Below are 72,089 nucleotides of genomic sequence, written 5' to 3'. Positions count from 1 at the left end.
AATTTAACTTTTTCTATTTTAAATTTTTTTATATGTAAATAAAGAAACTCCCCCATTATTTACATTTCACAAATATTTCATTATATCCAGGTTCCAAATAGGTTCTAACAGTTCCAAATAGGTTCTACAGTTCAAAATAGGTTCTAAACAGGTTTCCAAAACAGGTTCCAATATAGGTTCCAAACAGGTTCCAAACAGGTTCCAAAACGGTTCCAAACAGGTTCCAAACAGGTTTCACAGTCAACAGGTTCCAAACAGGTTCTAAGTCCCACAGGTACCCCCTACAGGTTCCAACAGGGTACCCTTTTTACAGGTTCCGTTCCGGTTCGCGGTTCCTCCGAGGGTAAGAACCGTACCGGAACCGCACAGTACGGTTCCAAAAATTGAACCGAACCTACCCCACAGTGCAGGTTTTGGGTAGTTCCGGTTCCGTTTCCGGTTCTACCCTCTACCCGTGCTCACAGTGAGTATCACCATTCTCTTCTCCTACCATCACTTATAAAATCCCTCAATTCTACTCCTATCAACCCCGTTAATCATCGATAATTGAGTGATCAGGGCTTGTAAAACTGCCTCTCAAGGCAAATTTTGATAATCTTAATCATCAAAATCTAATCTTTCATCATTAAAGACTCATCGACCTTCTTTCTTAGGAGTGTTTGTCTAAGCTTATGAAAATTAGCTTAAAGCAACAATTGCTTATAAGCTAAGCTAATTTTAGCTTATAAGCGTTTAAATTTTAGGCAATTTTGTTTGGTTAAAGTACTTATAAGTATTATAAGTAGTTGACGTGTTTGGTAAATTATGCTTATAAGTACATTTATTATAAAATGACTAAAAATGGTACTATATTAAACAGAATATATTATGAAATTTTAAAATTAAATAAGGATAATGTGGTAATATACTTGGTCAAATTAGCTTATAAGCAAGTGCTTATAAGCCAAAAAAAAAAAAAAGTTCTTCCAACTTATTTTTTATTTTTTTTGGCTTAAAGCTCAAAAAACTTATAAACAAATAAGTCAATTTTTAATTTAGCTAACTTATAAGTTTAGACAATACCCCTTTATAAACTTTATAATTGTATTGAATTTACCTTTTATCTCCTACAAGATTATAAAATTAAATAATAAAATAATATTTTAAAAATTTACGAGTAATTTCGTCGTTAATCCATTATTTGGGTTGGATAAAAATTGTTGACTCACAAATAGCGAGGATTTAAAATGGCTGAGAGTGGAAGGTACAAGTCATTATTGCTAAGCTAGTGGGAGCATGGCCATGTATGTACGGGAAGCGACCGTCCCCATAAAGAAAAGAAAGAAAAAAACACTTATTTAAAATTTTGATAAAAAACTATTTCGCGTTGGTCCATGTCTCATTAGTTTTGTCTTAATCAGTTCTATCTCTCTTCGTATATTAACCTATATCATCTTATTACATAGTTAAGTATAATATATATTAAAAATATGAAGATAATAACTAAAAAAAAAGATACTGTTCGGCTATAAAAGGGAAGGCAACCTTTCCTTTCTGAACACACATTATGTCTTTCTCTCTCTTTAAAATCGTTTCTCCAATTAGTTTAGTGCCTTTTGGTAGCTGTGTGAGATCAGTTCAGACCTAACACACCACTCCGAGAAGGTAAACGAGAAACAACCCCCCCAAACACACACAAAATCTTTAATCTTTCATTCTTCTGTAATTGCTTGCATTTTCATGAGTATAATGGTGGGTCTTTTTTTCTATTTATTTTAACTTTATCTGGCTTTCTTAACCTGGATCTGAACCGGGTCTTTAACAGGGTTTCTACTAGGTTCTCTCATAAATTGGAAGAAATCCACTTCATTTTTACCCCTTTTAGTTCATTTATTATGTAGGTTCTTACTTTATTAACTTAGAAAATGTGAAGTTATGGGTTGATGGATTTTGGAGGGTGAAGAATGGCGAGAGAGAGATCAAGATCCAAGATTGATAACGTAACGGCCAGGCAAGTCACCTTCTCTAAGAGGAGGCGAGGTCTCTTTAAAAAGCTGAAGAGCTTTCTGTTCTCTGTGACGCCGAGGTTGCTCCATCATTTTCTCAGCTACTGGCAAGCTCTTTGAGTACTGCGCGCCTCCAGGTATTTTCCCATTCCATTTTTTTTTTTCTCTATATTAAAATTCCGTACGATAAATCTATAACTTTTCTTCTCACCTCCACCTATTATTTCGGTCCTTTGTCTTCCCGTGTCTGCGTTTATGTGCTTTCTCTCTTTGTCGTTGTGTTTGTGCGCGCGTGAGAGAGACTCCTCCAAGTTTTTACTCTTTCCCATTTCGTTCGATCTTTCAACAGCAAGAATTTTTTTTACAGAGAGGAATAAAGCAACTTCTTTGCTGAAATTCCATGGTCGCTTTCAAAAAACGTCGTACTTCGGTTCACACTCTCAGAGTTGATTATTCTATGGACCTTTGGAGTTATATTAATTAAGAGTGAAAATCAACGTCTTGAAATATTCTTAATTGACCTATGTTTTGTCATAAAATAAAAAAAAACAAACCAATATTATAACTTCATCTCTGTATTGTGGCTCAACTACTTTAAATATTCAACGTTCAACACATATGATGAATGTACGTACGCCTATATTAATTATTTAATTGGTGTCAAGGTGAGAAATATAAATATACATTATAACAATTATGTTGTATGTCTAATAATATATTAGTAATTATTTTAGTTTATTTCTCGGTTGTTTTGGCTTATTTCATTCCTTATTACGTATCTATAATCTAGGATACTGTTATGGTAGTTACAAATAAATATTGAAATAAATATCATTGAGTCATTGTATAAGTATAAATAGTCTTCGAAAGAACACATTTAATTGTTGTTTGATAATAAGGTAGAGTGAGGATGCATGGGGGATGGGTTATGGTTAACTGTAAGTATTGTATATGTATAACATTTAATTGTTTGTTTGATAATAAGTTTGAAGTTAAATATATTGTTAATGAAGTGAACATATTAATACTATCATTTCATCAGTAAAATAAATAATTTCTGGTGCATGTGTGGTAGAGTAGTTATTTATTGTGTTTGTTTGTGTATGAAATGGATAAAAGATTACAAGTAATCTATGTATGTTTGACAGCACTTTCCAGACCTAATATTTACTCTGAAGGGAGAGGGGAGGAGTAGTATCATATATTCAGTGACTTAAAGTTTTACTTTAACTTTGATATAGTTTGTTCTAATATTTGAGCATTATATTGTCTTAAGTATAACAAATTACGCTCTCATAATTCAGCGAGACTAGCTGGAATCAAGATAGGTTGGCAAAGAATTTTACTTGTTGCTATTCAAAGTTATGGTCGATGGTTAGCATCTTATGGCAAGCATTAATATTCGAACTATGATTAATGTTCATGAATGTGTCATAAGACCATAATTTTTTTATCAAATTTAAAGCCTTTGAGTTTTTGAGAATTTCGGTGTTATCCTTGTCATTCAAGGTTCCGCATGAAAAGTCCTCTTTGTATTTTTGGGTTTCCATAGTGGCAGACAGCCATTAACTTTCTTGGTTTCAAAGGCTAGCTGATTTGAATAACGACTCTTATCATTTCAATAAACATGATTAGTTGGTCAGCAAACCGAGCAGGCCAATATTAGTTTTGCTTTTTACTTGAATGTGGCTAATAAAGTAATTAACCAAGCTCAAATCAAGCTATGTTGGTTTAATTAGGTGAAAGACTCTAGTTGACCTTCTAAATTAAGCTCGATGTTAGTTCATTTAAGGTGAAAGTCCAACTGATTGACCTTCTAATGAGACTTGTTTGTGCAAGGGTTTGAAAATGTTTGGTTGAGTTTTGGTCGTTTAGCTGGACCTGTATATAATATTTGTAAGTTTTCTAGCTTGAACTTGAGTTGATCAGTTGATCTCATATATTTATATATATATATATATACTGGTTTCCTATTCAATCGGATACCAAATACTTGGATGCGTTTGAAAGCCTCAAGATGACATGCAGAAAAAGTTCTTTTAGGTTTGTCTTGGGTATATATCTTATATATATATATATTATATATAATATATATATATATATATATAATATATATCTGGTTTCCTATTCAATCATACCAAATACTTGGATGCGTTTGAAAGCCTCAAGATGACATGCAGAAAAAGTTCTTCTAGGTTTGTCTTGTCTTCGTAACAAAAGGTCCGTTTAGTGTGTGTGTGCAAAAGTTCTTTCTAGGTTTGTCTTGTGTCTTCGTAACAAAAGGTCCGTTTATTGTGGCGAACGATGGGATTGAACCCGCGCGTGGTGGTGTGTGTGTGCTTGCACGAATCTATGCTTCCTTCTTTCTCTTTCAATCGGATACCAAATACTTGGTGCGTTTGAAAGCCCTCAATTACATGCAGAAAAAGTTCTTTCTAGGTTTGTCTTGTGTCTTTGTAACAAAAGTGCCGTTTATTGGTGGGCGAACGATGGGGATTGAACCCGCGGCGTGGTGGATTCACAATCCCTGCCTTGATCCACTTGGCTACATCTACCCTATCCCCACAGGTTTCAGTCTCTATCTATGTCAAATATTATATAAGCTTATTAATAAATAAAATTTCTTTTTAAGTGCAAACTGAGTCAGTTCTAATAATTATATATTGAAAATTGAATGTAACCATGTAAAAATTGTTCAAAATTTATAATGACCTACATTAGTCATCGATGAGTCTATAATGCATGAATGTGCTTGATTTTGAACACAGTTGATTAACTTTCTTTCAATTTAAGCCAAAATTTGTTAGTTTGATTATAAGTATAAACAAGCCTTTGAGACTTTCATTGCATGTGGCCTGTGAGGTAAATGTTGTGGACTTATGTTAGATTGAGTTTGGAGTAAATTCTATATTACTTTTGAATAGGGCTCCATGGCCTCAAACCAGATTCAATGGAAATGTCTATTTGTAAGGAACACATGTATTTGACACTTAATTGTAAAAGGTGCTAACATGATTAGAACATCTATGATACCATTGAGGTACTACACGTAATCTGTATCAGTGGTGAAATACATTGTTGTTGAATACTTGGTTGGTTAATAGATCACTTGGTACCCCCGTGGTGTTCTTATTTTTTTTTATATGACTATAGTGAACAAGTAGTTCATTATGTTTGATGACAATATCGCTTGTTTTTCCTATTTCTTATGATTAACCTGTTTATTAGGTGATATTTGTGAACATGATCATTCTTGAGCTGATATAGATAGGTTTTTGGGGAACATTTGTTATATAAGATCATATAATATTATGCATTTCTTATAATTAATTTGATATTAATCTTATTTCTCAGAGCTGCACAGTTAAACTTCGCCTAAATCTCAAACTTATTACTTTGTGTGAGGCATAATTTATTTTTATTGCTATAGCATACATCAGTTCTTATTCTACATGAATTTGGGGATCCAATTATTACATTTGTAAATTCCTTTGAATTTGATTAACCTATGACGGACATTACATAACTATTACCATGTCTTATGTTTCATGGTTAAGTCTGTTGATTGAAATGCATGTCTTAACTTCATATGTTGATTGTGAATAAGAAGTGGTGCCTTGGCCATTTGATCTGAGCTGTAGTATAGATATAAGTTATGAATAATATATATGCTTTAGCCAGTTTCTCCAAAACTGGATCCTCTTCATATGTGACTCCACCTCCCTTTGTAGCCTTCGTCAATACATTTGAATAACAGAAGCTCTTCTCTTCATCATGTCACGTTGTAAGGGTTTGTTGAATTCTTCTTTATCTATTCAGGCCAAAGTGGTTATATCATATTACATCCTTTGTTAATTGTTAGTAACAGAATCTCTAAGGCATGTTGACACTTTTTGACTCTAATTTTACTGTTTGTTCAGATTTTCATTCACTAGAACATAATTGTGTTTAAAGTTGCTAATTTAAGGTGATGAACTTTGTTATTTAAATAATTGGATATTACTTTTCATCTCTTGTAAATTTTCAAATGGCTAGGTTTTCTTGATTTTCACTTAAATTATCAGTCAATATATCAGTTGAATGGTTGTATTAGTTATAACTAATTGCAAATGCTTAAAATATATGGGTGGATGATGGTGATTGGATGTAATGACAGATAACAACATGTCATTTGTGAATGAAGTTCAGTTAGATTAAAATCATTAAAGTTTATATAGACATATATATGATGAATAGGGTTTGATGCCTTCCCAGCTGATGGGATCTTTATTCTAGCATTAATTAAACTCCACTGCGATACATGTTAAGTTACAGTATGGTTTCAAACAGTTCAATGTGCTTTAACTAGTCCTATACATGGCAAATTTGCTATGAGTTCTGACCTGTCTAACTATTTACTTATACATTTTGTTGTGAAGCATGAGGACACAATTTCAAGGTATAATAGGCATTCTATCACATCGGAAGCTTTACCACCATCGCTTGAACTGCAGGTATTTATTTGATCAGTTTTGTTAGATTATCATAACATAAATAGCTGCTATGTACGTTTTAAGAGGTTCACTAATTTAACTTTTTAATTAAGCGAATTCCAACTCCTTGCATTGGCTAACTTGGCATCACATATATAATTTCTTTTCCCGATTATTGCAACGTTACATATCAGAACTGACTGGCAATTCCATTCTTATATAGCTGGAAAATAGCAACAACATCAGATTGAGCAAGGAAGTTGCTGATAAGAGCCATGAACTACGGTATATATTTTAATGTAGTTATATTGTCTCTTTACTTTGGTGAGTTAGCAAAAATTCCTTTATTATTAATATTACCTTTTATAATAGACAAATGCGAGGGGAAGATCTTAAAGGATTGAATATAGAGGAATTACAACAACTCGAAAAATTGCTTGAATCAGGACTTGGGCGTGTTCTTGAAACAAAGGTATGTATTTTTTTTATTTTTTTGCAGACTAAAGTATATATATTTACCATTATTCATGCAGGTGTTCATATGAGTTTTATTTTCCCTATCAGAGTGAATTGATTATGAACGAGATCTCTTCACTTGAAAGAAAGGTTAGAAGACATATTTATTTCTATCAATTATATTTTTTTTCTTTTGGAAAATTTAAACTACTAATCTATGCCTTTTTTTCATGATCTTTCTTACTAATTTAAAGTTAGTAGTCACTGTTTGTGGTAGAAGCAATAGTGTACTAGAAGGATGATAAACAAGTTTCTCCATGAGGATATATTAAATTGAGATCTTCTCAAAGTCAGAGAGGAGATATTCATGGAAATATGAAAATAATGTTTATCTATAATACATGAATCAACTAAAATATGTGGACTTTCACTCTTGAGAGTTTTTATTTTTTATGTATATAATGACTTTAATTTTTTGGCATCGAAATTTTCCACAAAAGATCTTTCTATTTATAATATTAGCAATTTTCAAATGTACATGCAAATTTTCAGTTTGTATTATAATTTTAAGGACACAGTCATGAGCTATAGCTTAAGTTCTTTAATTTCCATCTAATGGTGTGCAATACTTTATATATATATATATACATGTCTCTTTGGTTGAAGACCTCTCCAGTTTGCTTTTGATTATTATGATACCATAAGTCAAGAGTTCTATCTTGAGTTCAACTTGGTACTATTTCCAGGGAGCAAAACTATTGGAGGAGAATAGACAGCTAAAACAAAAGGTATAAGAATTCATTTTGGTGGACTGTTATAATAATTTTATTTATTTCATTTTATTTGAAAATGGCGAGGGATCTTTCAAATTTGGAACAGGTGTCCAACTTGTATAAGGGAAAGAGCCTCGTCCTAGCTGATTCAGAAATCGCAATTCATGAAGAAGGGTTGTCATCAGAATCTGCTACTAATGTTTGCAGCTGCAGCAGCGGCCCGCCTACAGCGGATGACAGTTCTGATACTTCTCTCAAATTAGGGTAAGCTTAATTATCAGTGTAGGGTCATGCATATTTAAATAAATCTTATCTCCCAATTCAATAGTTTAAGCTTATCACAATGTTTTTGCATTTTGATAAAAGAGACGAGACTGAGAAAGCAACCTTAATATTGATACAATAATTAATGCGAAGTCAACATGCAAGGGTACTGGTGGACATTTTTAATTTTCTTTTGATCAATTTTTTGCTTCTTTAACTATTTATTTTGTAGGCTTCCCTTCCCTTGCTGAATTGGAGAAGACGAAGTGGATTTCTTCCGTGTGTCGGATAAAACAGCTTGGGCATCGCCCAAGATCTTGCATCGCCCAACATGCAAGTAGATTTTTCGGTTGGGTAATATAGTCTAGCAGTGGCCAGATACTTGAGAGGTTATGGGCCTCTCGAGTACATGATATTGTTTATCATAGGAGCCTCCCTAGTACATGTATTGGGCCCTCCTTTTCAAAACTTACACACTAACACATTCCATTGTTTCTAAACAATCAAATTGCTGGTATATATTTATTTGTCCTTATTTTTTAAAAGTATTTTGATATATATATATATATATATATATAGAGAGAGAGAGAGAGAGAGAGAGAGAGAGAGAGAGAGAGAGAGAGTATCCTGAATAATAATAGTGGTTTTTCTGACTTTTTGGCCTTATAGGGTGTTTAATGACCTTGAGAATTAGTAAGTGGAGTACTTGAGAATTAGTAGGTGGAGTACGCGTAAGTTGGCCTGGATATTTCGATTACCAAAATAAGAAGTAAATAAAATATATTTTTTAAGTCAAGAAAATGTTAAAATATTTGTAACTGATGCTTAAATGTCAATAATTTTAGAGTAAATGTTACCCTAATATCAAACATTGGAGGGAAATATAATATGACGCATACTGTTGCTTCAGAGTTCAGTATTATTATATTGTGGCTTTCTTTATCTTGAAATACATCCATAATGAAGGTTGAAAAAGAATGAAAGATAAATGTACTTGACATTTTATTACAATGTGTAATGCCATCGAAAAATTAAAATCAGAATAATTTTCTAATGAAGCATAGTACGCGTGCACATCGATGCTGACATCTGGCCTCAGAATAATGGAAATGGTCATCTTGATTACTGCTAGAATCACCATAAAGTTCACAATTAATTAATTTATTATAAAATATCCAGTGGATCGATTTAATTTAATTGGTTCACAACTTGTTATTTTGACTCGGGTTTTCCAAAAAAGGACACTAGCCACATGTAAGCAAAATATTTGAGTCGTAATAGTAATTAACATTTTATCTAGTCCGATGAGCTGTCCAACAGTCCACCTGAAGCTTCTTGGTCTCCTCAACTATGGATTTGGTTTGTATTACTATAATTAATCAACACTTACCACCGTTTTTCTAAATTCTAGGGTGTTGGACTTTCTTTGGCATTTATTTATTTTATGAATGGACATTCTTCCTAAGTAGATGGAATTATGCAAGAATTTCAATAATCAAATTAATTATATTATGCTTTTACATGTTATATATTGACAATAATGTTTGTTATGCCTAAAAATAAAAGCCGACATATGTTGACGTAATCAAGCATTAATCAAAATCCAGCAAACCATTTTATCCTTCAAAACTTGACACATATCCAAAGGTAAAAGGAATATAGCTATCAAGATCCAAACTGTCTCAAGGATTTGTGTTTGGGTGAATTTAGTTTACACACCTGTCCAAGCCCCATTTAATTAAAGGATATATGTCAGAGTTCTCAACGAATGGGAAGGCAAGAAGGATCTTCACAACATCAAACCACTTGCAAAATGTAATCATTACCTTGAACAAAACGGGTATAAATAGGTAGCTCCTCCTCATAAAATAAGTGTTAGACACACACGAATTTCACAAAGAAAATAGCAAAGACACATTAATAGAAAGAAACTAACTTGACATTATCTTGTAACACAGACACTTTTAGTCTCAGATTGCAGATCGTAATCTCATATTGCGGATCACAATCTCTTGTAAACCTGTGCAATGAGCAGAAAGAAAGACTTATATGAACAATCATAGTGGATTTATGATTCGCTTTAAACATCTGAACCACTATGAAAAGTCTCTTGTCCACTTTATTTTACGTATTTGCATGTTACTGTTATCATAGTACCTCACCCACTCACTATAGTATACTCACGTATGACTTCTTAACATTTTGCATGTGCGAAATCGTTGGTAACAAAATCCAACATCAATAATGTTAGATTTACAAATAAATCTTACAAATATTTCTATATAGAGTGATGTGGCAAAAAATGAACGGAAGAGTAAACATGATAAGTTTGATTTTTTGTATTCATTTTTCCAACCACATCACTTTGTACATAAATCATTATGTGATTTCCTTATACCTCTAACATTACTCATATTTAAGATATATATATATAAATACTATTTTGTTTCTTTATTTATTTTTTTTTGGAGATAGGAGAAGTGAAAGGGGTGAGAGACCTTAGTAAAAGAAGTTGATAAGTGAAGAGCCACGTAACAAAAAAANATTTTATCTAGTCCGATGAGCTGTCCAACAGTCCACCTGAAGCTTCTTGGTCTCCTCAACTATGGATTCGGTTTGTATTACTATAATTAATTAACACTTACCACCGTTTTTCTAAATTCTAGGGTGTTGGACTTTCTTTGGCATTTATTTATTTTACGAATGGACATCCTTCCTAAGTAGATGGAATCATGCAAGAATTTCAATAATCAAATTAATTATATTATGCTTTTACATGTTATATATTGACAATAATGTTTGTTATACCTAAAAATAAAAGCCGACGTATGTTGACGTAATCAAGCATTTATCAGAATCCAGCAAACTATTTTATCCTTCAAAACTTGACACATATCCAAAGGCAAAAGGAATATAGCTATCAAGATCCAAACTGTCTCAAGGATTTGTGTTTGGATGAATTTAGTTTATATACCTGTCCAAGCCTTATTTAATTAAAGGATATATGTCAGAGTTCTCAACGAATGGAAAGGCAAGAAGGATCCTCACGACATCAAACCATTTGCAAAATGTAATCATTACCTTGAGCAAAACGGGTATAAATAGGCAGCTCCTCCTCATAAAATAAAGGTTAGACACACACGAATTTCACAAAGAAAAGAGCAAAGACACATTAATAGAAAGAAACTAACTTGACATTCTCTTATAACACAAACACTTTTAATATCATATTGCAGATTACAATCTCTTGTACACCTGTGCAACGAGCATAAAGAAAGACTTATATGAACAATCACAGTGGATATAGGATTTGTTTTAAGCATTTGAACCACTATCAAAAGTCTCTTGTCCACTTTATTTTACGTATTTGCATGCTACTGCTATCATAGTACCTCACCCACACACTATAGTCTGTTTGTAATATCTCACTAGGCAAGTATTCACTAAGTGTCTTATAGAGAGAATCTAGAGAATTGCTAGCTTAAAAAAACAGTGTTCGTCTAAATTTTTTATCCTTAATCTAGTTATAACATACTCTTACACAATGACTATTTCTCACATATAGCAATCCACATTAAAATTCTTCACTGAAACAATGTGTGTAATCCTCTCACCAGCTTGACGTCTCTCGACCACTACAGTCTAATACTTGCAAAATAAAGAAAGCAACGGGGTGAGCTATAAATGCTTAGTAAGTAAACCAAATCTAACTATGCTCTTATTCCGCTGTCCCCATTTTCGCTGTACTGTTTCTAAATTTCTGCTTGCTTTCTTCCTTTATTCTCAGGCGTACTACTTAGAAGTCTTCTATTTTCCTCAAATCTTTCTAAATCCTTCTAGTGTTGTGCTATTCTTTATCATTTTATTTCTCTTCTCTGCTAGATTATAACTTTCTGTTTCTTTCTCAACTCAACAAATAGCTAAGTTTCCTTGCTATTTGTAATGTTTCTAATTTCTGTTCTTTTCTAGCATTTATCCAATTTCTGTTATTTTTTTGTATATCTCTAATTTCTTTTCTATTCTCGTAGACTTCTATTTTCTTTTCTTCCCTATTTTCATGGGCTTCTATTTCTTTTCTTCTCTATTCCCATAGGTTTCTATTTTCTTTTCTTCTCTATTCTCATGGGCTTCTATTTTCTTTTCTTGACTAGTCAGACACGCAATAATAAAATAAACTATTTAATCTATGCATAAATGCATAAGATGCAATGCACATAAAATGTCTTATGCATATGCAAATGATCATGTTTGTATTCTTTCTGAAAATTCTTTTCTAATTCTTTTCCTTTCTTTCTGAAATTTTTTTTCTAATTCTTTTAATTTCTTTCTGAAATTCTTTCTGTTGTCTATTTCTGTAATGACTCTTTCTAGCTAGTATACTTGGAAAATATAATATGATAAAAATACATAAGCATAAAAATGAAAAGTAGTGGGCCTAAAAATTTTCTTCTGGGTATAGCCCTCATCCACACACATTCTTACGGGCCATACAAATTCTTCTTCTTATTCTTAGGCTGCTCACTGAAGGCGGCGTGCATGTGAGAATATTCTTCTTTTTGTCACTCACAGGTTCCCCATCGCAACAACCTTTCTTTTCTTTTCTTTTTGTTCTTTAAGTTCTCATGCATATGCATATGTTTGCATGTAGATGATTCATGCTTATTATTCTTTCTAAATGCAAATATTTAATGCAAGAATGCCATGTAGCATAAAAATAAGTCTTTCTCTATCATCTACAAGCTCATATCAAGATCACAAATAAATACACTCATACATACACTTCTCTTGGATATTTCATCAAACATAATGCATGCACACTCAAATTCTAATTTAGCTATACTTCTACTTCTTTCTCAAGCCACCAATATTTGGAGTAAAACTCCCTTAAATCAATATTAAACCTAGCCAGGAAAAATACACTTCATAATTTTTCTCAAACTCNCAAGAGAAGTGAAAGGGGTGAGAGACCTTAGTAAAAGAAGTTGATAAGTGAAGAGCCACGTAACAAAAAAAAAAAAAACTACTAGAATTGAGATTTAATTAGGATGGAGTCCACTTGCTTGTTCCTATTGTCCTATTATCATGACCACTAAGGATGCCTGAGCTGTCGAATCAGATAAAATGACGTTGCATATAAAAGATTTCATATCCCACACTTGTTACTAGGATTATTATCATTCTTATATCTTTGCTTATACTGCAAAATCCTTTTGCTATAATATTCAGAGGCATTTTGTTAAGATCATCCTGCACTATATTAATTATCGAATTTTGTTGTATTTTCGACAAATCAATAAAATATTGACATATAAATAGTTATATTGATTAAGATTTAAATTGGAATTCCAATTTATAAAAATATGATTATTCTTATCATATTCGGCCGAAGCGCTTAATAATAATACTGTTAAATAACCACAATGATTAGTCTAGCGGTTAACTAAAACTCTGGAGTGTTTTACTCAAAATGTTTTGAGTTCGATCTACCTAGGTTATTAATGAGGTGACCACTAAAGGGATTTACCAGACCATTAATTTTAAGACCACGAAAGATTAGTTAAGGTGTCATCAAACTGGTCTGAGTATCTTGTCAAAAAATAATAATAATAATAATAATAATATCGTTAAATAAAAGTGATAGCTGCCATCAATACCATCCACAACAATTTGAGTTACCTCTTCTATATTTTATCCATTTATTTAGAGCAATTATTATTATTTTTGTTAGTTTTAAAAAAACTGTAATGAATATTGAGGCAAACGATAGCGTGAAAAATAAAAAAAAATAGGCTACTTTCTATTTTGCGGAAGAATAATACATCTATTCATCAGAAAGAAATGGATACGTATCTCTTTATTGGTAAATAATACGTATTTGATTTTCTGACTGATGTGACAATAGCCTTTAACAAAAACTATACTATATTAAAGCATGGACGATTCTATTTCTGGTATGGTGGAATCTCAATCACATCAATTCTTAAATTTATGCCTTTTGCCAATAATAAATTTTATTTTTACCCTTTTTACGCTTTTTTAAATAAACAAATTATCAAGTTTATTTACCAATGTGTTAGAAATCATATGATCGAATATTAAACGACTGGTCAATTATTAATTAAACATCTTACATATCAGTCGTTAAAAGTTATTCTGGAATATAGATACAATATAATTTTTTTTTTATGATGTAGATAATTTCTAATATAAATACATGTACTACTTATATCAACATGTGTGCATCACTTAATGTAATTGATAATATATTTTGTAATCAACCAGACAAATTTCTGATATAATTTCAAATTAATTTTACTTTTAATAGACAAATTATATATTGAACTCGAATACTTCCTCCGATACTAATAGGGGGTAATCACTGAAATTCTTATCCGACCGATAATTTTAAGGTATCAAAATATTTGTTGAGGTACATATAAACTAAATTAGACACCTCTAGTCATAAAGATAAAAAATAAAAAATTGCTCATATGTTATGCAGTTATTTTTGTAGTTTACTATTTAGAGGTATATATTAAATATTTAAATCATAAACTTTAAAAATCAGTATCTTCTCATTTCTATTTATACAAACCCAATTTATCACTTCATATTCAAAATAAAATAAAATCATGATAGAATAATTATATATTAATTAATTGAATTTGCCAGCTTCCATATAGCTTTAATCTGATTTCATAATTATAAACAAAATGTTTGATTGGAAGTTTGGAATTGAAGATGAACAAGAAAATAGTCAAAATACAAGTAAATATGTAATGGTGATCCCATTTATCTCAACAAATAAAGTGTAAACTGACTTTTTTCACCTCAAATAATGACTTAATTGCACTTTCTGGCCATATATGTTTAAAATATTATTTTATTATTTAAATTTATATTCAATTTCTAATTTTAACATCATTGCAATCTCATGCTATCATCATTCTCTTTTTCGATCATCACTTATAAAAACTTTTAAAACTCTACTTCTGTTAATCTCGTCAATCGTCGATAATTGAGTGATTAGAGTTTATATAATTACCTCACCTAAGTTAAATTTTGATAAATCTTAATCATTAAAATCTAATTTTTTATCACTAAAAATTCATCGAACTTCTTTCTTAATAAACTTCAATAGTTGGTAATGAATTTGCTTTTTATTCGTTATGAGAATAAGATAATATTTTAAAATTTTACGCAGTAATTATTCGTCGTTAATCCATTAGTTGGGTTGGATAAAAATTGTTAAAATGGCTGAGATTAGGAGGTACAAGCCATTATTGCTAAGCTAGTGGGAGGATGGTTATGCATGTACGGGAAGCGATCGTCCCCATAAAAGAAAATAAAAGAAAAGAAAAGAAAAAAAAAAACACTTATTAAAAAAAAGTTCGCGTTGATCCATGTCTCATTAGTTGTGTCTTAATCAGTTCAATCTCTCTTCGTATATTAACCAATAGTTATCTTAATTACTTAGTTAAGTATAAATATATATTAAAAAAACGAAGATAACAAGTCATTATTGCTAAGCTAGTGGGAGCATGGTTATGTATGTACGGGAAGCGATCGTCCACATAAAAGAAAAGAAAAGAAAAAAAAAAAAAAAAACACTTATTTAAAATTTTGATTAAAGTTCTCATTAGTTGGGTCTTAATCAGTTCTCTCTCTCTTCGTATATTAACCTATAGTCATCTTAATTACTTAGTTAAGTATAAATATATATTAAAAATAATGAAGATAATAATAAAAAAAAAAGATACAGTTTGGCTATAAAAGGGAAGGCAAACTTTCCTTTCTTGAACACACAAGTATGTCTTTCTCTCTCTTTAAAACAGTTTCTCCAATTAGTTTAGTGCCTTTTGGTAGCTGTGTGAGATCAGTTCAGACCTAACACACCACTCCGGGAAGGTAAATAAGAAACAAACCCCCTCTCCCCTCCACACACTAAAATCTTTAATCTGTCATTCTTCTGTAATTGTTTGCATGTTCATGAGTTATGATTGGTGAGGTTTTTTTTCTATTTTATTTTAAAACTTTTTATGGGTTCTTAACCTGGATCTGAACCGGGTCTTTAACTAGGGTTTCTACTAGGATTCTCTCATAAATTGGAAGAAAATCCACTTCATTTTTACCCGTTTTATTTCCATTTTATATGTATGGTTCTTACTTTCTTATACGTAGAAAATGTGAAAGTTATGGGTTGATGATTTTTGGAGGGTGAAGAATGGCGAGAGAGAAGATCAAGATCAAGAAGATTGATAACGTAACGGCCAGGCAAGTCACCTTCTCTAAGAGGAGGCGAGGTCTCTTTAAGAAAGCGGAAGAGCTTTCTGTTCTCTGTGACGCCGAGGTTGCTCTCATCATTTTCTCAGCTACTGGCAAGCTCTTTGATTACTGCAGCGCCTCCAGGTATTTTCCAATTCCATTTTTTTTCTCTATAGTAAAATTTCGTACGGTAAATCTATAACTTTTCTTCTTCAACTCCACCTATTATTTCGGTCCTTTGTCTTCCCGTGTCTGCGTTTATGTGCTTTCGTCTCTTTGTCGTTGTGTTTGTGCGCGCGTGAGAGAGACTCCTTCAAGTTTTTACTCTTTCCCATTTCGTTCGATCTTTCAAGCAGCAAGAAATTTTTTTTACAGAAGGGATTAAAGCAACTTCTTTGCTGAAATTCCATGGTCCCTTTCAAAAAAACGTCGTACTTCGGTTCACACTCTCAGAGTTGATTAATTCTATGGACTCTTTGGAGTTTATATATAATCGAGTGATTAGGGTTTGTATAACTGCTCTCCAAAGTCAATTTCTGATAAATTTCAATCATCAAAATCTAATATTTACCATCAAAATACTCATCAACCTCCTTCTAATAAACATCATAGTTTGGATCAATTAATTTCCATTCGTCATTAGAATAAAGTTAAGTAATAAATAGCATTTAAAAAATTTATGAGTAAAAATTCGTCGTTAAACCATTATTTGGAGTGGATAAAAATTGTTAACTCAAAATGTGAGGTTTAAAATGGTGAGAGTAGGAGGGTACTATATTTGATTTTCTGACTGATGTGACAATAACCTTTAACAAAAACTATACTATATTAAAGCCATGGACGATTCTATTTCTAGTATAGTGCAATCTCAATCACATCAATTCTTAAATTTATGCCTTATGCCAATAATAAATTTTATTTTTACCCTTTTTACGCTTTTTTAAATAAACAAATTATAAAGTTTATTTACCAATGTGTTAGAAATCATATGATCGAATATTAAAGGACTAGCCAATTATTAATTAAACATCTTACATTTTCAGTCGTTAAAAGTCAGTCTGGAATATAAATAAAGTATCATACAGTATAATATTTTTATTGATGATATACATAATTTCTAATATAAATACGACTTATATCAATATATGTGCATCACTTAATGTAATTGATAATATATTTTGTAATCAACCTGGTAAATTTTTGATATAATTTCAAATTAATTTTACTTTTAATAGACAACTTATATATATATATATTGAGTTCGAATACTATGGTTAATAGGGAGTAACCACTATAACTCTTATCAGATAGTTATAAGGTATTAAAAGATTAGTTGATGTGTATGTAAAATAAACTAAACTAAACTAAACACCTCTAGTGATAAAGATAAAAAATAAAAATTACTCATATGTTATGCAGCTATTTTTGTAGTTTACCATTTAGAGTAACTTTAAAAATTAAAATCAGTATCTTCTCATTTCTATTTATACAAACCCAATTTATCACTTCATATTCACAATAAAATAAAGTCACGATAGAATAATTATATATTAATTAATTGAATTTGCCAGCTTCAATATAGCTTTAATCCGAATTCATAATTATAAACAAAACGTTTGATTGGAAGTTTGGAATTAAAAATGAACAAGAAAATAGTAAAAATACAAGTAAATATGTAACGGTGATCCTATTTATCTCAACAAATAAAGTGTAAACTAACTTTTTCCTACCCAAATAATGATTTAATTACATTTTCTAAATTCTAACCACATACCTTTAAAATATCACTTTATTACCACTACAACAAAAAGGGCGTTTAGCTACGAATTTTTTCGTTACTAAATACCTAGAAATCGTTGCGGTATACTTTTAGCGACGGAAGAAAATCGTCGTCACAATCGTCGCAGTAGGCATGTCGCGCTTTATTTTAAGCGACGATTTGTTAAAATTCGTCGCTAAATCTGGCGACAAACCAAAAAAATTGTCGCCTATACCATTTTCGTCGCTAAAACTATTTGGCGGTGAAATATTAGTTGTCGTCGCCTAAAGTTAATAGCAATGTACTCTCTATTGTGTCTCTTACACTATACTGCAACGAGATGTATGTTTGTGTCACCTAACATATACCGCGACGAAATGTAAATTTTGCTTGCCTATGATATACTGCGACGAAATGTGCATTTTTGTTGCATAAAGTTAGTAGCAACGTAAGAATTGTGTGCATTGCTTAAAGTATATAGCGACAAAATATGACATTTTGTCGTCTAACATGTAGTGCGATAAAATATGAGTTGTCACCTAAAGTAATTAATATTTAATTTATCTGAGACATTTTAAAATTTAATTCTAAAAACGTAAATATTAATTTGTAAATGTAATTAATTGAAATCACACAAATATATTAAACCAAATATATTATAGAACTATATATGTCAGTTTTCAAATCAAAAGTTAAAAATATATAAAGTTGACTAAATTGTAATATTCAACAAAAAGTAACAATTGAAAACTCAAATTGTTGCAGGTGGTGGAGGATCTCGTGGAAATTGGCCCGAGAATGTCTGTGAGCCATCAAAAAACCCATATTAACTGAGATGAACTGCTGCATTTTCTCCATCATTTGCCTCTATTGGCAAAATTCTTCCCTTATGCCTCGTAGTTCTTGCATCTCCTCACACAAGTGTGTGAATTCCTCTAAAACTTATTAATTGGCTCGCCTTGAAGTCTTAGAAGATACAGGTGGTTTTGGACCATAACCCAATCCACGATTTATTCCTACAAAAATAATATATATGTTCATACACACAAATATATAAATTAAAATAATATAATTTTATAAATTAAAAAATTAAAAGGTATTAGGTTATAATATAAAAATATAATAAACTTTTATACAAAAAAAAATGAAATACACTACATAATACTTACATATCGAACCTTGGCTTCATCATTTATCCAAGTATTTTTTGTACTGCTAAAATGAGTGTCATAGAATAGATGCACCTCCCCTTGGCGTTGGCCTTAAGAAAAATCATAATATTAAAAAAAATAAACAAATAAATGAAAATTAATATTAAAAAATAAATATTAAAAAATAAATAAATAACAATTACAATATACACATTAAATAAAAAATTATTCAAAAATAAATATTTATATTCCGTTTCTAATTCTAATATCATTGCAATCTCATGTCATTATCATTCTTTTCTCCGACCATCATTTATAAAAACCCCTCAAATATTACTCCAATCAACCCTGTCAATCGTCAATAATCGAGTGATTAGGGTTTGTATAACTGCCTCTCCAAAGTCAATTTCTGATAAATTTCAATCATCAAAATCTAATATTTTACCATCAAAATACTCATCAACCTCCCTTCTTAATAAACATCAATAGTTTGGATCAATTTAATTTCCATTCGTCATTAGAATAAAAAGTTAAGTAATAAAATAGCATTTAAAAAATTTATGAGTAAAAATTCGTCGTTAAACCATTATTTGGAGTGGATAAAAATTGTTAACTCATAAATAGTGAGGATTTAAAATGGCTGAGAGTAGGAGGTACAAGTCATTATTGCTAAGCTAGTGGGAGCATGGTTATGTATGTACTGGAAGCGATCGCCCACAAAAAAAAAAAAAAAAAAAAAAACACTTAATTAAAAAACTATGTTCGCATTGATCCATGTCTTATTTAAAATTTTGATTAAAGTTCTCATTAGTTGTGTCGTAATCAGTTCTATCTCTCTTCGTATATTAACCTATAGTTATCTTAATTACTTAGTTAAGTATAAATATATATTAAAATAATTTTAAAAAAACAGATACTGTTTGGCTATAAAAGGGAAGGCAACCTTTGCTTTCTTGAACACACAACGATGTCTTTCTCTCTCTTTAAAATCACTTTCTCCAATTAGTTTAGTGCCTTTTGGTAGCTGTGTGAGATCAGTTCAGACCTAACACACCACTCCGAGAAGGTAAATAAGAAACAAACCCCCTCTCCCCCCACACACTAAAATCTTTAATCTGTCATTCTTCTGTAATTGTTTGCATGTTCACGAGTTATGATTGGTGGTTTTTTTTTTCTATTTTATTTTAAAACTTTTTCTGGGTTTCTTAACCTGGATCTGAACCGGGTCTTTAACTAGGGTTTCTACTAGGATTCTCTCATAAATTGGAAGTAAATCCACTTCATTTTTCCCCTTTCATTTACATTTTATATGTATGGTTCTTACTTTCTTATACTTAGAAAATGTGAAAGTTATGGGTTGATGATTTTTGGAGGGTGAAGAATGGCGAGAGAGAAGATCAAGATCAAGAAGATTGATAACGTAACGGCCAGGCAAGTCACCTTCTCTAAGAGGAGGCGAGGTCTCTTTAAGAAAGCTGAAGAGCTTTCTGTTCTCTGTGACGCCGAGATTGCTCTCATCATTTTCTCAGCTACTGGCAAGCTCTTTGAGTACTGCAGCGCCTCCAGGTATTTTCCAATTCCATTTTTTTTCCTCTATATTAAAATTCCGTACGATAAATCTATAACTTTTCTTCTTCAATTCCACCTATCATTTCGGTCCTTTGTTTTCCCGTGTCTGCGTTTATGTGCTTTCGTCTCTTTGTCGTTGTGTTTGTGCGCGCGTGAGAGAGACTCCTTCAAGTTTTTACTCTTTCCCATTTCGTTCGATCTTTCAAGCAGCAAGAAATTTTTTTTTACAGAAGGGAATAAAGCAACTTCTTTGCTGAAATTCCATGGTCGCTTTAAAAGAAAACGTCGTACTTCGGTTCACACTCTCAGAGTTGATTAATTCTATGGACTCTTTGGAGTTTATATTAATTAAGAGTGAAAATCCTCACTGCCACTTCCAAGATCTTTGTTATCTCTTCCATTGAATTGCATTTTTAGATTTTCAGACTCGTATCAGACCTTAAACTTTGATTTCTATGGTTGCTTGTTACAGCGGGTTCACAGACTTTGGCGGAGTCTCGATCCCGTTGTGGCTTGTGGGGTGACTTTTCTTGAAATATATACAGATTGCATAAAATCAACGTCTCAAACATTTTCATCATATTCTTAATTGACCTATTTTTTTGTCATAAAATAAAAAAACAAATACCAATATTATAACTTCATCTCTGTATTTGAGCTCAACTAGTTTAAATATTCAACGAGTTCAACCATATGATGAATGTACGTACGCCTATATTTAATTATTTAATTGGTGTCAAGGTGAGAAATATAAATATGCATTATAACAATTATGTTATATGTCTTAAGTTAAATATATGAAGTAATTATTTTAGTTTATTTTGGCTTAATTACATTCCTTATTACGTATCTATAATCTAGGATACTGTTATGGTAGTTAACAAAATAAATATTGTAATAAATATCATTGAGTCAATTGTATAAGTATAAATAGTTTTCGAAAGAACACAGGTTGAGTGAGGATGCATGGGGGATGGGTTAATGGTTAACTGTAAGTATTGTGTATGTATAATATTTAATTATTTGTTTGATAATAAGGTTTGAAGTTACATAATATTGTTAATGATATGAACATATTAATACTTATCATTTCATTAGTAAAATTATTGTATTTGTTTGTGTATGAAATGGATACAAGATTACAAGTAATCTATGTATGTTTGACAGCAACTTTCCAGACCTATGTATTGATGGTTATGAAAATGCCGTTAATTTTTATTTTTTTTTAAAATAAGAATTGATGGTTATCATTTCATGATTTAAAAATCTGCTAGTCCTTAGTGAAAAAAAAAAAATATCATAATTAGGTTAAATAACGAAATGTAAGATATGAAGCTGATCATTCTCATTAAAAAACTGAACAATAATGAATACTGGTTGAAGTAGATGTTACAAGTTTTATTTTAATTAGCATTTTCTATCTTGAGATGAAAGAAGAGGGGAGGAGTAAGTATCAATATATTCAGTGAATTAAAGTTTTACTTTAACTTTGATATAGTTTGGTTCTAATATTTGAGCATTATATTGTCTTAAGTATAACAAATTACGCTCTCATAATTCAGCGAGACTAGCTGGAAATCAAGATAGATTGGCAAATAATTTTTACTTGTTGATATTCAAACTTATGATTAATGTTCATGAATGTGTCATAAGACCATAAATTTTAATCAAATTTAAAGCCTTTCGAGTTTTTGAGAATTTCGATATATATATAAATCGATGTTAGTTCATTGAAGGTGAAAGAGTCTAGCTAATTGACCTTCTAATGAGATTTGTTTGTGCAAGGGTTTGAAAATGTTTGGCTGAGTTTTGGGTCGTTTAGCTGTGACCTGTATATAGTATTTGTAACTTTTCTAAGCTTGAACTTGATATATATATATATATATATATGCGCGAATCTATGCTTCCTATCTTTCTCTTTCAATCAGATACCAATTGCTTGGATGCGTTTGAAAGCCTCAAGATGACATGTAGAAAAAATTCTTTCTAGGTTTGTCTTGTGTCTTCGTAACAAAAGGTCCGTTTATGGATGGGCGAAAGACGGGGATTGAACCCACGCGTGGTGGACTCACAATCCACTGCCTTGATCCACTTGGCTACATCCGGCCCTATCCTATATATATATAAGCTTATTAATTAATAAAATTCTTTTTAAGTGCAAACGTGTGTCAAGTTCTAATAATTATATATATTTAAGATTGAATGTAACCATGTAAAAATTGTTCAAAATTTATACTGACCTTACATTAGTCATCGATGAGTCTTATATGCATGAATGTGCTTGACTCTGAACAAGTTGAATTAACTTTCTTTCAATTTAAGCCAAAAATTGTTAGTTTGATTACAAGTATAAACAAGCTTTTGAGAACTTTCATTGCATGTGGCCTTGTGAGGGTAAAATGTTGTGGACTTATGTTAGATTGAGTTTGGAGTAAATTCTTATGTTACTTTTGAAGAATAGGGTTCCATGGCCTCAAAACAGATTCAATGGGAAATGTCTATTTGTAAGGAAAAATCATGTATATTGAAAAAGGTGCTAACATGATTAAGAACATCTATGATACCATTGAGGTACTATGTAATCTGTATCAGTAACCGTTAAATAGTTTTTAAAATTTATAATTCAATCACATTTATGATAAAGATTGATGAGAGAGAATATTTTTCATAGGTGGTGTAAATACATTGGGTTGTTGTATAGATAACTTGTTACCCCCGTGGTATTCTTAATTTTTTTTTATATGACTATAGTGAACAAGTAGTTCATTATGTTTCATGACAATATCACTTGTTTTTCCTATTTCTTATTGATTAACCTGTTTATTAAGGTGATAATTGTGAACATGATCATTCTTGAGCTGATATAGATGGGTTTTTGGGGAACATGTGTTATATAAAGATCATATACTATATATGCGTATTCTTATAATTAATTTGATATTAATCTTATTTCTCAGAGCTGCACGGTTAAACTTCACCTAAATCTCAAACTTATTACTTTGTTGGAGGCATAATTATTTTTGATTGCTACAGAAATACATCAATTCTGAATTCTGACATGAATTTGGGGATCAATATATACATTTCTAAATTCCTTTGAAAGTGATTAACCCTATGACAAATTATCATATAAACTATTACCATGTCTTTATGTTTTCATGGTTAAGTCTCTTGATTGAAATGCTTGTCTTAAATTTATAAGTTGATTGATGAATAAGAAGTGGTTGCCTTGGCCATTTGATCTGAGCTGTATTAGTAGATATAAGTATGAATAAACATATTTGCTTTAGCCAAGTTTTCTCCTAAACTGGGATCCTCCTTCATATGTGACTCCACCTCCCTTTGTAGCCTTTCGGTCAATACATTTGAATAACAGAAGCTCTTCTCTTCATCATGTCACGTTGTAAGGGTTTGTTGAAATTCTTCTTTATTCTATGCAGGCCAAAGTGGTTATATCATATTACATCCTTTGGTAATTGTTAGTAACAGAATCTCTAAGGCATGTTGACACTTTTTGACTCTAATTTTACAGTTTGTTCAGATTTTCATTCACTAGAACATAACATTGTGTTATAAAGTTGCTAAATTTAAGGTGAATGAACTTTGTTATTTAAATAAATTGGATATTACTTTTCATCTCTTGTAAATTTTCAAATGGCTAGGTTTTCTTGATTTTCACTTAAATTATCAGTCAATATATCAGTTGAATGTTTGTATTATGTTATAACTAATTGCAAATGCTTAAAAATATGGGGTGGATGATGGATGATTGGATGTAATGACAGATAACAAACATGTCATTTGGTGAATAGATAGTTCAGTTAGATTAAAAATCATTATAAGTTTATATAGATTATATATATGATGAATAGGGTTTGATGCCTTCCCAGCTGATGGGATCTTTATTCTAGCGATTAATTTAAACTCCACTTGCCATACATTTTGTTGTGAAGCATGAAGGACACAATTTCAAGGTATAATATGCATTCTATCAACATCGGAAAGCTTGACCAACCATCGCTTGAACTGCAGGTAATTTTTTTGATCAGTTTTGTTAGATTATCATAACATAACTATGATCGCTATGTACGTTTTAAGAGGTTAAAGGAAAATGACATAGGCATGCCATTAGAATTTCTGAGATGAATTTTGCAAAAGGCTTGGGGTTCACTAATTTAACTTTTTAATTAAGCATATTTTTAACTAGTTGAGTTTTCAAGAACTGCGATGGAAGAGATTTCCAACTCACTTGCATTGGCTAACTTGGCATCACATATATAAATTTCTTTTTCCCAGTAATTGTCAAGCGTTACATATCAGAACTGACTGGCAATTCCATTCTTATATAGCTGGAAAATAGCAACAACATCAGATTGAGCAAGGAAGTTGCTGATAAGAGCCATGAACTACGGTATATATTTTAATGTAGTTATATTGTCTCTTTACTTTGGTAAGTTAGCAAAAATTCTTTATTATTAATATTACCTTTTATAATAGACAAATGCGAGGAGAAGATCTTAAAGGATTGAATATAGAAGAATTACAGCAACTGGAAAAAATGCTTGAATCAGGACTTGGGCATGTTCTTGAAACAAAGGTATGTATTTTTTTTAGATTTTATTGCAAACTAAGTATATATATCTATCATGATTCATGCAGGTGTTCATATGAGTTTTATTTTCCCTACCAGAGTGAACTGATTATGAGCGAGATGTCTTCACTTGAAAGAAAGGTTAGAAGACAAATATTTATTTCTATCAATTATATTTATTTCTTTTGGAAAATTTAAACTACTAATCTATGCCTTTTGTTCATGATCTTTCTTACTAATTTAAAGTTAGCAGTCACTGTTTGCCGTAGAAGCAATAGTGTATTAGAAGGATAACAAACAAGTTTCTCCAGGGGGATATATTAAATTGAGATCTTCTCAAAGTAAGACAGAAGATATTCATGGAAATATGAAAATAATGTTTATCTATAATACATGAATCAGCTAAAACATGTGGACTTTCACTCTTGAGAGTTTTTATTTTTTATATATATAATGACTTTAATTTTTTGGCATCAAAATTTTCCACAAAAGATCTTTCTAATTATAATATTAGCAATTTTCAAATGTACATGCAAATTTTCAGTTTGCATTATAATTTTAAGGACACCGTCATGAGCTATAGCTTAAGTTCTTTAATTTCCATCTACTGGTGTGCAATACTTTATATATATATATATATCAAGTCTCTTTGGTTGAAGACCTCTCCAGTTTGTTTTTGATTATTAAGATACCATAAGTCAAGAGTTCTATCTTGAGTTTTCAGCTTGGTACTATTTGCAGGGAGCACAACTATTGGAGGAGAATAGACAGCTAAAACAGAAGGTATTAGAATTCATTTTGGTGGACTGTTATAATAATTTTATTTATTTCATTTTCTTTGAAATGGCGAGGGATCTTTCAAATTTGGAGCAGGTGTCCAACTTGTATAAGGGAAAAAGCCTCGTCCTAGCTGATTCAGAAATCGCAATTCAGGAAGAAGGGTTGTCATCAGAATCTGCTACTAATGTTTGCAGCTGCAGCAGCGGCCCGCCTATAGAGGATGACAGTTCTGATACTTCTCTCAAATTAGGGTAAGCTTAATTATCAGTATAGGGTCATGCATATGTAAATGAATCTTATCTCCCAATTCAATAGTTTAAGCTTATCACAATGTTTTTGCATTTTGATGAAAGAGACGAGACCGAGAAAGCAACCTTAATATTGATGCAATAATTAATGCGAAGTCAACATGCAAGGGTACTGCTGGACATTTTTAATTTTCTTTTGATCAATTTTTTGTTTCTTTAACTATTTATTTTGCAGGCTTCCCTTCCCTTGCTGAATTGGAGAAGACGAAGTGGATTTCTTCCGTGTGTCGGATAAAATAGCCCAGGGATCGCCCAACATGCAAGTGGATTTTTCGGTTGGGTAATATAGTCTAGCATAGGCCACATACTTGAGAGGTTATGGGCCTCTCGAGTACATGATGTTGTTTAGCATAGGAGCTTCCCTAGTACATGTATTGGCCCTCCTTTTCAAAACTTACACACTACCACGTTCCATTGTTTCTAAACAATCAATATGTTGGTATATATTTATTTGTCCTTATTTTTTTAAAGTATTTTGACACATATATATATATATATATATATATATATATAGAGAGAGAGAGAGAGAGAGAGAGAGAGAGAGAGAGAGAGAGAATATTATCCTGAATAATAATAAAAAATATTTTTTTTTTCTTTTTCTTGTGTTTGAAATAAACAGAATCAATCTGAAGGGATTGGCCTGGTAACTAGAGAAGTTTGTTCTTTTCTTTGAGTTTCTAGATTCAAATCTTGGGATCACTTATCATAATAATAGTAGTTTTTCAGACCTTTTGGGCTTGTAGGGTGTTTAATGAACCCTGAGAATTAGTTGAAATACGTATAAGTTGGCTTGGATATTTCGATTATCAAAAAAAGAAATAAACAAAATCCATTTGTTAAGTCAAGAAAATGTTAAAATATTTGTAAAAGATGCTTAAATGTCAATAATTTTAGAGTAAATGTTACCCTAATATCAAACACCGGAGGGAAGTATAATAAGGTATACTGTTGCTTCAGAGTTCAGTATTATTATATTGTTGCTTTCTTTATCTTGAAATACATCCATAAAAAGGTTGAAAAAGAATGAAAGATAAATGTACTTGACATTTTATTATAATGTGTAATGCCATCGAAAAATTAAAATCAGAATAATTTTCTAATGAAGCATAGTACGCGTGCACCTCGATGCTGACACGTGGCCTCAGAATAATGGAAATGGTCATCTTGATTCCTGCTAGAATCACCATAAAGTTCACAATTAATTAATTTATCATAAATTATCCAATGATCGATTTAATTTAATTGGTTGACAACTTGTTATTTGGACTCGGGTTTTCTAAAAAAGGACACTAGGCACATTTAAGCAAAATATTTGAGTCGTAATAGTAATTAACATTTTATCTAATCTGATGAGGTGTCCAACAGTCCACCTGAAGCCTCTTGGTCTCCTCAACTATGGATTTGGTTTTTTATTTCTTATTCTATTTTTCTTTCTTTCTTTCCGAAATTTTTTTTGTATTCTATTTTGTATTCTATTTTCTTTCTTTCTGAAATTCTTTCTGTATTCTATTCTGGTTTACTGATTGGACTAGGCTAAAGTATGGATTTGGAACCTTGGTCATGTGAGCGTATTCTGAAATTCTTTCTAGGTATAGTCCTCATCCACGTGCACTTCTAGTGGACTGTATAATTCTGTTTTCTATTCTGAGGCTGCTCACTGATGGTGGCATGCAAGTGGGAAACTTATGCATCTCTGTCGCCACTAGCTAACGCAGCGAATGCTCACAGGTTCGTCATCACAACAACCCTTAGGGGTAGGATAAATAATCTGAAAACCGAACCGAATCGATAACCGAACCGAAACTGAATCGAAAATTAGGTTTTTTTACAAACCGGTTCGGTTTTCGGTTTGCGAAATTCTAAAAACCGGAAAACCGGTTTGGTTTTCGATTTGGAAAAAATTACAAACCGGTTTTACCCTACATATAAAAGCAAATTTTTTTTTTTTACTCCTCACGCAGTCACGCTACTCCATCAACATTCGTCTTTCTCTGCCTCCATTCTCCAAATCTGAAAATTTCAAATCTCTACACTTCGTCAATCGTCTGTTCGTCACTTCCAAAGTTCCAGACTCCAGTTCGCCGGCAGTTCTAGTCTTCCACACCGTGACTCCATCCACAATCCACATCATGAGGCGTGAGCTACTCCATCAACATTCCACAGTTCGTCAGTTCCAATCCTTGTTTTCTACAAATGTAAAGCAATGATTTTGATTGTTGGATTTATGTGTGTTTTATACATGGGTTTTGTTGCGATATTGCTACTGATTTGCTTTGCTGATTTCTTGATAATTTTGAGGTCTATATGTAGGCTTTTTGGCTTATTGTTTGGGTTATACACGCACACGGTTTAATTTCCAATAGAAAGCTCATAGGGAAAACCTAATGATTTGTGCATGTGTTTATGTACTTGGTTTTGTAGTTGTTTTGATACTGGTTTGGAGTCGAAGCTCCTATATACGTCTGATTTGTTGCTATCGTATTGATTGTTTTGATTGTTAAGTGTCCAGTCTAAAGTATATTTTTTTGTTGCTATATTGTTGGGGTTTTCTTAGTTAATTTTGTGCTTTCTTATATACAGGTTTGAGTTTTAGCTCATTGTTGATGTGTTGTTCTGTGTAATATTAATAAAGGCCATAGACAAAATATGAAATGGGTAAATGTGTGCCTGTATTGATGGGTATGTATTGTTTTGTTTCTGGTTTGAAGTAGGAAGTCCTTAGTATGTATTATATTGGATGGTTAGCTGCGGTTATATCAATCTTTAATTCTGCTGATGAATAATTAGGTTCTTTTAACTCTGTTGCTGTTGCTTTCTGCTTAATTGATCAAAATGTAAATTATTTTTTGTGCTGTTGATTTTGAGCTTTAAATATATTTATGCTTTTATATGGTTATTAAGCTTTCTGGTTGATTCTTCATGTTATGTCCTGTTTAAATCTAATAAAAATCTCATTGTAAAAAAATGTAAAATGATTCCCTCTTTTATAAAATCTTTAGCATATATGGAAATAATAATTTGGGCACAAACATTGATTAACACATTAAATTTTGTTTACAAACATTTCTTAAGATTATGATTGTTTGGTGATGGAGTGCATTAAAAGTGTTTGTTTAGTATCTTAGTAGATATTGAAGTGCAAATGTTGATAATGTGGATAAATAGATGCGTGTAAGCCCTAGGGGGGCTATGAGTGTTATGATTTTGGACTTTGGGTGGAAGCATTTTGGATGGTTAAATGGAATTACGGGAAGAAGGTTTTATCAAGTTGAAAAGAGAGATGTTGACCAAAGAAAGAAAAAAGGGCAAAAAGGTCAAGACAATAGTTTTGTTTACTAGCTCATGCGGTGTCGTTTTTCATTATCATTGTCATCTCTCTCATTTCATATAAAAGAAAGGTCAACTGCAGTTTGTAAAATACAGAAAAATAAAATCAGATCTACGAATTTCAGTTCTCAGTTTTCTTTCAATTTTTGTTCCAAATCTCATATGGTATCAGAGCCTGTGACTAGCGTCCATGGCTAAGGTTTCTAGTTTTCAGTCTGATAGTAACATGGAGAAAACAGCTCTCGGTTCAGCTCAATCTTCACTGTTCAACTTTTCTCAATCTTCAATCTTCTCATCTAGCTTACAAGTAGTGAATCCGAAGCTTACAAGGGATAATTACAAAGACAATTACCGCTTTTGGAGGTTGCAAGTCTTATCAGCCGTAGGAGCGCATGAATTGGAGGAACATTTGACAGGTTTTGTTCCTTGTCCTGAACCCTTGATTGCTTCAGAAATTGACTGTTCTACTGAATCAATTGAAAATAACCTAACTAAAGGGAAGATTAATCCAGCTTATATAGCTTGGAAAAAGACTGATAAGCTTCTTGTAACTTGGCTTTTGGCTTCTATTTCGGAATGTATGTTTAGTCATATATCCAAATGTCAGTTTGCCTCTGAAATTTGGTATAGTCTTGAAAATGAATTTCTTAGCGATTCCAAAGCAAGAGCACTTCACTTGAAAAATTTACTTCAAAACACTCAAAAAGGAAGCATGAGTGTAAATGAATTCATTAAGAAAATGAAAGGGATTGCAGAGAGTTTGTCCGCCAGTGGTCAGGTGATAACTGATGAAGATCTTCTTCAGTATGTATTAGATGGACTAGGGCCAGAATTTGATACTGCTGTGGTTAATTTGACATCTCGAATTGAATCTAAGTTTGATTCAGTAACATTATAGGAAGCTCAATTCCTGCTTCAAAAGTATGAGATGAGACTTGAGAAGCTTAATACTGGTGATTTTTCTAATAGCTCAGTCAATTTAGCTTCTCTCAATAATTCTGGTGGCAAATCTATACACTCTGCTGCTGCGAAAGGATCTAACAATGCAAGTGGTGATGTAAATGCACTTAACAATATGATGACCTTAAGTCATAATCTGCCTTTTGCACCAATGTATCAGGCTTATGCACCGTCTATTCATGGTGATCCATATTTTCCTATTGGACATCAAAATCAGTTTGGTGGATCTTTTAGTGCTTCTTTTCCATCCTTTAGAGCATCTGGTTACAACACTTTTGGAAGAGGAAGAGGCCGAGGTAATGGTCGAGGTAAACCAATCTGCCAAGTCTGCAGTAAAATTGGTCATACAACAATCCAGTGCTACCATAGATGCAATTCGAACTATAATGGAGCTCCTCCACAGTTCAATGTTGGTTCTCCACAGTTCAATGCTGGTTCTCTGTCTCAGTATGGTGTGAATTCTGCTGCTCAGTTTGGGGTTTCATCACCACAGTTTGGTTCTAGTATTCGGCCAAATTCTAGTTCTGTTGGTGGTCCTTCACAAGCATCTTATCCTGGCATTTCTCATTTAGGAAACAATTTGCAACAAGAAGGCACCAATGCTTCTTTCTCTACTCAACAGCAAGGCTCACAGCAACATAGTTTTCCAGTTCCCAGTCAACAAATGCAGTCACCCAGCCAAGCCTACTTTGTGTCTCATCAAACTCCCTTACATCATCCACACTCCATATCACCTATGACTATTCCTCCATATCAATCACCAAATCAGAACTTTTTTGCAACTCATCAAAATCCATCTCACCCTCCTAATACCATAATACCTATAACTGTCCCTACTGCCAACACACCTGATCCAGCCTGGTACATGGATTCAGGTGCTACTGACCATGTCACTTCTGATCCTAACCAACTAGCAACCAGCAGGAATTATGAGGGGGTCGATCAACTACAAGTAGGCAACGGTGAGTCTCTCAACATTTCACATATTGGCTTTACCTTGTTACCTAGTTCTCTGCAGTCTAAGTGTTTATATTTGAAAAATGTTTTGTGTGTGCCAAAAATAACTAAGAATCTTCTTAGTATTTCAAAATTTACACAAGATAATAATGTAGTTGTGGAATTTAATTCTGATTGCTGCCTTGTTAAGGACAAGGATACCAGAATAGTGCTATTGCAGGGAGGAATTAAAGTTGGCTTGTATCAGTTGCACATTCCCTCTAGTCTGTCATCACCTTCCCTGACTGTTAACACTTCATCTAGTTTTCCTATGAAGACCATTGCCATCAGTTTGAACTCAAAAGCTTTTGTTTCTTCAGTTGGTCATAATTTGTTAGGTAGTAATAAAACATTTCAGAATGAGCTAAATAACTCTGTTGTTAAATATACATCTAGCAATGCTGCTTTGAATTCCAATAAATGTACTTTGCATACTGATCATAATTGTAATATTTGTTTTGGTAATACAAATTCTTTCTCAGTGAATGAAACTTCTTCCAATTCTAGTTATACTTCTGTGTCCTCTTTGATGACTGATCTTTTAAGTACAGATAATAAATATAATCCTGTAATTTTGTTGAATTTTGCTAATTTATTGCACTCTGAAAATACTGATATTGGACAGTTTAAGAAGTCTAAAAATTTAAGTTTTGATTGTACTCCTGCAACTTTTCTGGTTAATGCTAATTTAAGTACAGATATAATTCCTAGTTCTGAAACTGGTTTGAACACTGCAAATGCTGATCATAAACACTCCATGTTGACTACTACATCATCAGCATTTCATGTCATTCACACTAATGCTAATACATTCCTCCGGCACAATAGGTTAGGACATCCCCATTCTGATGTGCTTACTAAAATTTTGTCTCATCTTCATCCTAATCATACACAGTCTGTTTCCTCTTCTTTCTTTTGTGATGCCTGCAAACTAGGAAAGCTTTATAGGAACAGTTTTCCTGTTTCTCATTCTAGAGCTTCTCAACCTCTTGAACTTGTTCATAGTGATGTTTGGGGGCCAGCTCCAATATCATCTTTTGATGGATTTAAGTACTATATTCATTTCATTGATGATTTCAATCGATTTCACCTGATTTTTCCATTAAAACTAAAGCTGAGGTTAATTCGGTGTCATTAAATTTCATCACTTAGTTGAGAGACATTTAATTACAAACTCAAGTGCTTACAATCTGACCAAGGAGGTGAATATAAAGGGTTAGTTTCTTATCTTACTAATGCTGGAATTCAGTTTAGACATTCCTGTGTGTATGTCCATTAACAAAATGGATGAAGTGAGAGAAAACATAACATATGGCTGAAACTGGTTTGACCTTACTTGCACAACATCCATGCCTTTGCATTTTGGTGGTTGGCTTTTGAAACTGCTGTTTTTCTAATAAATGATGCCTGCTCAGTTTTGATTTAATACCACCTCTTTACTCATCCTTAAAGGTTTTTGGTTGTGCTTGTTTTCCTTACTTGAGAGATTTTAGTAAACATAACTCAGCTTCACTCTTCTAAATGTCTTTGTTGGTTATAGTCTCATCCATAAGGGATAAAATGTATCACTCTGCGAAAACTCTTTGTCACACCTATGTTCAATTTAATGAAACACAATTTCCCTTTGCTACGGGTTTTCAGTCCTCAAAATCTCAACCTGTTTCTTCATCATCTATTCCCACTACATTCAGTTTTCCTTTTGTCTCGGTACCCATGCAACTGATTCAACCAGCAATGATTCTCCAGCAGTGCCCTGGTTCTCAACTGTCCCTCGGCAGTAACTGGTAAGCAAATTCCACTCTCTATTATTTCTGGTTGTCTAATCCTTCTTCTTCATGCCAGCCTGTGTTGTTACCTCAATCACAAGTCCTTCATCTCCTCATCCACTTCATCATAACAACAGATTCTAAATTAGTGTCTACTGCACCTTTTACTACCAAGACAAATTCAGCCACTCACCACCAACATCCTCTACCTTCACACCAGTTTTACTAAATAATCTGTCCAGTTATGTCTTCACAGCCTACATCACCCATAGAAACAGCCACCACTTCCTCTTTAGCATCACTGAAGACTACTTCTTGTCCACTTGTAGTTGTTGTCCTCATATAAGTTTTCTGGTACATTTCCTCATCCTCATGCCATTCATCCAACCTGAATCTCTATCAACACACTGCCTAGGCTTACTCGAGCCAAACTTGCTGATCAGTCCAGAACAGTCCTTGTAGTGTCAAAGCCATTAACTGTCCAACCTAAACCTACTTTAGTAAGTGAAGCCCTTGCTATGTTGAGTGGAGAATAGTTATGCAAGATAAGTTTACAGCCTTACTAAAGAATGAGACATGGACCCTTGTACCAAAACACCGATATGAATATTGTTGGAAATAAATGGGTGTTAGAGTCAGTTTCTTGCTGATGTCATTACAAAAGTATAAGTCAGGTTGGTTGCAAAGGGTTTTCAACAAACCCCTGGTTTGGACTATTTTAAAACATTTAGTCCAGTTATCAAACCTGCCACTATCAGAATTATATTACCCTTGCTGTCTCAAAAGGCTGAGACATCCAACAAGTTGATGTTAATAATGCCTTTCTTAATGGCACCCTAAGTGAAACTGTTTACATGCGTCAACCTGAAGGTTTTGAACATCCTCGCTTTCATCCCCAGCTTTCTCCCATGTGTGCAACTCAATAAGCATTATATGGTCTTAAACAAGCTCCGAGGCTTGGTTTGAAAAGCTGAAGCAAGCCCTAGTGAATAAAGGATTCAAAAATTCTGTATCAGATTCAAGTCTGTTTATTTTTCTAATGCAACTCAGGTTCTGTACATTCTCATCTATGTTGATGACATTCTAGTTACTGGTCAGACAAATCTGCTATTTTTAGCTTGTGACAGAATTAAACAGTGAATTTGCTCTGAAAACTCTTGGTTCTGTCACCTACTTTCTGGTTTAGAAGCTCATTGAAATGCTAAAGGCTTCATTTACGACAACTAAGTACATTGTTGATCTATTGGCTAAAACAAAGATGCAAGATGCTCATGCTTGTCCTACTGCTATGGCTGCTGAACAAAACTTTTTAGTTCTGACAGTGAGCTATTCAAGGATCCTTTTATATAGAAGCACCATATGAGCCTTGCAATATCTAACTTTGACCAGGCCTGACAAAGCTTCACTGTCAACAAGCTCAGTCAATTTCTTCAAGCCCCAACTGAACTTCAATGGCAAGCCTTGTAAGAGAGTCTTAAGATATTCAAAGGCACTCAGTTTCATGGGCTGCAATTTAGGCCAGCAACTACTTTTTGTGTTGAGTGTTATACAGATGCAGATTGGGAAGTAATCTTGATGACCGAAGGTCTACAAGTGGTTATTGTATTTACTTGGGGCCTAATCTTATTCAATGGAGCTCTCGTAAGCAAAAGGTTGTTATTATCTTCCACAGAGGCTAGTACAGGGCATTTGCACATACAGCCACTGAATTGGCTTGGTAGACATGTATTTTCTGAATTGGGTAAAGCTTGAGTGCCACTCATGTAATATGGTGTGTGATAACCTTAGTGCAGGAGCTTTGGCATCTAATCTGTTTATCATCAAGAACCAAACCATTGAGATTGACACACATTATATAAGAGATCAAGTTCTAGCTAAGAAGGTGATAGTCCATATGTTCCTTCGAAGTTGCAAATTGCTGATGTTCTGACTAAGTCCTTATCATAGCTCAATTTCAAGCTGAAACGAAAACTCAATGTAGTTGCAGTTAATATTTCCAGTGAATGCATCTGTTTGAGGACTGTGGTCGATTCTTGAGTATAATGCATCTGTAGTTTTGTTGTTTCTTTTCTGATTTGAGGAATGTGGCAGTTCTTGGGTATATGGAGTATGAGTGTGTCATTTCTTGTTTGAGGAGTATGGCAGGATCTTGAGTATATGGAGTGTGTCTTTTCTATTTGAGGAATGTGGCAGATTCTTGGTATATGGAGTGTGTCATTTTTGATTTGAGAAGATTATTGCAAATTGGTACAAATGGAGTAAGAAGTACTGCAATTATTAGTTGTTGAGTCTTTCTTCTGGTTTGAGGATGTGGCAGATTCTTGAGTATATGGAGTGTGTCATTTTTGATTTGAGAAGATTATTGCAAATTGGTACAAATGGAGTAAGAAGTACTGCGATTATTAAGTTATTGAGTCTTTCTGGTTTGAGGAGTGTGGCAGATTCTTGATTATATGGATTGTGTCTTTCTGATTTGAGAAGATTATTGCAAATTGGTACAAATGGAGTAAGAAGTACTGCAGATTATTGAGTATTGATTCTCTCTGCAGTGTATTAATTTTTATTTGTTTCTGTTTCGATGGTACATGGAGTAAGGATACTGCAGATTATTGACATTTTGTTCTGTTTCGATGTACAAATGGAGTAAGAGTCTGCAGATTATTGAATTTTTTGTTCCTGTTTCAATGGTACAAAGGAGTAAGATTCTGCAGATTATTGACAGTTCCTATGTCAAAATGTTTCTGTTTGCTGGAGTTCTCTTGTTTTCTAGCTGTCATATTGCTTGAGAACTTGGCAGCTGCTGAAGTTGGAGCTGTTATATTGCTTGGGGAACTTGGCAGCTGCTGAAGTTGGAGCTGTTATACTGCTTTGGGAACTTGGCAGTGTGTTAAAGTTGGTACAACTTGGAGCTGCTCAAGTTAAAGACCAGGCACAATCCCAGTTTAATTCTGAAGGGAAGTGTTGAAATAGAATACCCTTTTGCGTTTGAGGGGAGATGTTGACCAAAGAAAGAAAAAAGGGCAAAAAGTCAAGACAATAGTTTTGTTTACTAGCTCATGCGGTGTCGTTTTTCATTATCATTGTCTCTCTCCATTTCATATAAAAGAGAAGTCAACTGCAGTTTGATAAATACAGAAAAATAAAATCAGATCTACAATTTCAGTTCTCAGTTTTCTTTCAATTTTTGTTCCAAATCTCATAAGAGAAACGGATAGAGAAAATAATATTTCAAAGTTTTATTATTTTCATTTATTAATATTTATAGTTGTTAATTACAGATGAATGATCTTCTTCGTGTGCCATACTGCCATTTACAAATCCGGGGAGTGCGGAATCAAGAAACTCCACTAACACCAACATTGTGGGATGAAGATGATTTATGTTATATTAAGTTTTTTTACTTTGTAATTTTATGTTATGTATTTGAGTTTATTTATGAATATTGACTATTCAGTACTTCGTAATTGAATACTTTATGTTTTTATTTTATATTTTGGATTCAGTATCTGCAAATAAGTAATTTAATGTATTTTTCATACAAAGAATACAACAATAATACAAAATAAAAAAGAAACATAGTATGAAATTATATATAAAATAATAAATATTTGAATTTAGGGACTTAAATGAAACATTGAAGAATTTTAAGGATTAAAGGAAATTTGAACACCAGTTAACCGAAAACCGAACCGAATTTTCGGTTCGATTTACATTCGATTTTTAACCAAACCGGACTAGTTTTCGGTTTGGATTTTCTCCAAACCGAAAAATCGGTTCGGTTTTCGGTTTGGATAAACCGGTTCAGTTAATCGGTTTATCCCACCCCTAACAGCCCTCTAAAAACATGCTCTATAAATCTGCAAAATAACTAGCTAGACATTTCCAATAATTATAAAATTTCTGAAATATATGCTATGTTATGTCATGCATTTATATGTTGTCTATGCATGATCCCAAAATACGTGTCTGACTCTAGCATGTATTCTATTAATTCTAAAGCTTTTATTTCTATACTTTTCTAGAAAGCCCAAAGTTCTATTCTACTAACACGCTTAAATTAAACATCTTCTATTTTATTCTTTATTTCTGAATTCTATGGATTGTGTGTACGTACATGATTCTATAATTTCTACATAATTTTGTAATTCTTCAATTCTATTATGCTATGTAAAATGTACACATACACAAGTACATTAACTCTTACAAATTCTACTCTCTAATATTTTCTAATGTAACAAACATGCATTGTACAACTTTCCAAATACAAATATTAATGCCATAAATTTTCATTCTCTTAACATGACCATCAACATTGTTATACATGCATGCCCTTCTTCTTCTTTTCTTTTGGCTACATTCTATACATTAATAGATATTGTCATATTAAACATTGTAAATCCAATCTAACATATGGTATAACATATATACTTTGGCTAAATTCTAATTTCTTTCTAACATTCTTAACTAAACTTTTGGCCAATACAACATATTCTCAAGATCTTCTAGCACAATTCTATAGCTTGTAATATATAATAAGACATGAAAACTATATTCATACCAATTAATTTCTAAAATGGTCATGTATTTAATACATAAACTAAACTTCTATTTTTTTTTATGTTTCTTTGATATTTATACTTGGGAAAACTTTTATATTCTTTATACAATAAAATCACTTATTACATATTATTTATAACTAATCTCAAAACAAGAATCAACAATATACTTATTTGGCCAAGCCATTCTTTGAATGATCGTTCTAATTTCAAGCATACAAGCTTGACAATTTATGATGGCATATTGTAATATTATAATATAATCACCCATCTTTTACTATCATCAATACTACACTATGCAACAATTTAATATGCAATTCTTGCCATCATTTTTCTAAAGTCATAAGTTTTAAAACTCATAATTCAATGACTAAATACAATATGTCATTCAAACTAATGCTAAAAGTTCAAGTAACTTGAACTATGCACTAAAAGTCATTCCTTTCATTGAACTAATATAATCAAGTGTTATTCTAAATTTTGGTATAACAAAATACACTCTTGAATACTAAAACTTACACTTGGTTAAGTCTAACATAACCTTTCAACTCCAATTCTTTCCTTTCTCAAACAATTTTTTCAACAAAATTTAATAAACTCATGCATGTATTTCTATTTGAATTTTCATCAAACAATTCACATGTACATGCAAATACTTGGTTGGCCACACTTCCACATCTCTCCAAATCCACCAAAATTGGAGCAAAAACTCACCAAACTTAACTTCAATTCTTGTCTTATTCAACACTTTCAAATTCCAACATCAACACTTCAAAATTTCATCCAAAGTTCAACCAAAACATCACATCTACATAACTACTCATCTTGGCTGAACTTCTACACATTATTCTCTATTAAACAAGCATCTAAACAACCAATACTTCTTATCATACATCATTCATAAACACTCAAGAATCAACTTACACATATACTACTCAAATTAAAGTTTAGATTGGGTTTACTTACCTTGAATTTGCACAACACTAATTATTCAATATTAGACAAAAGAAGTGCTAGGAAAAGCAAAGCATAGTAGTTTGGGTTAAAGTGTAAAGAATGAAAGTAGGTTGGGTTTCATTGCAAAAACACCAATATGGTGTGCTTTTGTATTAAACTCAATACGGTGGCGTTTTTATATCATCTTTCTGATATAAAAATGCAACCTACTCTGTTCTTAAAGGTTAGTAAAAATTTCAATCTATTCGTTCCAATATTGTTCAACTGTATTTCTCAAAGTCTTTAATTTTAGTTAACTTTCTTTTCAAATCCAGTCAAGAATCTTTATTCAGCCTTCCTTTGCTAAAATTCTTTTCCTCTTGGATCTAAATCAAGAATTCAAAACTTTTAAAAACTTAAATACACACCTTTGTGCTAGAATCTTACATTTGGATGCTTTAGGATTGAAAATCTAAAAAAAATTAAGCTAAACCCTCATTTGTATCATCTTCTTCACATTATTTTGCTTCCTTACACTCACCACTTTTTCATCTAGTTGTGAGTGAAAAGATCATTATACCCTTATTCTTTAATTTCTTTCTATTACTTCATAAACACTTATTTATCTCGGCATCACATCACTTGTATTGTCCATAACCTTTTTACCACTCTATTCTCATGGCTAGCACACTTAATACATTATATTTATCATATTCACTTTCCACTTGAACATGTGATTCTATGTGAAATGACCATTTTGCCCCTATCGAAACTTTTATGGAATTCCACTATAAAACTAGTTAAATATTTTCACTATGACCATAGAATAATCTTTACCATATTTCTGAATGTGTATATTACACTGCTCAAGTGTCACTTCTTAGCATTTTGCACGTGTGAAGTCGTTGGTGTCAAAATCTAACATCAACAATGTTAGACTTACAAATATTTCTGTATAGAGTGATGTGGCAAAAAATGAACAGAATAGTAAACATGATGCGTTTGACTTTTTGTATTTATTCTTCCAACCACATCACTTTGTACAGAAATCCTTCTATGATTTCTTTATACCTCTAGCATTGCTCATATATTTAAGATATATATAGATACTATTTTGTTGGTTATTTATTTTTTGGAGGTAGGAGTAGTGAAAGGGGTGAGAGAACGTTGTAAAAAAAGTTGATAAGTGAAGAACCACATAACAAAAAAAGCTACTAGAATTGATATTTAATTAGGGACGGTGATGGATTCCACTTGCTTGTTCCTATTGTCATGATCACTAAGGATGTCTGAGCTATTGAATCAGATAAAATGACATTGCATATAAAAGGTTTTGTACATCGAATGTATTTATAACTATTCAAAGATGAGATGAGTAACATACACACTCAGATTTTCTCTGCATGGAAGAATACATGATGAACCCAAAAGAAGTAGGGTTGTGGTCACTCCAAGCAGTCCCCACCTAGGAGATGGATAACTACTTTCACTCACATGGATGAGATTCTTACCTTTCATTATTTTTCTTTCTAGGAATCTACAGTTTATCTTTATGAAATCTACTTTGTATAAACTACTTCTGGGTGGTCAAGTGGTTCAATAGGGACTCTTGGGTGTATTACTTAAAAGGTCTTGAATTCAAGTCCCTCCTCGGGTGCTAATAGGGGTGGCCACTAGAGTTCCAATCGATAGTTCTAGCATCCTGGGAGATTAGTTGAGGCACACGTAAGCTAGTTAGGATACCCTCAATTAAAAAATATATATATATATATATATACTCTGAATATATTATATTCTCCAATTACTAAAAAAAATTTATAAATTAAATTTACTACTTAATTAAATAAAATATGTATTGAAGTTCCTACATGCTTTATGTAAATTGTAGAAGATCCAAATGCAGGAAGCATGACCTCTCTCTAATTTGAGTGAAAGTGGTGGAATGCAGAGTGTTTAATCAATGTCGATGCTCTGAATTTGCATGAATGGGATTTTTCCAGAACCAGCTGAAACCGGTCCTCCTCTGAAAGACTGAAACCTCGAAAACTCTTTTTCTTTTGTTACATTTAGGTCCATCATATTTTTATTCCTTTTTTATGTTAAAACTTTTTTCTTTTCTTTTAACATTAATTCATATCAATCTTTTTTTTTTTCTAAAATGTTTAATCCAAGTGTGTAATTTCATGTATAGTTTGTACTTGACTAACGCGCTTTTTTTTTTTTTTTTTCTGGGGCCATAAAAAATAAATATAAATAATGAAAAATATTTATTCGTGGATGGATTTTCTTGAATCTCTCGCAAGTATTATAATAGTTTTCTGTAGCTCTCTTAAATTTAAGCAAAATTTATTCCTTTAAATATGCTTTGATCTGAGAATTAAACCAATAACCAATTCATATCCCACACTTGTTACCAGGATTATCATTATCATTATCATTCTTATATCTTTGCTTATACTGCAAAATCTTTTAGCTATAATATTCATGGGCATTTTGCTAAGATGATCCTGCACTATATTAATTGTCGGATTTTGTTGTATTTTCGACAAATTAATAAAATATTGACATATAAATAGTTATATTGATTAAGATTTAAAGTTGGAATTCTAATTTATAAAAGTACCATTATTCTTATCATATTCAGCCGAGACACTTAATAATAATATCATTAAATAACCACAATTATTAGTCTAATAGTTAACTAAAACTTTTTCGTGTTTTATTTAAAAGATTTTGAGATTAATTCACTTAGATTGTTAATGGAGTGATCATTAAAGAGATTTATCAAACCTTCAACTTCAAGACCACATATGATTAATTGAGGTGTCATTAAACTTATCCAAACACCCTATTAAAAATAATAATAATATCGTTAAATAAAAGTGATAACTGCCATCAATACCATCCACAACAATCTGAGGAACCTCTTCTATATTTTATCCATTTATTAAGAGCAATTATTATTATTTTTATTAATTTTAAAAAAATTGTAATGAATACTGAGGCAAACGATAGCGTGAAAAATTAAAAAATAGGCTACTTTCCATTATGCGGAAGAATAATACATCTATTCATCAGAAAGAAATGGATACGTATCTCTTTATTGGTAAATACCATATTTGATTTTCTGACTGATGTGACAATAACCTTTAACAAAAACTATACTATATTAAAGCCATGGACGATTCTATTTCTAGTATAGTGCAATCTCAATCACATCTCAATTCTTAAATTTATGCCTTATGCCAAGAATAAATTTTATTTTTACCCTTTTTACGCTTTTTTAACTAAACAAATTATAAAGTTTATTTACCAATGTGTTAGAAATCATATGATCGAATATTAAAGGACTAGCCAATTATTAATTAAACATCTTACATTTCAATTGTTAAAAGTTAGTCTGGAATATAAATAAAGTATCATACAATATAGTATTTTTATTGATGATGTAGATAATTGCTAATATAAATACATGTACGACTTATATCAACATGTGTGCATTACTTAATATAATTGATAATATATTTTGTAATCAACCAGACAAATTTCTGATATAATTTCTAATTATATATATAATACTTCCTCGGACGCTAACAGAAGGTAATCACTGGAATTCTTATCCGACTGGTAGTTCTAAGGTATCAAAAGATTAATTAAGGTGTATGTAAACTAAACTAAACACCTCTAATCATAAAGATAAAAAATAAAAAATTGCTCATATGTTATGCAGCTATTTTTGTAGTTTACTATTTAGAGGTATATATTAAATATTTAAATTATAAACTTTAAAAATTAAACTCAGTATCTTCTCATTTCTATTTATTCAAACCCAATTTATCACTTCATATTCACAATAAAATAAAGTCATGATAGAATAATTATATATTAATTAATTAAATTTGCCAGCTTCAATATTGCTTTAATGTGATTTCATAATTATAAACAAAATGTTTGATTGGAAGTTTGGAACTGAAAATGAATAGGAAAATAGTCAAAATACAAGTAAATATGTAATGGTCATCCCATTTATCTCAACAATTCCTAATTAAATAATGATTTAATTACATTTTCTAACCCCAAATTTAAAATATCACTTTATTAATGAAATTTATATTCCGTTTCTAATTCTAATTTCATTGTAATTTCACATCATCACCATTCTCTTCTCTGACTATCACTCGTAAAAATCTCTCAAACCTTACTCCCGTCAACCTCGTTAATCAAACGATTAGGGTTTATGTAACTGTTTCTCCTAAGTTAAATTTTGATAAATCTTAATCATCAAAATCTAATCTTTCATTACTAAAAGACTCATCAATCTACCTTTTTAATAAACTTCAATAATCTAGATTGAGTTGGTTTTCAATTTGTCATGAGAATATAAAGTTAAGTAAAAAGTATTCGTTAAACCGTTATTTAGATGGATAAAAATTGTTAACTCATAAATAGTGAGGATTTAAAATGGCTGAGGGTAGGAGGTACAAGTCATTATTGCTAAGCTAGTGGGAGCATGGTTATGTATGTACTGGAAGCGATCGCCCACAAAAAAAAAAAAAAAAAAAAAAAAACACTTAATTAAAAAACTATGTTCGCATTGATCCATGTCTCATTAGTTGTGTCTTAATCAGTTCTATCTCTCTTCGTATATTAACCTATAGTCATCTTAATTACTTAGTTAAGTATAAATATATATTAAAATAATTTTAAAAAAAAAAAGATACTGTTTGGCTATAAAAGGGAGGGCAACCTTTCCTTTCTTGAACACACAACTATGTCTTTCTCTCTCTTTAAAATCACTTTCTCCAATTAGTTTAGTGCCTTTTCGTAGCTGTGTGAGATCAGTTCAGACCTAACACACCACTCCGAGAAGGTAAATAAGAAACAAACCCCCTTTCCCCCCACACACTAAAATCTTTAATCTGTCATTCTTCTGTAATTGTTTGCATGTTCACGAGTTATGATTGGTGGTTTTTTTTTTCTATTTTATTTTAAAACTTTTTCTGGGTTTCTTAACCTGGATCTGAACCGGGTCTTTAACTAGGGTTTCTACTAGGATTCTTTCATAAATTGGAAGTAAATCCACTTCATTTTTCCCCTTTCATTTCCATTTTATATGTATGGTTCTTACTTTCTTATACTTAGAAAATGTGAAAGTTATGGGTTGATGATTTTTGGAGGGTGAAGAATGGCGAGAGAGAAGATCAAGATCAAGAAGATTGATAACGTAACGGCCAGGCAAGTCACCTTCTCTAAGAGGAGGCGAGGTCTCTTTAAGAAAGCTGAAGAGCTTTCTGTTCTCTGTGACGCCGATATTGCTCTCATCATTTTCTCAGCTACTGGCAAGCTCTTTGAGTACTGCAGCGCCTCCAGGTATTTTCCAATTCCATTTTTTTTCTCTATATTAAAATTCCGTACGATAAGTCTATAACTTTTCTTCTTCAACTCCACCTATCATTTCGGTCCTTTGTCTTCCCGTGTCTGCGTTTATGTGCTTTCGTCTCTTTGTCGTTGTGTTTGTGCGCGCGTGAGAGAGACTCCTTCAAGTTTTTACTCTTTCCCATTTCGTTCGATCTTTCAAGCAGCAAGAAATTTTTTTTACAGAAGGGAATAAAGCAACTTCTTTGCTGAAATTCCATGGTCGCTTTCAAAAAAACGTTGTACTTCGGTTCACACTCTTAAGAGTTGATTAATTCTATGGACTCTTTAGAGTTTATATTAATTAAGAGTGAAAATCCGCACGGCCACTTCCAAGATCTTTGTTATCTCTTCCATTGAATTGCATTTTTAGATTTTCAGTCTCGCATCAGACTTTAAACTTTGATTTCTATGGTTGCTTGTTACAGCGGGTTCACAGACTTTGGCGGAGTCTCGATCCCGTTGTGGCTTGTGGGGTGATTTTTTTTTGAAATATATACAGATCGCATAAAATCAACGTCTAAAACATATTCATCATATTCTTAATTGACCTATTATTTTGTCATAAAATAACAAAACAAATACCAATATTATAGCTTCATCTCTGTATTTGAGCTCAAATACTTTAAATATTCAACGAGTTCAACCATATGATGAATGTACGTACGCCTATATTTAATCATTTAATTGGTTTCAAGGTGAGAAATATAAATATACATTATAACAATTATGTTATTTGTCTTAAGTTAAATATATGAAGTAATTATTTTGGTTTATTTTTCGGGTTGTTTTGGCTTAATTACATTCCTTATTACGTATCTATAATCTAGGATACTGTTATGGTAGTTAACAAAATAAATATTGTAATAAATATCATTGAGTCAATTGTATAAGTATAAATAGTTTTCGAAAGAACACAGGTTTAGTGAGGATGCATGGGGGATGTTTTGAGTGAGGATGCATGGGTGATGGGTTAATAGTATTGTATATGTATAATATTTAATTGTTTGTTTGATAATAAGGTTTGAAGTTAAATAATATTGTTAATGATATGAACATATTAATACTTATAATTTCATTAGTAAAATTATAAATAATTTCTTGGTGCATGTTAGGTAGAGTAGTTATTTATTGTGTTTGTTTGTGTATGAAATGGATACAAGATTACAAGTAATCTATGCATGTTTGACAGCAACTTTCCAGACCTATATATTGATGGTTATGAAAATGCTATTAATTTTTATTTTTTTTTTAAAATAAGAATTGATGGTTATCATTTCATGATTTAAAAATCTGCTAGTCCTTAGTGAAAAAAAATATCATAATTAGGTTTAATAACGAAATGTAAGATATGAAGCAGATCATTCTCATTAAAAAACTGAACAATAATGAATACTGGTTGAAGTAGATGTTACAAGTTTTATTTTAATTAGCATTTTCTATCTTGATATGAAAGAAGAGGGGAGGAGTAAGTATCAATATATTCAGTGAATTAAAGTTTTACTTTAACTTTGAACACTATATTGTCTTAAGTATAACAAATCAAGATAGATTGGCAAAGAATTTTTACTTGTTGATATTCAAAGTTATGGTCGATGGTTAAGCATCTTATGGCAAGCATTAATATTCAAACTTATGATTAATGTTCATGAATGTGTCATAAGACCATAAATTTTTATCAAATTTAAAGCCTATTGAGTTTTCGAGAATGTTGGTGTCATCCTTATCATTCAAGGTCCCGCATGAAAAGTCCTCTTGTATTTTTGGGTTTCCATAGTGGCAGACAGCCATTTAACTTTCTTTGTTTCAAAGGCTAGCTGATTTGAATAATGACTCTTATCATTTTAATAAACATGATTAAGTTGGTCAGCAAAACCGAGCAGGCCAATATTAGTTTTACTTTTTACTTGAATGTGGCTAATAAAGTAATTAACCAAGCTCAAATCAAGCTAGATGTTGGTTTAATTAAGTTGAAAGACTCTAGTTGACCTTCTAAATTAAGCTCGATGTTAGTTCGTTTAAGGTGAAAGAGTCTAGCTAATTGACCTTCTAATAATGAGACTTGTTTGCGCAAGGGTTTGAAAATGTTTGGTTGAGTTTTGGGTCGTTTAGCTTTGACCTGTATATAATATTTGTAAGTTTTCTAAGCTTGAACTTGAGTTGATCAGTTGATCTCATAAGTTGTATATATATGCACGAATCTATGCTTCCTATCTTTCTCTTTCAATCGGATACCAATTGCTTGGATGCGTTTGAAAGCCTCAAGATGACATGCAGAAAAAATTCTTTCTCAGTTTGTCTTGTGTCTTTGTAACAAAAGGTCCATTTATTGATGGGCGAATGACGGGGATTGAATCCGCGCATGGTGGATTCACAATCCACTGCCTTGATCCACTTGGCTACATCTGCCCCTATGCCTGCACAGGTTTCAGTTTCTATCTACGGTCAAATCCTTTATATATATAAATATATATATTTGATATAGATATATATATATATATATAACTCACTTTGCACTTAAGAAGAATTTTATTATAATAAGCTTGTGTCTTTGTAACAAAAGGTCCTATTATTGATGGGCGAACGATGGGGATTGAACCGGGCGTGGGGATTCACAATCTACTGCCTTGATCCACTTGGCTCCATCCGCCTCTATCCCTGCCAGTTTCAGTTTCTATCTACGGTCAAATCCTTTATATATATATATATATAGATATATATATATATTATATATATATCTATATATATATTATATAAAATTCTTCTAAGTGCAAACTGAGTCAAGTTCAATAATTATATATATTGAAGATTGATTGTAACCGTGTAAAAATTGTTCAAAATTTATACTGACCTTACATATTCATCGGTCTATATGCATGAATGTGCTCAATTCAATTTAAGTCAAAATTTGTTAGTTTGATTATAAGTATAAACAGCTTTTGAGAACTTTCATTGCTGTGCCTTGTAGGGTAAAATTGTTGTGGACTATGTTTAGATTGACTTTGGAGGAAATTGTATTACTTTTGAAGATAGGGCTCCATGGCCTCAACCAGATTCAATGGGAAATGTCTATTTGTAAGGAAAAATCATGTATATTGACACTTTATTGTAAAAGGTGCCAACATGATTAGAACATCTATGATGCCATGAGGTACTACGTCATCTGTATCACTAACCAATATTCTGTTGTTAAATATTTTTAAAATTAATAATTCAATCACATTTATGATAAGATTGATGAGAGAGAATATTTTCATATGTGGTGGGTATATACATTGGTGGTTTATAGTAACTTGTACCCCCCGTGGTATTCTAAATTTTTTTTATATGACTATATCGCTTGTTTTTCCTATTTCTTATTGAGTAACCTGTTTATTAAGGTGATAGTTGTGACATGATCATTCTTGAGCTGATATAGATGGGTTTTTGGGGAACATTTGTTATATAAGAATTACTTATATGGTATTCTTAATAATTATTCTTATTTCTCGAGCTGCACGGTTAAACTTCACCAAATCTCAAACTTATACTTTTTGGAAGCATAATTTTGTTGATTGCTATAGAATACACAATTCTGAATTCTACCATGAATTTGGGATCATATATTACATTCTAAATTCCTTTGAATTGATTAACCTATGACATAAATTATCAATAACTATTACCATGTCTTTATGTTTTCATGGTTAGTCTCTTGATTGAAATGCTTGTCTTAATTATAAGTTATTGATGAATAGAAGTGGTTTCCTTGACCATTGTCTGAGCTTTAGTAGTATATATGTATGAATAAACATATTTGCTTTAGCCAAGTTTTTCCTCCAAACTGGAGCCTCCTTTATGTGACTCCACCTCCCTTTGTGGCCTTTCGGTTAATACATTTGAATAACAGAAGCTCTTCTCTTCATCATGTCACGTTGTAAGTTTTGTTGAAATTCTTCTTTATTCTATGCAGGCCAAAGTGGTTATATCATATTACATCCTTGTGTAATTGTTAGTAACAGAATCTCTAGGGCATGTTGACACTTTTTGACTCTAATTTTACGTTTGTTTCAGATTTTCATTCACTAGAACATAACATTGTGTTATAAAGTTGCTAAATTTAAGGTGAAGAACTTTTTTATTTAAATAAATTGGATATTACTTTTCATCTCTTGTAAATTTTCAAATGGCTAGGTTTTCTTGATTTTCACTTAAATTATCACAATATATCAGTTGAATTGTTGTATTATGTTATAACTAATTGCAAATGCTTAAAAATATGGGGTGGATGATGGATGATTGGATGTAATGACAGATAAAACAGACATGTCATTTGGTGAATAGATAGTTCAGTTAGATTGAAAATCATTATAAGTTTATATAGACCATATATATGATGATAGGTTTGATGCCTTCTGTGGATCTTTATTCTAGCATTAATTTAAACTCCACTTGCCTATATGTTAGTTACAGTAGGTTTCAAACAGTTCATGTGCTTTAACTATCCTATACTGGCAAATTTTGCTATGAGTTCTGACCTGTCTAACATATTTAGTTTATACTTTTGTTGTGAAGCATGAAGGACACAATTTCAAGGTATAATCTGCATTCTAACAACATCGGAAAGCTTGACCAACTATCCTTGAACTGCAGGTAATTTATTTGATCAGTTTTGTTAGTTATCATAACATAACTATGATCACGTATGTAGTTTTAAGAGTTAAAGGAAACTGACATGGGCAGGCATTAGAATTTCTGAGATGAATTTTGCAAAAGGCTTGGGGTTCACTATTTAACTTTTTAATTAAGCATATTTTTAACAGTTGAGTTTTCAAGAACTGCATGGAAGAGATTTCCAACTCACTTGCATTGGCTACTTGGCATCACATATATAAATTTCTTTTCCCAGTAATTGTCAAGCTTTACATATCGAACTGACTGGCAATTCTATTCTTATATAGCTGGAAAATAGCAACACACATCAGATTGAGCAAGGAAGTTGCTGATAAGACCATGAACTACGGTATAATTTTTATGTAGTTATATTGTCTCTTTACTTTGGTAAATTGCAAAAATTCCTTTTATAATATTACCTCTATATAGACAAATGCGAGGAGAAGTCTTAAAGGATTGAATATAGAGGAATTACAACAACTCGAAAAATTGCTTGAATCAGGACTTGGGCGTGTCTTGAAACAAGGATGTATTTTTTATATTTTATTGCAACTAAGTATATATATCTACCATGATTCATGCAGGTGTTATATAATTTATTTTTCCTATCAGATGAACTGATTATGAACGAGATCTCTTCACTTGAAAAAGGTTAGAAGCAAATATTTATTTCTATCAATTATTTTTTTTTTCTTTTGGAAAATTTAAACTACTAATCTATGCCTTTTGTTCATGATCTTTCTTACTAATTTAAAGTAGCAGTCACTGTTTGTGCAGAAGCAATAGTGTACTAGAAGGATAACAAACAAGTTTCTCCATGAGATAATTAATTGAGATCTTCTCAAAGTCAAGAGGAGATATTCATGGAAATATGAAATAAGTTTTATTCATAATACATGAATCAACTAAATATGTGGACTTTCACTCTTGAGGGTTTTTTTTTATATATTAATGACTTTAATTTTTTGGCATCAAAATTTTCCACAAAAGATCTTTTTTTTATAATATTAGCAATTTTCAAATGTACATGCAAATTTTCAGTTTGCATTATAATTTTAAGGACACAGTCATGACTATAGCTTAAGTTCTTTAATTTCCATCTAATGTGTGCAAATATATATATATATATATATATAATATATATATTATAAAGGCTCTTTGGTTCAGACCTCTCTAGTTTGCTTTTGATTATTAAGATACCATAAGTCAAGAGTTCTATCTTGAGTTTTCAACTTGGTACTATTTGCAGGGAGCACAACTATTGGAGAAGAATAGACAGCTAAAACAGAAGGTATAAGAATTCATTTTGGTCGACTGTTATAATAATTTTATTTATTTCATTTTCTTTGAAAATGGCGAGGGTTCTTTCAAATTTGGAACAGGTGTCCAACTTGTATAAGGGAAAAAGCCTCGTCCTAGCTGATTCAGAAATCGCAATTCCGGAAGAAGGGTTGTCATCAGAATCTGCTACTAATGTTTGCAGCTGCAGCAGCGGCCCGCCTATAGAGGATGACAGTTCTGATACTTCTCTCAAATTAGGGTGAGCTTAATTATCAGTATAGGGTCATGCATATGTAAATGAATCTTATCTCCCAATTCAATAGTTTAAGCTTATCACAATGTTTCTGCATTTTGACAAAAGAGATGAGAGTGAGAAAGCAACCAAATATTGATACAATAATTAATGCGAAGTCAACATGCAAGGGTACTGCTGGACATTTTTAATTTTCTTTTGATCAATTTTGCTTCTTCGATTATTTTGTAGGCTTCCCTTCTCTTGCTGAATTTGAGAAGACGAAGTGGATTCTCGCAATGAATAAAGCTGGACCAATGTCATCTTGAAAAGTTGGTGATTTTATTATGTAGTAGTAGTACTAAAAAAACGATTGACCTTCTTGTGGATTCTTCTATCTCATCTTGGCTGGTGGTGGATGCCGGTGCCACTGCCATATGTGTGCTGGTGTATGTTTGCATTTAAATAATTATGATTGGCATACTAATGGCCTAAGACAGGAGAAAGGTACTTAAGAGTGTTGTAAACCTTCAATAAAGAAATATCGTGTTATAAATTTACTTTGTTTTCATAATACTTCACAGTTCATGGGTAATCATATCATAGGTTTCTTATTTATTATTACAGGAATTCAGATTATATATAGTTTACATATGGATGCTTGCATGGCAAAACTTTGATGCGTAAACCTAGCTAAGCGAAAGAACTTTTTTTCTTCCTCAATCATTTTGTTTCAGTGAAATATTGTTGAAAAAATAAATACTATAATTGTGTTTATTTTTTACGATTAATACAAATTGAGCAGCTTGTTTATCTTTTACTTTCTTTGACTCATTTACATTTGAAAATTTGAAAATTGAAATATAAAGAGGGGACATATTGTTGGAGCAGGTGTCTTGGAGTCAATCAATTATTATAGAATTGACTCTTTGTAATAATGTTTATTAATCAATAAAAGACGTTTTTTATTATATCATGTAAGTCATAATTGTATGTATTAATATATATTCTTAGGAGGGTAGAACAGCGACGAGGGTATCAAGTGTTTCAAATCTTAATAGTGAGAACCCTATGATTACATATACTGATCATTCTAAAAATGTTCGTAGCCTTAGTATTATTCTGACCAAGGACATAGGTAATACGGTAAGATTATCATAGTGTTGAATGATCATGTTAAAAAGCAATGACTGAACTCACTTGTCAAGGTTGTTTGTCGATAACTTAGTACAACACATGGGTGTTTACTGTAGGCAAATTCACTGGACTGACCCACCAGAGGATTCCATATAGAAAGTAATCATAGTGTCTATGGAACAAATCCTTTATTGAATGGTGGTGCATGTGATCCTTAGTAGACTTGAGATCAACGGAATGCCTTGTATACCGATTGGTGTAGTTTGACATTAGTCTAACGTAGTTCTATTTAAAGCTATCAATACGATAGTGATTGGCTGCATTGAGGAGTGTATCAAGACTATGGTGGATCGATAGAGGATTCATCACTCCTTGGTATGAAAGAAGTTATCTCGCGGCGCAATTCAGTGAATGACAATGACACTAAAACTGTGATCACAATGGGATTGAGTTGTTGCTCAATCCAATTTATTATTCCGATCATTGGTCCAGTAACTAAATACAAAGACATCGAGAATAACTGAGGTTGACACTATTTATGAACCTTAGCCTCGATGAGATAACAGATGATGAAAAGATTTGATTGCACGGTAACCATATCGTTGATAGGTAGTCGTTTTGCTGAATTTAAATCTATCAAGTGGTCATAATATCTTACTAGGGGTCAATCTTGGTCTGTGTGTAGTGAGACGATTGACTGGTGTCAATCACGATACTACTCACTGTCGATATGATGATTAGTCTACAAGTTACACACTTAAAAGACAGTTTAGGGATGGTAAATTTTGAAAGGATATATTTGTCTTTTAGACGAATGGACATATTGATAATTTTGTTGTGTAACTAAATTTACTGAGGTTGTAGCCTATGCCCAATTTTATTATTAGAGTAATTTAGCAAAAGTACAAATTTAATTATTATAGTTAATATTAATATTTAAGTAAATAATTAAATAGAGACTAATATGTGATTCCACATAAGTTTTGGTTGTTGCTAAACTTTGGAGGTGGAATGGAAATTTGCCTCATTATATAAATGAGGCAAAGCCGTGGGTGAGCTTTTTGAGAACTACACCTATTCTTCCAAACACTTTACTCCTTAAAGCCAAGAATTAATTCTAGCAAAATTAATTCTTGGTTATTGGTGTACTCTCTTCATGTGGACGACGTGAGTTCGATTCCATTCTCGAATCGGTAGTGAGATTGCATTCAGAGATATTGACGGAGACTCCAATCACTGGTATGATCTAATCCTTGTATGATTCTATATTGTTTCAATTTATATATATATCATACCCTAATCTTGGCAAAATTAGAGTAATCGATGGGCGAAATTTTTTTGTTTTTCCGTTGCCTTTGTTCATCGATTTACTAACACATATGTATACTAGTTTAAATTACCTACACGCCACATAATATTATTACCCTATTAACTATAATCATTCACTTGTTACTATCTTTTTTAATGGATAATAATTAAACTAATAATAACCATTAAAATAAAAGAAGTTTAATTATGGTTTTTCAGTACCCTCTCTTAAACTTGTTTTGTGACACCGAGCCAATTTTTCATCCTTGCAAAGTTCTCGTACTTATGTGGCTTGGTAAAAATATCAGTAATTTAATCTTGTGTTTCCACATACTCCACTCATATTTATTTTCTTTCAATAGAGTCTCTTCTGCAGTGATAGCGAGTATCTATGTGCTTACTTCAATCATGAAAGACTGGATTCTTCGCTAAAGCAATCGCAAACTTGTTATCAACATAAATGGTTGTTGGCTCTTCTTGTGATATATTCAACTCATTTAGTAAGTTTAACAAGCCAATTGCATGCAATTGCATGCGGTGGCCGCAACATACTTGGCTTCACAGGAAAAAAACATGAAAATGGCTATTTCTTTGACATCCAAGTAAAAACATTGTTCCCATGAAAAATATGAATCCAATGGTGCTCTTTCTATCATCAATGTCTTCAACTAATCGCTATCACTATACCAAGGAGTTTGTATTCATTTGAAAATGAAAGAACAATCCAAAGTTGATTGTACTTTTAAGGTAAAAACGATTCTCTTTGTAACCTTGAAAATGAGTTGTTGTTGGGATTTCCATCACTATAGAAAACTGGAATCTGCGTCTAGCAAAATTAGACGCAGAAAGTCAAATAGGCGCTAAGCCATTTTTAGCGTCTAAATCGGTTGTCGCCCCTTAGTTGCAGTAGGCTGGTCACAGATTCATAGCGCGTCTATATTGTGGTTTAGACGCAAAAAGTTTTTTTTTTTTGCGACTATCAAAATAGTCGGCAAATGTTGTTCAAAATAGTCCCCCCACTTAGACGCTAAAAGTTGAAGGGTAATTTGGTAAAATTGTATAGTGACTAATCAATTAGTTGCAAAATGTTAGTTTAGTGGCTAATAATTTGTCGCGAATCCCACACAAATTAGACGCCAAAGGTGTAAGGGTAATTTCGTCAAAGGCTTTCGCAACTATTTTATTAGTCGACGAATGTATCTTTTGTGACCAAACTTTAGTGGCTAATTGTAACTCTTTTAGATGCTGAATGTAGAATCAAACGGTTTTCGCGAATATATATATTGTGGCCGAATGTACTTTTTGGTGACTAAAATTAGGTTAATTATAGTAATTTTAGATGCTGAATGTGGAATCCAATAGGTTTTCGCGACATATTTTATAGTGGCCGAATATATTTTTGGTGACTAAAATTTAATAGTTAATTATAGTCATTTTAGACGCTGAATGTGAAATCCAAAAGTTTTTGTGACTATTTTTAGTCGAATGTATTTTTTAGTGACAAAAATTTAGTGGTTAATTGTTACATTTTAGACGCTGAATGTGAAATCCAATAAGTTTTGTGACTATTTTATTAGTGGCCGAATGTATCTTTAGTGACAAAAATTTAGTGGTTAATTGTTATCATTTAGAGCTGAATGTGAAATCCAAAATGTTATCGCGACTATTTTTAGACGTTGAATATGGAATCAATTATACTAATTACTTTTTGCTACTAAAACATTAGTTGCAGAATGTGTTTTTTTTTAGCATTTCATATTGATGTCCAACGGAATGCAATTATGCTAATGACTTTTTGCTACTAAAAAAATAGTTGCAAGATGTTTTTTTTTTCAGCATTTCGTATGGACCTACATTATACATTCAACATGAACAAAAATAATAGACACAATATAAAAATCTGATCACTAAATCAAAAATCATATTTTCATACATATATATATAGTCCATACATGGATGCATGATGAGCAATAAAAATCCAAAATGCACTATCACATGTGCATAACCCAAAAGAACAGCAGCACCCATATTTTCCTTTCTCTACCTATCTATATGTGCATAACTAACAAAAAAAATGCCCACCCATGTACACCATCTAACACATATATGCAAACAATCCTAAAAAGATAGTTTACCCCCATGTCAAAATATCTTTGTCCATACAAAACAAAAAAAACTTCAATATCGTTAGCATGTCAAGTGTCCCACTTCGGTATTTGAAATAGTGTAGCTGATGAGGACGAGTCATCATCACTTCGAGAAGGCAAGTGTTGTCGAGTTGGAGCTTTATCAGATTCTCTAGCTCAAGGGCTATAGTTAGCTGCTTCTTCATCTCTAACAGGATGAATTGTTGGTGTTCAAGGCTTTTTATTTCTCTCTTTTGTTGATCAAATAAGATTAGCTGGTCCTCCAACTGTTTAATTTATTTTTGTTGTTGCACAATGCACCTTAACTCAGCTTCTGTGCAGTGGATTGATGCTCAATCTGTGAAAATGCAAAATTCTTGTTAAATCCGGAAGCTTTACCCAGAACTTCTCACATATCTAGCTTCTATTTTTTCACTTTCCCCTGCTTGTGTTTCCTCTTGCAGCTCTATCTTTTTCCTACCATCAATTGAATGCATAATCAATAAGTCAACCAACAAACTAAATAGCAATATAAAAGAATAATACAGCAGCAAAGAAAAATAAGTGATGGAGTAGAGAAGCAAGTATCTCAAACATTATCAATCTAATACTAAAAGGAAATTTCTGACATAAAGTTTTTCTTTATAACATATAAGCAACAGATTTACTTGTATATGTTCAGCCGTGCACTTCTATGACATGCAAACATGGTAATTGTGTTGAAACAAAGTTTGGAATGGCTATTCTGAAAATTTGATTTGATGCTTGAGGAAAAACTTACAAGATTCTATGGAATGTATAGATGGATTCTTTTTACTAATTGGAGGTCAAAGCAAATATCAGTTCTACTAGGCATAATTGGAGTCCTACAAATGAAATTATATGTTTATAAATAAAAGAGTACCTGTGGTAAAAAATTGTTTAGGTGTCAAAAGGTGTTTTGTTTAATGTATTGTCAATTATGTTACCATCATACCACCAAAAAATTATCAAATTGATGGATAACTGATGGTGTCACAGTATTTATTTCATCTAATTGCTTTCCAATTCTCATTCAGTTCTCTATTACAAAATAAGTTAATAAGTAGGTATATTTAAAATTTTAGTTGTCAGTTGTGGTGGGTATCTGAGAAGACTCTAGATGAGAAGTGCCATTGGCTTTCACATGATTAGTTAATTGATTAATTATTTAATTTCCTGAAAATTTGCTAATATAAGATACAATCTGTCTCATGATAGCCTCTTTATTGAACGACTATACCTTGTACATTTCAAGTTTAATTTATAGGGAACCATCTAACTCAAAACTTCATTTCAAATTACAGTGTGCTTTACTGAAGCTTGCCGAAATGGAATATTCGGGCACTACAAGGTATCCAGATTTATATATCAGCACAAAAAGTGCTTGTCTCAGATGTGCATGTGTTTTTACAAATGCAGTGAGTGTGGCATGGTGTGCCTTTGTGTGCAAAAGTGTAACTTTGAGTTGAGTATTAGAAGTGGAGACAGTGCATGGTATGATTTGAAATTTAACTGACCGAGAAAGAAGTAGAAAGAGAATTTGCAGGGATAAGATATCATGGTTCTTCATATCAAAAGTTCTGATTCAAAATGCATAGCCTAAAACACATTACAATTATAATACTGTAAATTTATGTATGTACAACTGCCTACATGCAGCATTGAGATGAGAACAAAAGAGATTGATATCTTATATGGATCTAGGTTTTAGCTGTAGCATGTAAATTGAGAGACAACTAATCAAATTAATGCTCTGTAAAGGATATTAGATCTTTGGAGGAATCTCATTTTATTGTGCAGAATGATCTGAAAATTACTTCATAATTTATCTTTTTAATTTTTTGCAGCTACTTCATAAAACTCCCCATGTATCTATGTTTCTCGGGACTGTAGGGAACACAGAAAAATCATACTAAAAGTGGACACAAGTTTTCTACTAGCCATGATACAAGTTTTTCCTACTAGCCATGAACAGCAAAGTTATAAAACATGATACAAGTTTTTCCTATAGCCAACCACAGCAAAGTTATAAAAGTTTGGTAACACTCAGGAAAACTAAATGTCAATATCAAACAAATGCATAAGCAGCAACATAATTACAGGTGATCAAAAGATGACAGAGAAATGCAATGAGACTCAAATAAAAACAAATCAGCATGGCAATATTTAACAGTTACGAAAATGATCAACTTACTATAGCTCTCTTGTTGTTCATTAATCCACCCTTTCTCCGCGCTCCAACGAGTGTCATGAAATAATTGTATAGGACCGACAGATTCCCCAACTTGTTGCGCCTTAACAATTCATATCGTCATTGACCATAAATTGAAATAAATTTAGTAAACAGGACAACAATGTTGTATATTTGTATAGGTGAATCATATTAAATACCTTCCCTTTTTGTGCTGGATAAAGTTCTTGGAACCACCGCGGTGGTTACACCTCATCTTCAACGGTTCTCAGTGTAAGTTTTTACCGTGCCTAACACCACAAAATCAGGAAATTAAAATACAATACATATATAACAGCATTAAAAGCCATGTTGACCTTACCTGAAACTTTTCACTCGAAAAAAGGTCACAAAGATATATCCAATCATCAGGATCTTTAATTTCTTCTGGTCTATTCTGTAATGCTTCCTCCTTAGTAGCATATGCTTTGAATTTCTTGTGTAGGGCACTCGGAAGCTGTGTGATATCTTACACAATTTGTGCTTCAGCCATTTCAGTACATGGGGCTCGTGACATCAATGTCAAACTTGGTCTAAATTCATCAATAATGTACAGCATTAAACTTATATGGGTATTAATATTATTTTCGTAAGGAAGTATGACAATATGGATAATGATATTAAACTACATTACCGTGATCCGAGCCATCATGTTTTTCGACATCGTACGGAACTTTCTTCCAAGTAAGCACTCTTACGGGCATAGTCTTGCAACTATTCCACCTCAGTACTCAAATTGATGCATTTACTCCAGTAGGTACTCCATCTTCTTTCTAAAAGTCTACATGCAACTTTGACTGCGCTGTTTGTAGGAGTCTTTCACATCCAACTCCTCTAGTCTTCCTCTCACATTTTCGCCACTATATTCTCTACAAAATCAAAAAATAAGCATCAACAGTTAATACTATGTTATCACAAGGCGGTTTACATGTTGGTAAAGTAAAATGTTATCTTAAATTTAAACAAAATTGTACTCGATATCTAAAATCCAAGTATATATTTCAGTATGCTTATATGGACCAATATCATAACTTTACCAGTGATTGTAGCAATTTCAGGTGTCGGTATAAGACTATGATCCTTGAACAACATTTGCACGTTAGCACGGTCCTTCTTCTACCAGGAGCCATCTTCGGAATCTGCAACATCAACATAAGAGAAACTGTACCAGGTAAGATATAAGTCAATTTATACAATTAATCTCACGACATTAGATATTAAATATATACACATTCAGAAAATAGTAAAGAGTACATATAATCATACAGCATACCATCAGAAGTTGTTATCAGAATCACTCATTAAATCATATTCATATCAGTACAATAATCAACAATGTATCATCTTCTCTTCAACATCAGCATTGGCATCATCTCCCACCACTTCAGCTCCAACATGTGTAATTGTTGCATCAACCAAGTCAGGATCAATAATGTCTAATGAAATGTCCCCTGTCAAACTCATCTTCCTGAACAGGAACAATATCTCTCTTCTTCATTTGTGTTATCCATCTCTGGTACATCCCATAGGTTTTATGTTGAGCTTTTCGAACCACTTTCAATAGTCCGAGGTTGTAATCATCAACTAGAATACTTGTTGAGCTGAATGGCAAGTATAAAAGGCTCATTTTCATACCACAATTTCCAACATTAATACAAGTGAGATGATAATTTTTGTATCCTCTTTTTTTTTTTTTTTTTTTGCATCAATGTCAAACCAATTACACTTGAATAACATAACCCGAAACCCATTAACAATTTAGCTCTAACACACCACTTAATTCACCATAAAAATCAATTGGATCACCATCATGCTCCCCTGGCACCATCACTCCACAATTTTGGTAACTACATGTGATTGATCATTGTTATGGAAACGCACTCTATTGACAAACAATTGTTATAACATTTAACACGAAAATCAGGACCACAAGATAAGAAGTACAGTCCTAGTTGTATCATTGCACCTGTCAACATGCAAGGTGTGTCATCTACACAAAAACATCAATTCCAAATCATTAAGCATAACCTAAAAAAATATTAAACCTTGTTTTGTATGTTTATAAACGATTAAGGCATACTTACACGATCTGCAAACCATTTAGGAAATAACTGTTCTTGTGTTTTGAATATGTCACAATTTAGGGCCTCCAACTTTTAAGTGTTCTCTGTTTGTTACATAAAGAAAAGAGACAATTATGGTTATAATGCTCAAGTATATACAGTTTAAAACATTTGTTTGTCAACATGTTCAACTAAACTTAAAAAGGGACATCACTCTAGAAAAGGTTGCAGTTCTTCACAATTGTTCAAGACGTACCAATGAGCCTTTTGCAATTCATCTGGTGGAAGTTCGTTAACTTCCTTGAACCCCATGGACGAGCCTTTTGACGAAAACTGATAATACTCCTTCTGGTTGTCCATGCAAACTGTCATCATTTCTCTCTACTCGATTAAATCTAGTTTCAATTCCCCACAGATACATTGAACAAAATGTTGTGCTTCATTCACCAAATAACCCTCCGCAATAGAGCCCTCCGGTTAGCTTTGTTTCTAGCATATTTTTTTCAATTTTCCCAAAAACCTTTCAATGGATACATCCACCGATATCCAAATGGACCACCCAATTTAGCTTCCAATGGAAGGTGTATAGCAAATGAACCATAATATCAAAAAATGCAGGAGGGAAAAACATTTCAAGCTTACAAAGAATTAGGACTATATCTTGTTCCAATCATTTAGATCATTTACAGATAACGTCCTAGCACATATTGTTGGAAAAAGTAGGACAACTCAACAAGTGCAGTACAAAAATTTGACACAAAAATGGACGTATTCCAATGGGCAGCAGTGTTGTGTAGCAGGACATGACAATCATGACTCTTTAACCCATGAACCTTGCTATCTTACATTGACACATCGGGAGATATTACTTGCAAAACCGTCTGGAAACTTCATGATTTCAGGAACTGGCAAAATTGTCTTCTCTCATCTAATGAAGAGTATAACATGCTTGTGGTTTCAATATCTATCACCATGAGGTTGCAAATGTAACTCTGCGCGTATGTTCATATCAGCCAAATCAGTCTAGCTTATCAGTATCTTTTGATTTCCCTTCCATGTTCAATAATGTACCAATGATGTGCACATATGTTTTTTCAATGTGCATCACATCAAGGGTATGTCTGATTTTAAGTTTACACAGTATTCCAACTCAAAGAAATACTTTTCTTTGTCCAATTTGATGCACCAGGACTCTGTTTCCTTTTTCTACCTCTATCAACTGATAATAATTTTTTCCCGAAACGCACATCGGTCACATGAGATTGTGTCATGAATTTCATCCCCTGAATATAGTTTTGGCGGAGATCTAATTTCTCTTTTCCCATCGAATGCTTGCTTCACCTCCACGATGATCTGGAGACAAGAATCGCGATGTCCATGTAGCATATTTTACTTCGCAACAATTGGGATGAAGTATTCTCATTACATACAGGACAAGCCTATAGCCTTTGGTTCTCCATCCAGACAAATTGCCTAAGGCGGGAAAATCATTAATTGACCACATCACAGCGGCGTGGTAAACGAAAAAGTTCTCCCGAGCTGTATCATAAGTCTCTACACCATCAACCCATAACTCTTTTAATTCTTCAATCACATGGATGCAAATACACATCAATATCTCTTCCAGGTGCTTTAGGCCCTGGAATGAGCAATGACACATACAGTAAGGGTCTTTCTACATCCATGGAGGCAAATTGTACGGGACAAGTACCACTGGCCACATGCTATAAGTAGACTCATGTTCCCAAAAGGATTAAACCATCAGTTGCAATACCCATCCGGACATTTTGGGCATCTTGTGTAAATGAAGGGTATATCTTGTCAAATCTTTTCCAAGATTCAGAATCAGCAGGATGCCTCAACATATTTCTGTATTTAATCGTTTTTCCTTTGTCACACCATATCTCAGCTGTGTGCCTTGACATGAAGAGTCGTTGGAGTCTAGGTTTCAGTGGGAAGTAACAAAACCTTATGTGCAATTTTTTTGCCCCTCATCTAATTATATCTAGGTTCATCACATACAGGACATTTATCAGCATTCGCTGCTCCTTCCAAATGCACAATCAAACCTACATGCATGTATTGATTCATAGCCTAAGCCTAATTGTTGCATAATTTTTCTAGCTTCTAGTAGGATTCAGGGAGATTGGATCCTTTAGGCAACACACTTTTTATCAACTTATTATCAAATCACATGATTTATCAGTCATGTGAGTAATGGCTTTTATATGCAACAATTTAACTATGAACTCTAGGATTGACATGTTGATGCACCTGAATACAATTCTTGTTGAGCATATGCAACAAATGTCATCAAATTCCCATAGTCTACAGTCCGAAAATTATGGGTTGTACTACCACCCCTACTTGATGAATCCCCATCCATATGCATGTTTACTGGACCACGAGCATCATTAAGCATGTCCATGATGTCATCATCATCTTCATATTCATTGCGCACTCGTCGCCCGACACGACATCAAATATGGTTCCAACATTCAGTGTTCCCGTGAAAAGTATAACTCATAACTTCTTGAAAACCATGTCTATACAAATGAGCTGAATGGTGTATATATCATGTGATCTTGTATTCAAACAAGATCTACATGGGCAACGGGTCTTACCCTCAGTATCCAAATGTTGTTTTGCAATGTCTATGAAAGAGTCAATTCTTGAATATATTCATCGCACAACCTATTAAACAACCAAACATCTTCTATCCATTGTGACCTTCTAGGTCTGCAACACAAACATAAATTCAGTATCATAAATATGTTCTATCACAAGACAATACTCAACCCAAATAAACCACATTCATCCATACAAAGAATATAGTATAGTGATAATGTAAATGGGTATAAACGATCAATAAATTAATTAATTATCAATTTACGTAACTTATACCTTGTTTTATGGTTTTAAGCAGTGGTGCCCACACTCTTCTTAGCCTCGGTCTTCAAGTCAACTTTAAGATTCTTAAATTCCTTTTACAACAAAATAATTGGGTTATAATTTTAAATTTATCAAGAATATGTCATTTCCTTATATGAAAATAAATACCACACTCTAAATTAAATGAATCAGCAAGTAATGGCTAAATATAAGTCAAAGGAACTGACTGCAAATTATGCTTAATTAAAATAATCCCCATTGAAGGGAGAACAAATTAGAATATTTGAATATGTGTCGTGGCCCTATCTAGTTAGATTAAGGGTAAAACAATAAAAAAAACTAAGAGTAACAAAGACAGAGGTTAGGTTCATCACATTCACATTCTGATAGAACTGACCTGCAAATTACTCAACAGCAAGAATCTGTCCAACAATCCACAATCAAATCCAGAACCAGAATGAAGTAATTCTCATATTGATATCAACAGAACATTACATCCAGAAATAGCAACCTACTCTATATTGAGAAAGCACCTAGATGTTCTACGGGCATGCTACTATATTCTGAGTCTGCTTATAATCAAAACGACTTTGCTATTGAGGTATTTACTTAGGTTGATAAAGTTTGCTGCATTTATTTACTTCCATAGTGTATGTATTTTCACCCTTAAACTCCTCAACTGGGTGTTTGTTTCATATTTATGTAGCATTTATTTGATGTTCTCATTACAAAAGATAGAGGCTCTGTTGAGTGAGTTTATGAATGGCATTGGCAATAGCACCCTGTAGTTTCAGAATCACTGGATCAGTTGTTTTATTGTGATATTTTTGTTACATAATGTTTATCTATGTACCAAATATAATATGGATGGTACGTTTGGTCATGTGGTTAGTATTTGGTCTGGAACTCCAATTTGATAGCTATACCAGGTGCTTTGATTATGATACATACCTAAGCAGGTTCCGCACTCCTCTTTCGTTGGTTTTATCCAGATTGTTACATTGTCCAAAAAGACATGGTATCAAAGAAAGTCACTTTAAAAAACAGCTTGATATAACCAATTTCATAAGCAACCTGCGTGTGGGCCTTGAACCAGAAGAAGTAATTCTCTATATTGATATCAACAGAACATTACATCAGATATTATAAGCAAACACTAGAATGATCCAAGAAAAAGAAAAGCATGGCACAAATGACTTAGATGTAAAATAAATTGGGGATATTCATAGAAGAAATTAATAAGTACAAAAGGGAGTTTGTATTTGGCACAGTGTACAAAGATTTAGAACCCAGTAGAGCTGAAATCAGATAACAGTTTCCTAACACAATACATACCAAGTCTGACGTGGTGCATCAATCCATCAAATGAGCAGCAACTGAAACTTCTTCTATTGGGGTAATCGCCAGGGATTTGCGTGGAGAAGAAATTCGGAATTTGGGGAAACAGGGAGGGATTTGCGTGGAGAGAGAAGAGGTAGGTAGGTTATGAGATTGGGAATTTGGGGAAATAGGGTAGGGATTTGCGTGCGTGGAGAAGATTGGAATTTGGGGAATTGGGGAAAGGTTTGCTTTATATAGGTTAGGGTTTTTTGTAAAACTTGAAAAGGATGACTAGAATTAGTTGTTTAATTTTTAAAATAATTATATTTTGCAAACAAATCAATTTGTAACTAAATTTTAGTCACAAAAAATTAGTTATAGTTGCAAGTCTGGCGGGAACAATAATTTGGGGGGAAGATGAATTTTTCAACTTAAATTGGCAACTAAACCGAATTTAGTTGCTGTATATAATTTTTGCAACTAACACAAACATGTCGCTAAAAATGCCTTAGGGCCCTTGTAATTATTGTCAAATATGGGTATTTTGGTAATTTAATTTTTCTGTAACTAATCATAAAGTTACTAATACATTCTCAATAATTGCAACTAATTTAGCAACTAAAGGATAGTTGCGAAAAAAGGTTTTTTTGTAACCAAAAGGTAGATGCAAAATAAATATTTTAGATGCAAATTGTCAAATTATGGAGGGAAAAATGGTCAATCAAAAATCGTAACTAAATTTATTAGTCACTAAAACAACTTGTTCTGCAACTAACAAAATAGTCGCAGAACATTAAATTTAGACGCCAAAAGTTGGAACATGTGGACCCCAAAATTGAGTTGCTCTTTGCCCGACTAATGGCAATTCAGTTGGTAAATGTAGCCTTTTTGCAACTAATTCTGGTTAGTTGCTAAAAAATTGGTTGCAGAATGTCATTTTTCTTGTAGTGCATATAGTGCCTAAACTAACCCAACGGCGTATAGAATGTTAGGTTTGGTACATGTCAAATAGCGCAAGCTTCCAACTAGCGTCTTAAAAGAGTTAGATCTACTCTTTCTCTTTCATCATGCTTGAATTGTTTGAACTCCACACTCTATCATTGTGCTTATAGGATTGCAATCATGCAACTTAAATTTCTTAAGGATCTCCTTTGTTTAGTATTAATGAGAGATGAAGATGTCATCTCCCCTTTGCTTCGATGCCAAGATAGTATGGCATGAGCCCAATATCAGTCAAAATTTTTTGGACATTACTTTCTTGAATTCTTTAAACAAGCTAGAGTTACTTCTGATAAAGATCAAATCATCCACATACAAGCACATGATCAAAACATCTCCGTTCTTGATCTTAACATAAAGAGCTTGCTTATAAGGATATTTGGTAAAACCGTTCTCTTGAAAGAACCTACCAATAGGACTATTCCATGCTCGAGGTGTTTGTTTCTACCCATAGAGAGCTTTGTTCAACTTCAAAACCTTGTGTTCTTGCCTTTTCATTTCAGAGTCCAACAGTTGTTCAATGTAGACTTCTTCTTCAAGTACTCCAATATGTAAAACAAACTTTCCATCTATCTGATGAATCTTCCACTTATTTTGAGTTGCCAAAGAACTGATTAATTGTATAGTTTCTAAGCGAGCAATGTGAACAAATGCCTCATCATAGTCAATGCCAGTTCTTTGACTACATCATTTTGCTGCGAGCCTCACTTTGTATCTTTCAATCTCTCCTTTCGCATTTTTCTTTGTTTTGTAAACCTATTTAACCCCTACTGTCTACTATCATTTAAGAAGTGAAGCAAGTTCTTATGTGTCAATCTTCACAATTGCTTTGATTTCGTCATCCATTGCATCTTCCCACTTCTTGATTTGGAAATTCACAGGGTCACAATCGATAAAGAGACATAAAAAAGTGATGTTTTCTTACTGTTTGGTTAGTTCATAAAGATCTCACAAAACTTCTAGTGGATTGCACAACCATTTCATTCTAACTCCACGATGATGATAATGATGATGAGTGTGAACTTATTGCAGGTGAAGTTGATGAGGTGGCCAACTTGACAGGTTATTCGCAAGTGTATGAAATCGCGCAAGTAGTAAAACTCAAGTAAACGAGTGTCGAATCCCAAGAAAACTACCTACCAAGTACCAAACTAATATATTTTATTGTTATTTGATGAAACATAATTTTAAGAATGAATTAATGAAAAATAAAACAAACTAAAAAGTAAACAAAGGCATAATTGTATTAATACTCTGGTAAAAAGATCAATAAGACTAAACCTAAGGCATAGATTTCACACCAATTTAATCCTATGCATTGACAATTATTGCTAACCTAATTAAGCTTATTCTAAAGGCCAAAGTTCCTAATATTTTACTAACTTTCTCTCGAACAATTAGTGAATTAACCCTTAAGCAACAACCCAAAATATCTCTAAAGTAAATTTAGAAGCTAAGAGATCATTAAGTTCTATGGAATTTACCAGAGCTTCACAGATCGCAGTAATCTATCTCTAGCATTTGCTCAATCCATGGTTTTATTACCTTAGATTAATCAGGTTTCATCTTTCGATCTCAACCCAATCCATAAAATCATTCAACTCTCGGGCCCTTAAGAATTGAAAACATTACACACAATAATAAAACTTAGAATTAATGCTCAATCAAAATTAACAACAATAAAGTCAACACATATTCATAAATTGGGCTACATCTTTAACCCTAGAAAAGAAGTTTAGTTCATAACTGCAGTAATAAAAACAACCATTGTATTAACAAACATGAGTTCAAGAAACAAAAATAGAAAAACTTCTCTAATTGGTGAACAAAAACTGCAAGAATTCCGATCTCCAAAATAGTAGCCGCTCTTTCTCCTTTTCTAATCTCCCTAAAAACTAAATAAAGACCCTTATTTATAGTTGTAGTGTTTGGAGGTTAATGGAAAATAATTAAGTGCCTTAAACTATTCAAATTCGGACTCAGAAAATACAATAACCCAAACAGGCCCGTGATCCATCGTTGCGGCGATTGTTCTTTCTGTCCCACAAGTTTGGAATCTTCAGAATTTTGCAAAGTCATCAACACGAACTTTGTATCTCTTTGAAAAAGCTTTCCAACTCCATAAGAATCATCAAATTCTGATTTCTACAGCTCAAGTTATGATAAAAATATCAAAACATGCTCATCTTGACAAATTTCCAGGTTTTACGTCTCATCTTCAACACGTCACAACTTTCTCGTTTCAACTCCGATTCTTGCACCATTTATTCCTACTCGTCACGAATTCCATCGACATCATTCTTGTTTATTCAAATATCGTTTTTAACCTGAAAAAACTCAAAATACACCCCGTGATCCCATAAAAGGTATTTATAAAATAATTAACTCAAATTTCACAAATTAAACACATTTTTTCACAAATAATCAAATTGAATCACTAACAAAATATGTATATTCAAGCTCTGATCACAACTCTTATTGTTCGTCACTCACTTGGTCCACCATTAGTTGCTCATCTTCTCTTTCAAACAAAGGAAAAAAGTTGTAGTATTAATTACAAATATCCTAATTCCAAGTGCTTTCTTCATTAAACTCAACATCACGACTAATGATTGTCTTTGCTATGCTTGGATTATATAGCTTGTACCATTTGGAGTTTGCATCATAACCAATGAGAACGAACTTCTCACTTCTATCATCAAGCTTGTTCATTTTCTCCTTTGGTATCTGTACATAACCTATACTTCCAAAAACTCTTTGATGGGAAATTCCAGGTTTTCTTCCACTCCACGCTTCTATTGTGGTGTTCTTTTCCACACACTCGCCTTGGTGATTGATTTGACAAGTAGATTGCACACACCATAGTTTTCGCCCAAAATTATTTTGGCATTTCCTTGCTTTTGAGCATGTTATAAGCTATATTGAGGATGATTATATTCTTCCTTTATGCCACACCATTTTGTTGAGGAGATCTTGGAACCGTCAAGGGTTGAAAAATTCCATTGGTTTCATCTAAATCTTAAAACTTTTTAGATGTGAACTCTCCACCTCGATCGGATCTCGTGACATTGATCTTAAGTCCATTTTCTTCTCGACAATAGCTTTGAACTTCTTGAAAACTCCAAATATTTCAGACTTTTGCTTCAAAAAATGCACCCAAAACTTTCTTAAGGTCTGCTTGAGAGTTTTTTTTTTTTTTCTACTGGCTTTGAGGGGTTTTTAATTAGACTGGTTTTGAGGTGTTCTAAGACCATTGCTTGCTAGATTTTTTATGCATTGTTTTGACTGGCTCAAAAACCCCCCAAAACTAGTATAGCGTATTTTTGAGGGGTTTATAAAACACCCCAAATCGGGGTATTTTGGTTGGTTTTAAAATTTTATTCCACAAATACCCTATCCACTATGAAACTATCCCAATTATATCCAAAAAAAATTTTAACCATATTATGTGCATCTCCAACCATATTAAATATAAAATAATTTTAAGCAATCATAAAAATAAAAAAAATAAAAAAAAATTATTAAAATCTCATTTCTAGATGATTTCTTTGAGAAATGAAGCTATAATTTTTCAATCATTCCAGATGCTGCAAAGAATGGCGAAGAAGGATAAGGAGATTTTGTTACATTTGAAGTTATAAAATACTAATAAGTGAAAAACAAATAAAGAACCCTTACCTTGCAATTGAAAAAACAAAACTCCAAAGTACTGGTTAAAGTTAAGGTATTTTTATGGGCATATATATAAATTTATCATTTTAAAAAAGGTGTCAGAACCGCTGGAAAATAAACTCTTAAGCTACAGGTTGGGTGTTTTAAAAATCACTACTCAAAACCGCTACAGTAGTTTGTCTTCAAAACTGCTACTGTGGTTTACCCTCATAATCGCTACTATGAAACTCTCAAGTAGACCCCTAAGAAATCATTGATAAAGAGAAGGATGTAGTTATTTTTGCTAAGGGAACTTGACTTCTTTGGTCCACACACGTCAATATAACCCTATCGCTTCATCTTCTTCATCCTGTTACAACACATTTCCCACCCCTACCTTCCCTCGCTGTTGCAGCACCTTCCTACCTCCATTTTTTCCCCATCACCTCACACCCCACACCGAGATTTCCCTTCCTGTTGCAAGCTTATCCGTCACACATCCATCCCACCTCAACCCACCCTACGCCTCACCTCACTTCACCTCAAGATTTAGCTCACCTTATTGTCACTGCCCTAGTATTCAATCAAGCAACCCACCTAATGAGTTGATTGGAGACTTGTTTTTTTTTTTTTTTTAGAAAAAGATTCTTGTACTGGAGTTTGTCATAACGGTTGCTTATTGTTATTGAAGGATTTTACATGGGTTTAAGAATTTTCGACTGTGGGAGAACATAGGGGCTTTTGATTAAAAGACCATCTCAACTTTAAATTTAATTAAAAGGCTATCAAGTTTCAAACTCTTAACTAAATAGCCTTATTTTTTATTAAGAGTAATTAAACATGATGAAGCACTAATTATGTTTTAATTAGGACTAATGAAGCATTGACTAATCTTTTAAAAATTATACTTTATCCCCAAAAACCCAAAATTGTTGTAAAGAAACCAAAACCCAAAACAAATTCATTTGCCTCGTCCCTCCTGTAACTAACGTCAGAACTCCCCTCCCCTGGTTGTTGTTTCTTCTTAGCAAAACTGAAGATCTTCTTCTTCCTCTACACCTTCTTCTTCCTCTGCCGAAGATCTGTCTCCTCCTCCTCCTCCTGACATTTTGTCCAGGTATGTGTATCTCCTATTTGCATTTTACATTTCTATGTACAAAGATTTAATGATGAATTGGGTTTGGGTTATAATTTTGATTTAGTGGTTTAGGTTCTTGGGTTGTGTTTGATGTAATGCAAGTTGAAAGGAGTGAAATTTGCTGATGATTTTCTTGCATTGTGAGACCATTTATGAGGTCAACCACCTCATTCTCCCGACACCTCGGCAAATCAGTACTTGCTGCACCGGTTTGCCAATTGGGTGGAGGCTTACAAACCTCAGTATCCACCTCTTCATCCTTCTCCTCCTCCCTCCCGCCGACTGCGGCTTCGATCTCAACCACATGATCAACCAGTGGCCCTGTAGCTGTAGTCAAAAGCATGACCCCTTTTAGATCCCCATTAGGCAGTCCATCCCCTCATCTGTTACATCATCTAGTGGTACGAACGATGTAATATATTCCGCTTCCAATTCACCCCTAGTAGGGGTGATAAAGGGACAAACGACTCCTTGCAATAAGAAAAAAAAATCAATCAAATTTAAGCCACATTTAAAAGCAAGTGCATATTCAAAAGATTAATCCTTTAATTTTACCCAAGCCACTTGAATTTTCATTTCTATTTTGTCATAGTCCCAATAGGCACACTTCTTGGTGTGCCATTGCAACATCCTAAGAAATTATGGTGACTCATCCGAAGTCTCCTTCTGCCCCCTGCCTTAGCCAAGACAGTGACTGCCTCATAAATCCAAACATACTTTGTAAAAAAAAAAATAGTCCATATCATAATTAAAACACATATAATACAAAAAATATAACAAAAAACTATTAATATTACCTGCATTGCCCATGGGAAGCCAAACAATGGTTAGCTGAAATGATAACCTTCCCCACGGATAAGCATTAAAGAGCTCTTAGTTGCTTGCGAACCATACCCAATCCAGAATCCAGATTAATGGTTTTTGGTGAGTCATAAGCCATTAGGATGGAATGCAAGAACCATACTAGCCACATCCTAAACTTGTCCGAAGAGGTATACCCTTATTCTCCTAACCTATCCTCTAAATCACACGCTGTAATAGACGGTTGCCCCCCCAAAACCTTTCGAACAAAGGTTTCGACTGTCCTACTCTTCTTTATTATCTCTTCCTCTTCTACTTCTGGAAATGCCCTACATCTTAGGCCTATCCTCAAGGCAAATTCCATCATCCCAAAATGTAGTGGCTTCCCATCCACCACAAACCACATTTCATTTCTTCTTTTGCTTTTAACTGAGTACAACAACATATAATATACTGCCTACCCCTAGAACGCTTATTCCAATTATCTGCTATGTCTAGTAAATGACTGAAACAACTATCTTTGAATCGGTCCATACCCCTATTTTGTCCACCTCAAATCTCTTTTATTCTCGTAAACATTTGCTAGCTCGACCTAATCGTCACCCTTGCGGGGAAGTGTGGTATCCTATTGATTACAACCTCCAACCCATACTCCTTATAATTTATGCTTTGGCAACACTACACAATCGATATAAACTAAATATCAGCAAAAGAAAAAACCAAAACAACCAATAGGTTGCCAATCTAAGGGATATGGGCTTTGAGGGTATCAGGGAGTGGGTGTTTTGGCTTCGAGAGGACTGGGCAAGTCAATGCAGGCCTTACAGAGGCTGTTGTGGCAGGTTCGATGGTTGAAGATGGCATTGTAGGACAGCCCCCAGCCCCCTATTCTGCCCCCTTCTACCATCCCTAGCCCTCTAACCTCCCACAAACAACCTCCCTATGGCTTCCCTTGTCTTCCCTCATCCTCTGGAACCCAAAAACAAGCACTTCCTCGATGCCCACCAACTGCTAGACAAAATGCCACAACCACCTTAACAACCAACACCAACTAAATATCCCCCAAATTGGTACCAACAAACAATTTTTTCATAAAATAGTAAGAAATGTACATGTTCTTCTTGTTCTTCCTCCTCCTCAGTGGCATTTGCATCGGCGTCCTCATCTTCAGACACATTTACTTAGCCTACTGTATGTTCTTTTGCCGTTGGTATGTCCTCTGCCGGTAGAGCAACTTCACTCATCGAAAGCTCCACCAAAACCTCTTCTTCTACAACCTTTGAACAGTCGCCGGACTCTAGAATTTGGAGTGAGGCTAGGTTTTACTTAGATTTGTTAATGTCAGCCATGGTTTGTTTGTGTAACTAACAAAGAAACGAAAATCTAAAGAGCAAAGATTTTCTGGAAAATGGGAACAAAAATCGCTGAAAATCGTAAAAGAGAAGTCGGGTGTTTTCGTCAGTCGCTTATTTTGGGTTGTGTCTTTCAATTACATGGTTTTGGATGGGGGGTCGTTTTTTAATTTTTAAAATTTACACCAATTTCCATTAATTATATTGTTACCCATATATTTTTAAATTTTTTCAGTCTAACCATTTTTGCATGTTTAGTGATTCTTAAGTGTGCCACGTCAATTTTTCAAAGTTAAAAAAAAATGCAAAATCATTTCAAGGTGATTTTCTTAAATGCAAACTTGGGAGGTCATGACAGTTAAATTTTCTTGAGAATAAAATAGAGAGGATTTAAGTTTACAGAAATAAATTTACTTGGTCTAGAAATAAAGGAATGAGAGGAAAAAAGATTGGGTTTGAATGTTTTGAATTGATAAAGAAAAAATTAGAGGAAATAAAGAGTTGGGTTTCAGAATCATGTGGAATTATAGAGAAAAAAAAATTGGAGAAGAAAGGA

At 32.7% G+C, this 72,089-nt stretch overlaps 3 protein-coding genes across 5 annotated transcripts in view; all 3 read left to right on the top strand.

Annotated features, from left to right (window-relative positions):
• The window catches only part of LOC116106320 (MADS-box protein SVP-like), an 18,238-nt gene extending 9,990 nt beyond the window's left edge, over positions 1–8,248 (top strand). Inside the window, exons 2-8 of the mRNA XM_031392680.1 lie at positions 6,410–6,478; positions 6,681–6,742; positions 6,830–6,929; positions 7,022–7,063; positions 7,660–7,701; positions 7,811–7,950; positions 8,183–8,248. Coding sequence (XP_031248540.1) covers positions 6,410–6,478; positions 6,681–6,742; positions 6,830–6,929; positions 7,022–7,063; positions 7,660–7,701; positions 7,811–7,950; positions 8,183–8,201 — 474 coding nt within the window. The 3' untranslated portion in view covers positions 8,202–8,248. The remainder of the gene's footprint in view (positions 1–6,409; positions 6,479–6,680; positions 6,743–6,829; positions 6,930–7,021; positions 7,064–7,659; positions 7,702–7,810; positions 7,951–8,182) is intronic.
• Positions 8,249–20,091: 11,843 nt separating this feature from the next.
• Positions 20,092–26,824, top strand: LOC116106319 (MADS-box protein SVP-like). Of its 3 annotated transcripts, none has more exons than XM_031392678.1 (9): positions 20,092–20,191; positions 20,506–20,691; positions 24,648–24,726; positions 25,044–25,105; positions 25,192–25,291; positions 25,385–25,426; positions 26,027–26,068; positions 26,159–26,316; positions 26,549–26,824. In XM_031392678.1, exons 2-9 carry the CDS (start codon positions 20,507–20,509, stop codon positions 26,565–26,567), a joined length of 687 nt encoding a protein of 228 aa, XP_031248538.1. In that variant the 5' UTR covers positions 20,092–20,191; position 20,506; the 3' UTR covers positions 26,568–26,824. The 3 variants fall into 3 exon arrangements, with proteins under 3 accessions (XP_031248538.1, XP_031248537.1, XP_031248539.1); XM_031392677.1 differs by having other exon boundaries at positions 20,093–20,191; positions 20,499–20,691; XM_031392679.1 differs by having other exon boundaries at positions 20,099–20,191; positions 20,464–20,691.
• A 16,866-nt stretch (positions 26,825–43,690) lies between these two features.
• Positions 43,691–51,069, top strand: LOC116106340 (MADS-box protein AGL24-like). Its single transcript, XM_031392698.1, has 9 exons — positions 43,691–43,784; positions 44,092–44,284; positions 48,884–48,961; positions 49,270–49,344; positions 49,423–49,511; positions 49,595–49,633; positions 50,179–50,273; positions 50,365–50,522; positions 50,748–51,069. The coding sequence occupies exons 2-9, from the start codon at positions 44,100–44,102 to the stop codon at positions 50,764–50,766; spliced, it is 738 nt and encodes a 245-aa protein (XP_031248558.1). The 5' UTR covers positions 43,691–43,784; positions 44,092–44,099; the 3' UTR covers positions 50,767–51,069.
• Positions 51,070–72,089: the final 21,020 nt, after the last annotated feature.

Source organism: Pistacia vera, unplaced genomic scaffold (assembly GCF_008641045.1).
Source record: "Pistacia vera cultivar Batoury unplaced genomic scaffold, PisVer_v2 Contig512, whole genome shotgun sequence".
NCBI lineage: Eukaryota > Viridiplantae > Streptophyta > Magnoliopsida > Sapindales > Anacardiaceae > Pistacia > Pistacia vera.
The sequence above is the reverse complement of the archived record's forward strand: the minus strand, read 5'-3'. Positions and strand labels throughout refer to the sequence as shown.

Bases quoted from the DNA above. Each gene is read 5' to 3' on its own strand.
- LOC116106319 (XM_031392678.1), top strand. From the start codon at position 20,507: ATGGCGAGAGAGAAGATCAAGATCAAGAAGATTGATAACGTAACGGCC. The intron at 25,106-25,191 runs GTATATATTTTA...CTTTTATAATAG, and splicing joins GATAAGAGCCATGAACTACG to ACAAATGCGAGGAGAAGATC. The intron at 26,069-26,158 runs GTATTAGAATTC...AATTTGGAGCAG, and splicing joins ATAGACAGCTAAAACAGAAG to GTGTCCAACTTGTATAAGGG.
- LOC116106340 (XM_031392698.1), top strand. From the start codon at position 44,100: ATGGCGAGAGAGAAGATCAAGATCAAGAAGATTGATAACGTAACGGCC. The intron at 49,345-49,422 runs GTAGTTATATTG...GACAAATGCGAG, and splicing joins AACTACGGTATAATTTTTAT to GAGAAGTCTTAAAGGATTGA. The intron at 49,512-49,594 runs GTATTTTTTATA...TTTTCCTATCAG, and splicing joins GCGTGTCTTGAAACAAGGAT to ATGAACTGATTATGAACGAG.